Source organism: Humulus lupulus, chromosome 3 (assembly GCF_963169125.1).
Source record: "Humulus lupulus chromosome 3, drHumLupu1.1, whole genome shotgun sequence".
NCBI classification, from domain to species: domain Eukaryota; kingdom Viridiplantae; phylum Streptophyta; class Magnoliopsida; order Rosales; family Cannabaceae; genus Humulus; species Humulus lupulus.
The window spans coordinates 165,925,292-165,997,380 of NC_084795.1; the positions used below are offsets into that span (position 1 = coordinate 165,925,292).

Sequence of the window (72,089 nt, forward strand, 5' to 3'; positions counted from 1 at the left end):
CTACATGCATACTAATTCACATAATCATGCATCTCAAATAATCAAATAGTCATATAACGTGCATTAAATCATAATCATGCATAAAACTCATTAAAGACACACACCAAATCCCATTATGCCCTCCAGGCACGCTACTCCAAGCCCTTAAGCCTTAATAGTGAATTTGGGGTCGTTACAGAAATGACCAGGATCTTTAAGCTTTGGAGGTAGTTTCTTCTGAAGCATTGCACTGCACTCTTCAGTTAATGCAACCGTCTCATAATCCTTTAATTTCCTCTTCTTTGAAATCATAAACTTCACATAACTTGGCATTTGTTCTAAAGCCTCTGCAAAAGGAATGTTAATGTGTAGTTTTCTAAAGATTTCCAAAAATTTAGAAAATTGTTTGTCAAGATTAGCCTTTCGAAACCATTGAGGATATGGTATTTTTAGCATAGGCTCAGAGTATTTTGGGTTTTCTTATTTTGGAAGGTCTTCAGTAACCTCCTCTTGAATTGGACTAGTAACTTGTTTATCTATTGTCTTCTTCTTCTTGTCATCCACTATAGGTCCATCATACTCAATCCCACTCCTCAAAGATATTGCATTACACTATTCTTTAGGATTTCCCTCTGTAGAACTAGGCAAATTTCCTTGTTGTGTACTAGGAAACAATTGAGCCAATTGACCTATTTGTGTGTCAAAATTCCTGATAGATGCCCTAGTCTCAGTCATGAACTCGTTCAGTACGTCGGGCTTTATTTCAGGTTGTGTTGAAGGATGTGTTGGTGGATGAGATGGGCGTAGGTTTGGATCATAATACTATCCATAATTCGGTTGATGAGGATGTTGTTGAGGTGGATATTGTGGATATTGTGGTTGTAGCCCTTGATTATTTTTCCAAGATAGATTAGGATGATTTTTCCAAGCAGATGTATAGGAATTTGAGTAAGTGTTGGGTGCAGATCTTGAAAAATTACCTATAACATTTGCCTGTTCCAAGGGAATATTGTTCACAACAGTTGAGCAACTAGCTGTGCTCGGGCATTGTTCATAAGAATGAGGTCCTCCACAAATCTCACAACTCATGATATTCTGTACTTGCATTGCTTGTGCTGCGAGATTACTTTGCTGCAGTTGTTTGGTTAGAGATGCTACTTGAGCGGTTAAGAGCGCAATTGGATCAACTTCTAAGACTCCCGCTACTTTCTTATTCTCTCGCTCAGTAAGCCAATTATAATTATACATAGACATCTCTTCCAACAACTCATATGCCTCATTAGAGCTTTTTCTCATAAACTCTCCTCCAGATGATGCATCTATAATTTTCCTTGTATTCCCCCCCCCCCCCCCCCCAAAACCATTATAAAAAGTATGTACTAACAACCACTTCTTTATTCCATGATGTGGGCATTTTCTTTGTAATTTCTTAAATCGTTCCCATGCATCATAGAAAGACTCCCCATCTAGTTGATGGAAATTGTTAATCTCTTCTCTTATTCTAGCTGACTTAGCAGGAGGAAAATATATGCCAAGAAACCTTTGAGCCAAATCTTCCCAAGTAAGTATAGAGTTGGCTTGTAATGAATTCAACCAACTCTTAGCTCTATCCCTTAGTGAAAATGGAAAGAGTCTCAATCTTACAGCATCATTACTAACCTCATTCATCTTAAATGTAGCACATAACTCTAAAAAGTTTGTGATATGTAGATTTGGATCCTCATTTGGTAACCCTCCAAATTGCACACATTTTTGTACCATCTGAATAATTGAGGGCTTTATTTCAAAATTATTCGCCTCTACAGTATGAGGCTGAATACTTGAATGTATCCCTATAACAGTAGGGAGTACATAATTCCTTAGTGGTGGATCTTCCTTAGCTACATTACTCATATTTGCATTGTTGTTCACACCATTATTCACATTTTTAGCCATGGTGAATTCCAACCTTTTCTTTATTTTTTTATTCTGTCTGCACGTTTTGTCAATTTCTAGATCTATTGGTATAATCTCCTTTAGTCTATTTCCTCCCATATACCAACAACTCCTAAAACACAATATAACCTTATTCCGAATAAATGTTAAACAGAAATAAAATAAACAAAATAAAATAAAACAACCAAATTAGAACAAATAACAATTAACTGTGATATTGGAAATTAAGTCCCCGGAAACGGCGCCAAAAACTTGATCATGAAAATATGATACACAAGTGCACGCAGTCGATTCAATTAATATATGATAAGTAGAGTATCATTCCCACGAAGACTGTTTTCCAAGTACCACTAATTGTTCTTTAAATTTCTATTTGGCAACTAAGAATTCGACCTTTAAATTTAATTTTAAATATGAAAATACTTCTAAACAATAAAACAACTAAATAAAATATTTCAATCACAATGAAAAAGACCTAGGGTGTTAATTTCATTAACTTTTCATTCTACTAATTGTATTAATCAATTCTAAATTTCTTTCTTTTTATTCTAATAGCAAGTTAACATAAATCGATTCCTATTCTTTTTCAAGATATAAGATCTCAGCCTATATGCAGGTTTTCTACATCTCTGTGATAAACTTAAACATATAGAAGGCATTATGCATAGAAACCTAATTACTACACAAGTCATCCAGGTGCTTTCATCAAATATGCAACCTATGTCTATATAATGATAGCATATTCAATTCTCATCTTTCGAATTTTGAATCAAAATCATTAAAACAAGCAAATAGTGATCAAGTATTTACTAGCATTAAACACACATTAAATAGATTAGAATATAAAAGAAAAATCAAAAGAATATCATAATTCAATTAGATAGAAATCCAAGTGACTGCATTAAACCCTAGATAAAAGTTGTTTAGTTCATATCAGACATGACTAAATCAACAAAATAATTCATAAACTTGAAGAAGAAATAAAAATATGAAACTGCAAAATATTAAACCTAAGAACTGCAATTAGTCTCTAAAAAACGTAATTAGAAACAGACATAATCCCTAATTAAACTTTAAACTCAAATTTATAGTAAAAAATTATAAAATCTTGAGTTTTTCCTTGTGCGGGCCGCGACTTGGCTTTGTCTTGGTCGCGGCTCGTGTCTATTTCTGGCCCTTTTCTTCTCGTATAAAGGCTTCAGGTGCCGCAACTCAGCTTAAGCAAGTCGCAGCCCGTGTTTGCTTTTTCTCCTAAGTTTAGCCTCTATTTCCTCTTAAGTCGCGACTTAGCTTCTCAAGTCGCAACACTAATTCTTTCCAGCAACAAATACGTCTCTGACTTCCCCTCAAGTCACGACTCAAAAGTCCAAGTTGCGACTTAATTAATTTTTTCTCATATTTGATCCTTCATATCATATCTTCATCAAAACCTGTCCTTGATATCATTTTTAGTCCAATAACCGCCAAAAGCCTCGTTTTTCCACCATTTAGCTTCTTTTTGTATTTTTTCTCATGATTCATCACACCAACCTACAACAAAGACAAACACAAGCGCAATCTTACACAAACACACACAAAAACACTTTCTAAAATGACCCTAAAATGTAGTTATCAACACATAGTGTAACCGTCTTGGTTATCCAGGGCGTTACAACTTGGTATCAAAGCCGTATAGGTTTAAGGGTTCTTGAAGACTGGATGGGCTTGTACACTCGTCGCTAAAGATAAGCTCAACTCATGGTTAGGTATCTAATGATATGAATATGTGGTTAATTGTTTAAATTGAACTTATGTGACTTATTTGCATGTTAGTATAGAAAGCATGATGTGTATAAATATATTTGGTAATAGTGGGATTTGATAATTAATGCATGAGTAATGTAGATTGGTGCTTTGATATGCTTATTCTGTGTGTGATTATTGTGATTGTTTGGACCTACTCGTGGGATGTTTCTGGATATGAACATCAAGGCTTAGGGGTTTATTCGATGATTGCGGAATAATCCAGAATGTATAAACTCAAGATGGTTAATTGGACCTAGTATTGTTAGAATGGGGGTTGCAGATGATAGTTAGGGTCAGACCCCTCCAGCTGCCCCTGGAATTTCCAGGTGATGTTTGCTGGTATGAGAGTAAGGCAGCTAGATCAGGGTAAAGAGATTAGATGTCTGAGACAATGGGTTTCCTTGGAGAAAAGCTACTTCGTACGTCTTGGCAATTAAGGGCACTAGTGTTGGTTCAATCTGGGGATGGAAATAGATACGAGTTACCGTATGGAAGGCTTAGGAAGCATTGTCCTCTAGTTTTCGAGGAGAGTTTGGGTTTTCTCAGGAACTGATCAGTGGATGGGCATGACTAACTCAGTCCTTGACGGTATGAGAATGGTAGGCCACAATATATTAGTTCTGCCATGTGTAAGCGACGGGAGGATGCCCAGATGTGGTGGGAAGTAGTACCCCAGACCCGGAATGTTGTCATGACGGGTTGGGAGGAATTCAGACAGTGACTTGACAAAAGAGACTGCTATGATGCAGTTTGAACTACGAAGACTAAAGAGGTTATGAACTCGGTTCAGAGTGGTAGGATGATGGCAGAATATGTCAATAAATTTGATGGGTTGGTCAACCCGTTTCTGATTTGATACAAGCAGGTGTAGGCCAGGAAGAACGATTTATTTAAAGATTGAACTCTGGGATGGCCCAGAGTGTTAGGGCCGCTCCAGTTCAAGAGATTTTCGTCTATGCTTGGGCAGTAGGGAGGGCCTTGTTATTAAAGATATAAGAGAAAAGATGTGGAGTGTGAAAGTCTTAGGGCAAGAAGCGCAGGCAATTGTATTCCCATCTGCGAGATTAAATAAGGGCAGATGCCCAATAATATTAAAAGAAGGACCCCTGATAGTTCTACTACTCCTAGTTTTGACATGAAGGGTTATAGTTTACAAGTTAGCCGCCAGGGTGGCGATGAGGCCTGGTAGGGTTGCTTAGTATGCGCCAGATGCAGGAGAAGCCATCTGGAAGGACGCTAAGTGAAGGCATGTTTTCTACATGGAATAGTAAAGCATGTTAGGGCGGATTGCCTGAGATTGGAGAAGGGAGGACTGGTTTGCCCTGTTACAGTCAGAGCCCGAGGCTAGTTGTAATGCCCTGGATAGCCAAGATCGTTACATTGTGTGTTTATAAAGGAGCAAGACTTGCTAATCAAGTCAATGTGTTATTGAAACTACAGTTGAACTAGGGATAAAAGATTTTGGTCTTAAAAGTTTCATTTCTTATAATTAAACATTTTCTTTTACATGGGATCCCAGAAGTAGTAAAGTTATAAGACAGTCTACAAAAATTTTGGGATTAAAATACAGTTACTAGCCACTCTAAGGCAAAACAGACAATTAGGCTTTTCTCATCCTATTCCACTCCTCGGCCGTGGCGGCAGATCAGCTGATCATGTACATTCAGCCCCGAAGCTCTCCATCTCAGGACTGGTCTAACTTTCTCTTGTTTTTACCTGCACCATGTAGCACCCGTGAGCCAAGGCCAAACACGAAAACACAATAACAGAGCATAATCATAAAGCAAACAACCAGATAACTCATACAGTATAAACATGTACTCAACAGTCCAAACATTCATGTTATTCAAGTATTCAACATACCAAGTACATCATTTCATATCAATAATAAATTGACATATGATAACCAAGGTTAACGCCCTTAGGCCGCAGCCTCTATTTATCCCACTGACTCCGGCCTGCTAAAACCGAGCTCAGTGAATATTAAGCTGTCCTCAGCTACCAGTGGCCGAGCCGCGCCCTGTGCGCAAGTATTATTTACGGCACCCTTAGGCCGTTTATCACATGTCCCATGGCGTAATACCATCTACGACATCATACAGATATAGGGAGCTCTTAGTCCCATCACAAACACATAACCGGGTGTAGTTTTCTTACCTTTAGATTTCAATAGCTTTGTTCAATTCGATCCTCAAGCACGATCCCGTATGAGCCCTAGCATACACCTAGCCATGATCCAAAGTTAGAACTAACTCCAAACTTCAATTCCAAAACCTAGCCTCAGGAACAATCCCGAGCCCTTGGGAAGCCCTAATTCCACCAAACGGGGTGGTAGAATCAAACCCCGAGCCCCCAGGCAGAAACCCTAAGAAATAACCTAAAAACCCCTTTCTGGGAACAGGGTAGCGCTATAACGCCCTAAAGTGGGCGCTATAGTGCTACAAGCAGAGCCATCAGGCTCCTAGACGCCCATGCCTAGCGCTGTAGCGCCCTAAGGCTAGCGCTACAGCGCTAGTCACAGCCAGGCACTACCCAATTTTCTCCTCTTCGAATTTCCTCAAGCCAAACCTTTCTAAAACTCAACCAAACCTCAACCAAACTTCAAAACAAGCCTCCCAACATCATAAACTCATCCCAAACAACCTAACCACAAGTAATTCAATCACATGCACCCCAAAACACAACATCCACATGGCTGAACCTAGAGCTCAAAAACTCAACAAAACAACAGAAAATCACAAAGCCTAAAGCTAGAGTTTCTTACCTTTGATGGATGAGCTCAGCCTAGGTTTTCTTCCACACTTGCTTAGCCTTCACCTCCTCAAACCCTTAGGTTTAATTCCCTAGAATTCCCATAGAAACTCTGCTTAGAAAAACCAATTCAATACCAAACCAGGAACTGAATATTAACCTCAAAACCTTACCTCAAATGATGAACAACCTCAGCTAATTCCCCAACCTGATCAAGATCCCAAGTACACAGCCTTAGCCCAAAGCTCCTCTGAATTTTAACTCCAAATTTCCAGAAGAAATTGATGAAGAAAACCCAAACCGTTCATGAGAATTGCCCTGCTTTTCCCTTCTTTTCTTTTCTTTCTCTTTCCTTTAGACCTCTACTGCCTTCTACACATTCCACTAAGGTATAAAGCTTAATAATACTTATCCCTACTTAACTCAAATGACCAATTTTCCCTCCCATTTAAAACTAGGCCTTTAAACCTCCTAAGGGCATTTTAGTCATTACACCCAATTCCCGCTAATTCCTCGAATGTCTCTAATATTCACCGCTTACTTCCCAACACCTAACTAATCACCAATTATACTCCTCAATATCAAAATAGACTCCAATATATTCTCTAAATCCCTAGAATTACCCCCAGGCTCGCCCCGAGCAGGGTATAAATCCCCGCCGTGACTTTTTCGCTGAACCGCTCACTAGGATCGCCTTGAGTCACAGATTACAAATATATCCACATAATAATGTGGTCTCAACAATTTATCACAATTATTTACATTTATGCCCTCAGCGGGCTAAAATTACGAATATACCCTTCTAACTTAATCAGGGCCTACATGCATACTAATACACATAGTCATGCATCACAGATATTCAAATAATCATATAACATGATTTTAATCATTTATTCACATATAATCCAGTTATGCCCTCCCGACACACTAATCAAGGCCCTTAAGCCTTATTAGTGAATTTGGGTCGTTACACTAGTCCCTCAGAGGCGACCAGTTGACTTGTTAGTCCTCGTTCTTTACTATATAATGAGCTGGAAGAGTTTGGTGTTACGTATCTCCTCGAAAAGGTTCAGATATAAAGTGCATGCCTCAAGATTGTTATACAATGAGGCCCGAGATATTAGTGCATGTTGGGGAAGAGTTGGTAACTTTCCAGAGAAGAATTGGAATGCATGTGGAAAAATATTTATAGTAAAAGTGATTGAGATCATCAAATGAGAGTTTCGATATGAGCCTGAGTAAGGGCTAATCTGTTGAATAAGGGCCAACCATGGATTGCAGGAGATGGTAATAATGTCTAGATTTGGAAGGGAAGTACCTGGTTGCATCTACGAGATGCCTGGATGTTGGGGTAGATAACAACTAGAATATATTAATTAGAATGGATGGAAACTAGAGTAGCTAGTAAGGTTTCAGATGGGTGCACAAAGAAAGGTTGGGTACACTACGGCCTTTGGGGTATGGATAGACTTGGTATCAAGGACATCGTGAAGAATGATATTAACCTAGCAGAAAGAATTAATGGTTCAGTTGAAGAAAATATTTGATTTAAGGATGAATCAGACGGAGCATCATATCGTGGGACACGTTGACATCTCCTATTGAGAATGAAGGGTTTAATTGCTCAGTTGCAAAATATGACAATGTTCTCAGGAATTGATCTTCGATCTAGTTATTACCAGCTGAGAATCAAGGAAAGAGAAATTCTTGAAATTACTTCTTGCACCAAGTGGGATGTGATGGGTTATCTACGAAGGTTCCTTAACTGACCAATGCTTCAATGACATAAGTAAGTTCGACAAGTAGAGAATATAGAAATGACACGGATAAACCACACCCAGATTGTTTAGGAATGTGTTGGTCTACTCTCAGTTAGAACAGAACACGAACGACTACTACGTTGACAATATCAAGACTGATAAAGCGGGGTTTTAGGTAAGGCTCTAGAAAGTGTAAGCTTCGATTGCTCCAAAGGTAATCAAGGTCACGTATAGGGAGTGATGGGATCAAGTAGGAAGGAATTTAGTCAGAAGCCACAAAGAAATTGTTGATGAACACCCGAGGGGTAAGAAGTACAGTGAGACTGGTAAAACACGCCATCTTCTACTTAAAGCATCTTCGAAGACAGCTACACCCGAAATTGTGATGACACAAGAACCTAAAGTTGGACTGAATGGATAGTTTGTATCAAATTTTTAGAAGATAGAATAAGTATTAATTAGCACCCAATGGAATTAGAATCCATAAGCAATGGACGAATGCGGGAGGACAACATGATGGATATTTTCTTTGTTTGAGACACGAAACTAAAAGGCGGTGCATTAAGGAATAATATGCGTCTAGGTATAGACTGAAAAGGATGGTTGTTCATGCTTCACAGTAGATGAAAGAATGGGAACCCGAATGGTATACATGGAACATTAAGTTGGTGGTAATGATAGATAGCCAAAGTTGAGATGCAGTGTTGGCACCCACGGAATAGAAGTGAATGTATTAGCGCAAAGGATTTTAGCGTCTGGTCATTTGTAGAGGAATAACCTTGAGACCAAGAACTAGTGGGAATTAATGGGTGATTCATATTAGAAATCCTTGATGCATAAGGGAAAATTGATATGGAAGTTGACCTCCTGAGTTGGTAACATCTGCGCCAGTTGGATAAGACGCCACGGATTACAGTAAAGTCAGACGAAATAATGATCAAGATCGATATAGTATCTGCAGTTGATAGTAGATAGATATACCTCTATGGACAATGGAATTCAAAGACAAGATCTTGTAGGAATGGTTCAGAATCCTACTATTTTAGTATGAACGAATTAAGATATGAAGATCGGATGAGTGATCCGATCGAACCTGGTGTTGAGGTGGAGATCCTAGATGGATATTGTAACCAGGAAATTTAAATGGATGTTGGAATCTAAAAATCTGTATATCGGAAGGTAAAAAGGTATAGTAGTGGACTGTAAGAGTGGACCACATTTGACTATAAGTAACATGTTTGGATATGGAAGGTTGTGACTCAACAAGCTGAGTTAACACACCTCGATTTGTGTGAACTAGTATCATAATGGTGGGTATGGGTGAAGGGAGACTGTATGTCTCCGTAGGACACCAAAGTTGGTGGTGTCGGACTAAAACCCATTATTTTCCAAGTTCTGGAAAAAGGATATAGAAGACAAAGAGTATAAGATTGAAACCTGGAATTATTGGTTATCCTTAGATAGATTGGCAATCTGAAGAAGTAATTCAGATTTTGAAGAATTATGCATCGAATGTGCGAGTGTTTGGGGCATCAAGACAAGTATGGTCCCTTGATGGAATAGTCACAGTGATGAATGCCGGTCAACGGCTAGGGTGACTCGGCATAAGATATAGTAAGGTAGAGAGCAAGAAGTACTTGTTCTTAGTAATGAAATGAAAGACATAGAATATTGTGATTCAGTATTGGTTCAGGGAAACCAATGAAATTATTAGGATTATTAGGGCAGAAGTGTCTACCTATTTGAAAGGACATAAGAGTTCGCAAGTCTCAAATATGGGAACACGGAGTTCCAAGATGGGAGACTTATGTTTCTCTGAATATTGCAGACAAGAAAGAATATGATATCTTGAGAAAGAAAGAGGGGTTTTGACTCCCAATTTAATAAGGGTTCCGAGATCATACTAATGACTAGGCCGAAGGCTTGCAGGATAGCCTTACCCTAGTATGGGTGGAGACTTATGTATGTTATTGGTGCCAATATCAAGGAAAGAAATGTATGATATCAACGCTGACAAGGTAAGGAGACCCTAGGATTTCAGCAGAAGTTATTGCGCAAAGAAAAGTTAATGGAATTATGATAAATGAGATAAGGTTTTATGGATTAAGACTATCACTCTAATAAGAGTGTTACTGAAGGATAAAAGGGTAAAAGACTAGAATTTGTAGTTACAATCAGATTTACGAGATTTGTGTTCCGAAGTGGTTGGATAGATTTCGAGGACAAAATTTCAGTAAGGAATGGATAGTTGTAACGTCCAAAAAAATGCTAATAAGGTTTAGTGCCCTGATTAGCATGCTGGGAGGGCATAATTGTATATATGTGTGATTAACTGATTAAATGTGTGACTATGTGGCATGCATGATATATATTATAATATGAGTATAATTATATGCATGTTTATGAGTATTAAATATACATGTGGGCCCGCTATTGTTCATAAAGGCATATTTGTAATATTGGCCTGTAGCGGGCATAAATGTGGTTATATGTGTTAAATGATTGAGAGCACATTATTATGTGGATATATTTGTAGTATACGGCTCAAGGCGATCCTAGTCAGCGAATTGGCGGAATAGTCACAGCGGGGATTAATACCCGACTCAGGGCGAGCCTGGGGGTATTTTAAGAAGTTTAATGTATATTTGGGGTTTATTGAGTAGTGGATAAATATTTGGTAATTAGTTGGGCATGTCAGGATTAATTGGGAATTTACAGGACGACTCGAGGAATTAACAGGAATTGGGGATAATGACCATATTGACCTTAAGGGAAAAAGGAGAGATTGTATTAACTAAGGGGTATTTTGGTCCTTTCTAGTTAAAAGATGCACTCAACTGAAGCTCTAAGGTAACTAGAACCCACCAAAATTAAGAGGATAACCTCAAACACTCTCTTTCCCTTTCTTCCTTCACGTTCTCTCATTTCCTCTCTAGAGCCCAAGGAAGCTTTGAAATTCTAGTGGAGGAGACTCAAGCAATTAAGCTGGAAATTTAGCTGGGAAAGTCTGGAGAATCAAAGCTAGGATCAGCCAAGGATTTCTGAGGTGATTAGGCTAACATTTGAGGTAAGATTTTAGATGTTATTGCTGAAATTATGTTGAAATAATGCTAGAATTTAGAGCTTGCATGAACATGATTACTAAGTCTGATTTTGGGTGTTTGATGATGTAAGGAAATTATTTATAGACTAGTTAAAATGGTTGGGCTATAAGAATAAAGATTCTAGACTTAATTCGAAGTTTGGTTGAGGGTTAGTTTGAATTTTGAGGATATGTGTCGAGGAAAAATGTTGTAAAACCCAGGAGATTCTTGGTTTACGGGGGCCGCAGCGCGACCCAGTTCATGGGCGTCGTGGCCCACGTGCCCAGATGCCTTGGGAGGGTTTGCTGATTCAAAGGCACGCTGCGACCCTAGAGGGGCAAGTTGCAGTCTGCCTCCCTCTAGATGCACAGACTGGGTCTTTGACTTAAGGCACGCCATGATCCTAAGGGTCAGGTTGCGACCCGCCTAGAGAGTTTTAGCCTAGGTTTGTCTTAAGCGCTTGGAAGGATTTCTACCACCCGGTTTAGTAGAAATCGAGGTCCCGGAGGCTAGTATCTTAATCCAAAGATTTTAAATTGTTTAGAATCTTATGGTTATTTATTATCGCATTGTGACTAGGTTTTACCGCAAGGGCTCAAGGATTGGGGATCGTGCTCGGGGTCGTTATACGCTTGCTGCTCGGGATCCGAGGTAAGAAAACTGTACCCATGTGGTTGTGTTTGGGACTAAGGTTCCTTATATCTAGATATATGTGTTGTATAACTGTATTGTTATTATGTGAAATGTGAAAGTACGGCCTAAGGGAACCGGGGCTGACGATTAGCGCATTGGACGCGGCTCGGCCACTGTGAGCCGGGGTCAGCTAAATAAACAATGGACTAGGCCTAAGCGAGCCGGGGTCAGTTAAGTAAACAGAGGGCTCGGCCTAAGGGCGCCGACCCTGAATATTTGTATTATTGATTGAAATTGTAAGTTTGGGAATATATGGTTGTCGTTGTGGGAATATATGGTTGTCGTTGTGTAGCTTAATGCTTGTACTCTGTTGAGTAATTAGACTGGTTGGATCAAGGTTGATTAAATGCTACTGTTGCTCTTTTATTGGGATTTTTGCCTATAATCTATTATCAATTGAATTTGGTGAATTATATTTACTATCTTTATATTGTTGCTTGTTTGTGCATGTTGTTATAAGTTTTCTTGTTGGGTCTTGGCTCACGGGTGCTATGTGGTGCAGGTTAGGGAGTTGATAGCTGGACCAGCCATGAGTTGGAGAGCTTCAGGGGTGGTGTGTACATATGCAGCCTGCTCGATCGCCACGGTCGGGGTAGCTTGGGAGGAACCAGGGATAAACCCTGTTTTTGCCGCTTAGGACGGCTAAATTGTATCTGTTAATCTTTTACCAATCTGTAAACTGATTTTTTTTTTGGGATCTCGTGTACGAACTCAATATTTTAATGAAAAATAAAAATTTTGTTGATAAAATATTTTATTACTTGACCTTGACTTAGTCTTTAATTACACATTTAAGTTTAAACGACTTGCTTAGCAGGTTAAGTACTATTTAAAACACACAATGTAATGGTCTTGGTTATCTAGGGCGTTACGGAATTGCCCACCCTAATCTAGGTGATTCTAAGGATACTTTGGAAGGTTGTGAAAAAAATTGAAGTACGGTTCAGTTTCTTAGTAATACTCTATGACAAAAAGGATACAAGGGTTAGAGTAATGTAAGTGTTCTTATCATTATTTCTGTGTAAATTCAATTTTAGAAACGTGTTCTAAGTTATCTTATATTAATATGTTTAATATATGATTTAGATGAAAATAAACAGGATCATGTATAAGTTTTCCCAATACAAGCTTCTAACAAATTGACCCAATTGGAATGCCTCCTTAATGAAATTGACTAGCTCTTGTCCAACTATATCCCAGTGCTTTTTGTAGAACTCCCATGTCATTCCATCTGGTCCAGGAGCATTGTCTGCTTTCATGTTCCAAACTATCTTCTTTATGTCCTTTCTTGTAGGGATGATCAATAATTCCATGTTCTCCTCCTGAGTTACCTTATTTATGAACAAATCCTCCAACTCTCCTGAAATGGATGGATTATTAAAGGAAAAAAGGTTGTGAAAACAGTCATTGAAATAATGGCCTATTTCATCTTTGTTATGAATTGACTTGTCATTTCCAATATTCACTGCCAAAACCAAGTTTCTTTTCCTTCTAATAGTTGTTGAGGCATGAAAGAACCTGGAGTTGCGGTAACCTTGCTTCAGCCAGGTTTCTCTGGACTTCTGCTGCCACACACTCTCCTTATGTTTCCAAAGCTGAGTGATTTCCTCTCTGAGACCATCATCCTCGAGCTTTGATTCCTCTAACATTGGAGCATTCTGTAATTCCAATAACCTCCTTTCCTTAGCTCTAAGTTGTAAATCGTCAAACATCAAATGACAATCTGCTACAATCCCGCAATGCTTTCTTTGTTTCTTTAAGTTTGTGCATCAGTTTGAAGCTGTTATGCCCTTGGATATACGATTTCCAGGCCTCTGCCACTACTTTATTACACTCCGGGTGTTCTGTCCAAGCGTGGAAGAATATAAAAGGTGTTTTACCTCCTTAACCCAAAACAAAGTATCCAAAATTATGGGGCCATGATCCGAGTTGATCATTGGTAAATTTTGAATGCCTGCTTTCGAGAGTTCCACACACCACTCTGGAGAGAAAAATGCCATGTCCAACTTACATTTAACATACGCTTGACCCTCTCTGTTATTGCGCCATGTATGGAGCCCTCCCACATATTTGATTTCCACCCCTGTACATTTAATGGAGTGCCTGAGATATCGCCTTCCTTCCCTTCGCTCACGCTGCGACACTCTTTCATATTCAAGGAGCATTTCATTTAAGTCTCCCATTAGGAACCATGGTTTGTCTATATTCTTTACCCTCTCTGTAATTCGACCCCAGTAGGCAGCTTTTTCCTCCGCGTAGGGAGTCCCATACATACAGAGTAATGTCCACTCACATGCATTTTGATCATTTTCCACAATTGCCTCTACTCCTTCCCTATCCATCTAAATAACCTTCACCTTAACCTCTTCCTTCCAACAAAAACAAAGACCCCCTCCCACTCCCTCTGCTAATATAATTACTAAGTTTACAAAGCCTAGTTTCATTGCTTTCCATCTCATCTTATCAAACTGAATCTTAGTTTCCATCAAAAATAGAATTTTAGGATCAAATCTAGTGAGAATAGAACAAATCTCTCTCTCTCTCTCTCTCTGCCTGGGGTCTGGCCAAACGCCAGCAGTTCCACGCAAGACACCTCATGTAGAAGGAGGGGGCATGCTTTGGGCCGCTTCCTCCCCCTCCCCAAAATTTGGCTAGTATTCGACATTAACTTCAAATAAATCTTTAGGTTGTGTTGAAATCGTACCTCTCATGTTATACTTCCTTCCAAAGTTTGAATTGGATGAGTTCCTTCTCCTTCTTTTCTTGCTTTTGACATTGCTAGACTCGGGTTGTTCTTTCAATCTCGTATGGAAAGATAGCCCCTGAACTTGCTCTTGTATCAAAGTAGGAATTGTGGAGTATGTAGATGATGCATCGTTTGGGCTTTGGAATGTCTCAAACTCACGAGATGAGTAGGGCATAGCTGAATAGAAGATTTGGGCCTTTATTTTTTTATGACCCAATGCATGCAAGATGAGGTCTGATAGAGATGTTGGGTTGCCAATAGTGGAATTATGGGCCCAAAACATAGGGACCTCTCTGGCCCAAATAAAATTGGCAGCTCATTAAGCCCTACCTCTTTGGCCAATTGTTTGGCTGCTTCTTTTGAGGTGGGCCAAGGAAGATCAATTGTCTTCGGCTATGTATGAGGGGTTTGTGAAAGACACATAAGATCATGGGGTAATTCCAACATCTGGCCTACCGTGGGCCCCGATTTCGGGACATATCCCTCTGCTTGATTTCCTGTTGTGTTTGAAATTCCTTCGTGCCTCCCTACATTTCTTTTCTCTCCCAATGGAATGCTTGTACTACCTGTACCATCATTGTTCCCCACTACTCTCGTACCCGAACCAACACCACATTGGGTTGTTGTTGCTATAACGTTATTCACCACATTTTTTGTCCCATTGTCCTTACTCTTCCCTCCTTTGTTGTTTTTCTTCTTTGGTTGTGCTGGGTTAATAGCCGTCAGATGTTGTGTCATTTCCTCGCCACCGTTATCATTTGACTAGGGAGGGTAATTACGTATGTATGGATTGTTTGGCCTCGGTATCTGTTTCTTCTCATTCTTCCAATGGGATAGCTTTAATGATTTAAAGCGAATAATGTTGTCCTCCATTGTATCCGTAGATCGAGTTGGCACCTAGAAGCATGATGCCACTTCATTGTCTACCTTAAGCTAAGGTCCATAAGCTTTCACTGGCTTGCCTTTTGCTGGGTGAACCATGGTTGTATGAGCCATACATTTCCCAGCTACATGCCATTGCCTTCCACAATTGAAGCAAAGGAGCGGTTGTCTCTCAAATTTAAACTGAATCCATATCTTCTCATTATTTTTCTGGTTGAGAAAGAAACATGGGATCATTGGTTTCTCAATCATAATATCCACAAGGAACCGTAGGTATCCTTTTTCACACCATAACCTCTTTATTGATTTTATCTGCCTCTCTAAACAGCCTTACCTTGTCTGTTACCGTTGGAATGTTGGTCGAGTTGAGGTAAGTTGGGGGTAGACCATATGCTTGAACCCATAATGCCGCAAACATAAAAGTTTCTTGTTGCCATGGCTTGTCCATTGGCCATTCTCGAAGGTTGAGAATGTCACCATTAATTATCCAAGGTTGGCTATCCATGAACTTTTCCCTATCCCTTTCAGAAGCAAAATAGAAAGCCAGAATCCCATCCCCAAAGTCCTTGAACTACCAAGGCTCCTCTGTTTTCCTTACCTCAACTAAAATGTTCTTGAAGAGAGTTTTGGAAAGACATTTGGAGCCCACTAGTCTGCCTAGACAAGCCTTGTTCTTGACAATGAATTCAACTACAAAATCATCCACCAAATCAAGGTTGAAAGACTGATCAAAGTTTCTAACTTCTTCTCCAAATAGGTCCATTGAAATCAACGAACCAAATGATAGAACCAACCCACTATAGGGTATCTCAGAAGAGAAGGCGCACTCGAGTCAAAGGAATTGAGTAGGATTAAATGTTTATGAAAAATGGAAAACTATTGCTCCACTCACATGCTTTCTCTACCAAATTAACCAATATGAATAACTACAAAACTCTAATCAATGCTAACAGATTATTCTTGAGAAAAAGAACATTCACTTTTAAATTACAAAAAAATTAAATTTTAAGCATAATTTGATGCAAGGAAAGCATCATAAGAAGCCTAAGAAAATTTGAAATTTAAAGAAGACAACTAGGCTCCACTCTTAAGAATTTTCATAAAAGGAAGCCCATGATCATAAAATAGCAAAAACTCCTAATACCATATTGTGGTATGCTAAAATAAGTCTAGCACACACAAAAAAATATTTTTGAAAGTTTACATTCATTTGCATCTTTTTGGACCATCTATTTAGTCTCATTACCTATTTGGAACATGTGTTTTAACAAATTATAAAATGGTTTAAATAGACCCCCAAATCTAATTTTGGTCAAAGTTTTTTGAACTAAAATTACAAATAATTTACCAAACTAACAATTCAAAATAATAACACAATCATGCTGCATAATAACTGTGCTCTTATATTCAATTTTTTCTTCATCAAAATTAAAGTTTAAGGATCTATTTGAACCATTTTACAAAACACACAGGATCTAAAAAGTAGTTTGTCAAAATACAGAACCTAAACAATAATAAGACAAAACACAATGTCCAAAAATGTATAAACCATTCTTTCAACTCCAGCCTTCTATAATATTCCAAGTTATGCCATGATTTTGGCGTGAAGTTACCTTTGCTCTTAGCTTCCAAGGTAACCCACTATAGGGTATCTCAAGTTGGTCCAAGTTATCTTTGCTCTTAGCTTCTAGGATTAAAAAAACACTTTAGAGAGTGTTTGGTTAAAAAAATCAAAAGTATTTTTTTAATTTAAAATGTCTTTTTGGAGAAGCTAAAATTTCTAGCTTTTTTTAAGACATTTTTTAAAGATATTTTTTAAATTAGAATAGTTTTATTATTCCTAATTCACTCATAAAAAAATATTTTTTAATTATTATCCAAACACTTAAAAAAAACTTTTTATAAAAAAAAATATTTGTATAATAGTTATCCAAACTGAAAAAATAAACTAAAACTTCCACTTATTTTATGTTTTTAGCTATAACCAAAAGCATAAACTTTGCCAAACGGGGTCATAGTCTACGTTATCAAAGCAATTTGTCATCGTCCAAATATAAACTTTCTAATCAAATTAAGTATATAATCTGGGGGTGGGGGGCCAAGAGAAGGTGCATGTCTCTTCAAATAAACTTAGTTTGTATTGTATCCCTTTGTAAAAGTTCTTATAAGATGGCTTAGCTTAGAATGCGACTTTCTAAGTTACTTCCACAGTTAAAACCACAAACATGTCAATGAGAATAGAACCTCAGCAGGTGAAACTTCACCAGAAGAGTTGTTAGAAGTTTTGCTATCTATTTTCAATGCCAAATTTCAAGTTCATGTCTGTGATGCAAAAGGGTCATTTCACTCGGGAAAAGTCTTCTAAAGTTCATTTAGCCCTTGACATAGATCATCTAATAGGATTTGTTAGGCTACATTCTTCTCTCTGCCACTTACTTTTTCTTTCTTTCAAAAGAGAAGTTGACATCTTTTTTAGCTTAAAATAATATATTCAGTAAAAAGATAAAAATAGGTTATCAGGAAAACTTGCACTTTGAAAAGTCTCACACATGACATGATTGATTACTTCATACCTGATAAACCCATGGCAGCCAACAAAGTTATTCAGATGCTGAACATGGCTAGGCTTAATATAACTAGGCAGGTCAGACAAAGTTTAAACTAAGACGGAATAAATAATATACGACTAAGATAAGGAATCTTATACCATGTATCTTTTAAAAGGTATCTCTCAGAAAGACCTTTGAAAAATTATAATGGAAATCGTCTGACATAAGTTAAGAATCACAGACAGTTACAAGGTCATTACACTAATGCAGATTCTATCTGATTAAGAATCTGGACAGATAGTACTTTGCATTGCATCATTTAACAAAGATTAAAATACTACTTCGGTGTTAATTTTTGAGTCGTCTGTCAATGTCTATCATGCATTAGATGAATTAAACCTTAAAACTTATTTGAAACACCATGACAACATACATAGAAGGGGCACCACTTATCAATCATACAAGGATATAAGTGATTTGTCATTATCGAAGTACTAATTAAGCGCTTACAGAAAATACAGCTACTTTCATGTTCATGTAGCATTAAGATATGTCCAACAAATCTAATGAAATTAGAATCACTTTAACACATCCCATCATATCGAAGGGTTTAAGTCTATTAAAAAGAGTCACACAATGTACAACAAGTACAGCTTATCTCTACATAATGCCTAAACTAAGAACAAACACAAGGCACAACTCATGAACAGAACATACTCTTGGATTGGATGTACCAAGAAACTCAGTTACACGAGTGCCATATAGGGTTTTTATAATTGAACCTCGTTTAGTTTTCAAGACAACAATAAAAGGAAAAAGAAAAAGACTTGCCAGCTTTATGTATCCTCATCTGCAAGCTCAAAATTAGTCATTGTGTTTTTCTTTGCTTCAGGCTTCAGCCACTCCTATCACTAGCACCAATTCGAAAGACCTTTCCCAGCAAAGAAGACTCTGAATATGAAAGAAGACCCATCCAATTCACATAATATAACACGAGGATGATAATAAAATCGCCAAATGGACCCGGTTGACCAATTATCACGACTCTTTTCTTTTTATCAATTATCACCATTCACCATAGCCGCCATAAAAGAGTTTTTGGAAGCATCATTGCCGCTTGAGTGACATCATCTTCAAATTTTTCAGCCACCAGAAGCAGACAAGGATTCATATGTTATAGACTGCTACCAACATTTTAATTACACAAGTAGAAGTCCATAAAGGCAGAAACTAATTATTATTAATCCTGATCACTCATGGAAAGATGTTTGGAGACATACCAAACTGGCATTGGTATGTGTAAGTAAGTAAGAAAAGAAAGAACTCACTTTATTGGATCTGGGAATGAAACTCAGATCTCATCCGAAAGATTACTAAAACCAACTAACACGACAATGAAGACTAAATCCCCCTAAACACGAAACACTAGTAGAACAAAGTACGGACTTGACACCAATTTCATAAGAGCCTAAAACCAAGTAGAAGTGAACTAAACAGAGCAATAATTCAAAAGTAGCAGAAGAACATTTACCCCCACTTTTCATTTCAATCATCCCCAGTTGGGAAAAGAGTAAGAACCTTCCTCCCTCCTGTTGCATTGGCTGACTCCAAGTCCTCTACATAACCCGGCACAGTGTTATGCACTGGCTGCCCCATCCTATGAACTGGCTGCTGGGACTGTCTAGCAAGGAAGGGATGCTCGAATTGCCCACCTCCATTCGTCGGTGGCGAGCCAAAATGCCCAACTTGGCGGTGATACTGCGTCTGCAGCTGCGGGTGGGCAGCGGCAGCAGCTGCAGCCACTGCCATCTGTTGCTGGTGATGAAGCACGGGTACGAATGGCAAGAAATGTTCCGAATTGGCTCGGCTCGGATGCAAGAAGTGCGCGGGAACAGGTGAGCTTGCGAATAGGTGGTCCGTGGCGGGATCAGCTGAGGCGGCCAATCCTCCACCGCCAGCTCCGCCTCCACCGCCGCTACCGCCGGATAAACCCTGCATGCGCTTGAGGTAGAGGCGGTACTTTTGCAAATGACTGGCGACGTTTTCTCGGGTCAGCCCATCAACGCTCATGAGCTGCATTATGGTCTTGGGAACGGCATTCTTGATCCCCAGGTGGGCCACGGCGTCGACGAATCGCTTATGTAGCTGCGGGGTCCACACGAGGCGGGGGCGCTTGAGGGTACGCGCTGGCTCCTCGCCAGCTGCCCCAGAGCCCAAATCAGCGGAGTCCCCAAATTCGGACGAGTTGGGCTGGGTCGAAGAGGGTGGCTGGAGTTGGTTATTGGACGACGGAGGAGGGGGCGGCGCCTGATGGGTTTGGGTTCGAGGTGGGCTTCCACCGTTGTTTGCGGCGGCGACGGCAGCTGCGGAACTGGGGTTTCTGATATCGAAGGCCAAAGCGAGATCAGGTGTGATTAGGGTTTGGGATAAAGGCATAAGTTCCTCTGGGGAAGGGAGCTCCTCTGCCCATCTGTTGAACCAATTGGAGTCGTCTTCTCTCATTGTGTGTCGAGTCTCAACCTGCTTACTCACCCAATTCCCTTCTCTCTCCTCTCTCCTCTCTCTCTCTCTCTCTTATGGGATTATCAGTACAGGTTGTTGTTAAGGACAACTATGGAAAAGAGGTAAGAAAATCAAAAGGGCAAGATAAGAAGAAAAGCAACAACAAAAATGTTTTTTTTTTTCCTTCTTCTGTTGGGTGGAAAATGGAAATCTGTCAATAGTACTTACAATTCCCTCTCTCTCTCTCTCTCTCTGGAATTTGGTGTGAGGAGAGAGATATGAGAGTGGTGGTGGTAGAATTTAGGGCAGAGGAGGAGGAAGAAGAGGGTTGTCGGAGGGTATGGAGGTTGTGGAGAGAGGTTCGAGGTAGATCTTGTTTTTTTTCTTCCTTTTCAGCTTTTATTACGAGTACTGTTTGCTGATGCTGTTCTTATGATTTTTATGGGAAGTGAAGGTGAATAGAGAGAGAGAGAGAGAGATAGATGAGAGATGAGACAGAGCCAGAGAGGAGATTTCTCAATTTTTTTTAATTTTCCGGGATTTGGGGGTCTTATACTTGAGAGTGAGTGTTGCAAGATCTATTAGATTCTTATCCACCTCACGGAGTCAGGTAAAGCGTGGGCTACCACGCGCCACTATTGTAGGTAGACTATACAAGACTGTCTTTTCGATCAGGTGGTTTGTTTATTTCCATTTGCCTCTAACAAGTAGTCGATTCGGGGACCTATAGCACACACGACGACGGTACGTTAACTATACGCGCAGCTCATTAGAGTTTGAGAACTGGGGGTAATGGATGTGTCCTTATGTTCATTACAAGGTTGATAGATGGCTTGTACGGGTACAGAGTTTAGGATTAGAAGAGAGAGAGTGTGTGTGTGCAAAGTTTGGTCACTTTGTGAGAGCTCTTCTAAGTTGGTGATGAGGAATCAACTAAGTTAGTGTTTTGCTGTGAAGATAACTTTATTTTATCTTTTCTATTACATGTACTTTATTATTATTATTATTATTATTATTATTATTAAAAGGAATACCTTTTCTTTTTCTCAAAATATCCAACAAAAATGGTCTGGGTGTGGTGTTTTTTTTTACTAATAAAAAAATAGGAATTTTGACTCCAAATTAGGGATCTTGTACCTTCCTTGTTTATTCATAATAAACAGGGTTTTGTGATTTGTGAACAATAATTTGCAATCCAGTGAGCTGACATGTGGGTAAATAATAATAAATTAAAGGGTAAAATAATCTTCCAGAGAGTAGGAAAGAACCATTCACCCAAAAATAAATAGAATACTAACCAAAAATTGAAAAAAAAAATTAATAAAAGAAGAACGATAGAATTGTTGTGTATATTTTGACAAAAAAATTAAAGGAATTGTTGTGTGTATGGAAGAGGATAAGCTTTTTCTAGTATTGAAACATTATTTAGGGCAATGAGGTGTACATTCTTGCATTCCTAGGGAGAAAACTAAAGGCTGTTGTTTACCTATTTTTAGCCAAAGGACATATATTGGCACTTACATTTATTGCTTCGACAAATTGCATACTTTTTGCTGCGCACAACCAATGGAGAGAGAGACACCAAATATGCATCAATCACTATCAATAAGAAGATAGAACATGTGTTTACGCATTTTCTTTTTCCTCTTTTTAACTTAACATACGTTTGGCTCTCAACCATTAATTTTTCTCTCTCTCCTTTTTTTTTTCCTCTTTCTTTTTCTACCATTTTTTTTATCCAAAGTTGAGTAATCATTGTTGTAGCTTCAAAATCGTTTAGCAATTAGCAACTCATTAAGTCCTATAAGGAAATTGATACGAAACTTTATTAGAAGAAGTTTTTGAGAAAAGAAAATACTCTAATGTATTGAATTTATTGAGTAAATGTACAAATGAGGACCATATATAGGTCAGAAAGGATTCTGTTACTAAGAGAATATTACATATGAGAATGATTAACAAACTAACAGAAAATGATTCCTAACTCTAATAAAGTTTGATGGAAAAACTATATATATATATATATACACCAGTTAGTTTGGTTAACTTAAAGGTAATATTTTAAATATTTAACTCAATATATGTTTATCCAAAAAAGAGCTGTTGATGACGTGGCAAGAATTTTCGACACGTGGCCGAACACGTGGCAGAGATATTGCTCGCCTATCGACTAGAAATATTTCTACATGCGAAGATCAAGTTTTATATACGACCAGACTGGTCGTATACTCCGTTCATTTATGTAAAGATCTGTACAGTTGTAATGATATGCGAGAATATCTCTTCATTATGATCTGAAGATCCATTTATTAAGGGAAGATATTATTATTCGATTCATATAATCCTTTTTGAGCCTATAAATACACAAGAAATAGCTCAAGGAGGGGGATCTTTTTCTCTTTTTCCGAAATATATTACTATTATCCATCGTTTGTATTGTTTTCTTCTTCTGAGGTCTGTGAAACTCAGGAACCCTGGTTCTTTGATCACACCTTTGAAGTTCAATACTAATAATAGTATCAAGTGGATGTAGGTTATTACCAATCACTGTGGTCGAACCACTATAATTATCTGTGTTCTTTATTTTCCATTAGATTGTTTTCTCAAGCTCTATATTATTTTTCTGTCGTTTTCTAGACTCCGTGTCGTTGACCAAAACGAGGGTCAACATTCTGGTGCTTTCATTCAGAGCGTTGAACTCAAGAAGATCTAATGGCAAAAAATACCAAGAAGACTGGACAAGCAGCCGCTGCACCATCCCAGCCTCCTCCCCCAAATGTGGCTGAAGACGAACCTCATTTGGAGTTTGATGAGGAGGAGTTGGACTCTGAGACCCTGAAGACAACATTGGGGGTGTTGCAAGATGAGTTGGCCAATCAGGACACTGCTGCCGAGATGATTGTGATGCCCTGAATTCTCCGATGTGTTTTAATGGTGGGAATAGTAGGCCGGGAGGGCCATACTTGTTTAATTATGCCATTAATTGATAAAATGCATGTATATGTGAATTATATTATAATATGATGTTAAATGCATGCATGTGGGTCCACATTTTAAATTACAGGGGTGTGATGATAATTTGGTCGTTGAGGGTATAATTGTATAATTATATGTATGTCGGTGATATATTATTGAGACCACATTATAATGTGGGTTTGTTCGAGCTACTCGGCATGAGACGATCTTGGAAAATTGATTAGCGGTCTGGTCATAACGGGTTTAAGTTCGGGGCTTGGGATGAGTCTCGGGGTGATTTTAATGATTAGAGCGTTACCGGGAATTAAAGTGTAACGGGATATAAATTATTGGTATTTGGGATTATCGAGAATAGCAGGAATTGGAGAGCATTAATTATGATTAACGAGATAGGTTGGAAAGGACATAATTTGCCCTTGGGAGCCTTTAGAAACCCTTAATTGACCTAGGGGTATAATGGTCTTTTTACCCCTAGGATAGATATAAACCCTTTAGGCTGTGAAACAGAGGGAAAACAGAGCAAGCTTACTCGTACCTTCCTTCTCCTTCATCTTCTTTGTGATTTTTGAGCACTTGTTGAGGATTCAAGCTTGGGAAGTAGACCTTGGGAGTTTGGGAGAGTGTTCCACCATTGAAGAGCATCACAACCTGAGTTTGAGGTAAGTTTCTAGCCACTAGTTTCCTGGTTTTCTCTGTTTTGATGTTTAGTTTCAGCTTGTGATTTTGTTGGGGATGGTTGGAATTGATGGAAGTTTTGGTTGGGGTTTAACTTGGGTTTTGATGAGGGAGTGTTATAGATCAAGTTTACGGGTTGTATTGGATGTTTGAGTGGTGTTTGAGCTTGGTTTGAAAGGTTGGTTCCAAGGAAAATCGCAAGAGAGGAAAAACCAGGGTATTGGCTGAACTGGGGGTTGGGCCGCGGCATGGCCAAGGAGGGCCGCGGCTCTTGAGGGGTGCTGAAGGAGGCCGCCTCTATTTGAGGGGCAGGCCGCGGCATGGCCAAGGAGGGCCGCGGCCCTTAGTGGCATTTTGGCCAGAATTGAGATTTTGGCTTGGGTATTCTAGCCTTAGGCCTCGGGGTCGATCCTACTACCCAGTTTAGTAGGATTTGATGTCTCAGAGGCTAGGTTTTGATTTGGGAACCCTTTGTTATTCATTTTATTGATGGAATCCCATACTTGGTTATGACCAGGTAACTGCTAAGAGACCAAAAGGTTGATCGTTCTCAGGGGTCGTTCTTATTATATTTCTCCCTCGAACCTGAGGTAAGAAAACTGCACCCTGTGTATATACGACATGCGTGTTTGTGATTGAGGCATGTTGATTGATAAATGTGGACATGGATTGCATATTAAATGCTAGTCAATTTTTTTTACTTGTATATGTACTGACTAGTCAGGGACACTGACCTAAGAGTCAGAAATGGCATAGCGTCATGAACGCAGGGCCAAATGAAGATTAGATCTAATCGATATCAGCGTTTAATGGCTCTAAGGCATTAACGCTGGACCGACCCTAAGGTCGATGAACTTATAAGCGCTTGGCTAGTCTAAGACTAGTTACTAAAGCCAGGGCCTAAGGCCCAGGTGACCGTTTGTCACATGGCTAGGGGACGATGTTCCATGGTTATGACTCTATGGTCATGAGGAAGGTTATGTTGGTGACTAGTCACCATGCACCTATCTTGTTTGAACTAATAAAAGGTTCACCTATCTATTAAGCCTCGGTGACCCTATCGTCACAAGGCTAAAGGGAGCTAGACCCAACTTAGTGACTTTTGCGACTGTCACCTACTTGTTGGACTGATGGTCCAGAATGATTATTATGATCGTTGTTGATATTATATCACGCTTTATTATGTTTTCTTGCTGGGCCTTGGCTCATGGGTGTTATGTGGTGCAGGTAAAGGGAAAGAATAGCTCACCCAACCTTGAGTGGAGAGCTTAGGTGGTGATGTGTACATATGCGGCCGCTTGACCACCACGGCCATGGAGTTCTCAGAGGGACTAGGGGGTTTACCCTATTTTTGCCGCTTAGGTCGGTGGGTTTGTAATTTTGAAACTGTAATGACATCTTTGAGTTGTAAATAACTTGTAAATATTTTTATGGGCCCACGAACAGTTTTATGTATTTAATAAAATATATCCTTTCCTATTTATTGATTTTCCACCTTAGCCTGTTAATAACACTTAGAACATGTTTTTAACCAAAGGACTCAGGTAGCGGGTCAAATTTCCAGTTCACCGTAACTGTTATGGGGTAACTAGGGCGTTACAACTTAGTATCAGAGCATGCCCAAGGTTAAGGTTCCTGTAGACTGGCTGGGTATGTACACACATCACTGAAGTCAAGCTCGACTCATGGTTTGGTAACTATTTATGTAGTTATATGTATAACTTCTTAAATATAGTATATATGCTTTACTAGTATGCATGAGACACTATGTTAAACCCGTGCCCTGAAATATTATATCCTCAGCAAATGTGTGCTAATTAGTACTGTGATTGCTGGAGCATACTTATAAGTATGATTAGTTGTGAACTATTATGCGATACATGCTAAGTGTTAAATGTTATAAACATGTATTTGCTTGTATAATTGTATGACTGTGGAATATGATAATTGTCTACTTGTTCTTGGACCGTAAGGCGACAAGAGGTTTAGTTATTACTACCTGACTGGCCGTATTGATCATTCTTTCAGCAAGGTGTCAGATAAGAATGAATCCAAGGCAGACAGGTACTTCAGCTGGCCAGAGTGATCAGGGCCAGAATAATAATAACAGCCAGGGTCAGGAAAATGACCAGTCTCAGATTCCACAGCCAGCTCCTGTAAACTGGCAGCAGATAGTGAGTGATCTGCAGGCTACAATATTAAGACAGGGAGAAGAGCTTCGTCTCCTAAAACAGCAGCAAGCACCTGCAGTGGTCAGTGTATCAAAGGCACCTCCTGTGTCGGTGCTAGCAGCTAGGCAGCTGCCTGAGGTTGGAAATAAATGGGAACCTCTCTATGAAAGGTTCAGGAAGCAACAACCTCCAGTTTTTTAGGGCAGTGCAGATCCTGCCAAGGCTGAATAATGGATGAGTATGATTACCACTATCCTTGATTTCATGAGGGTATTTGGTAATGAGAGGGTGGCCTGTGCCACCTATATGTTTCAAGAGGATGCCCGAATTTGGTGGGAGGTGATTACCCAGACCAAGAATGTAAATGCCCTGAGTTGGGAAGAGTTTCAAACTCTAGTTAATGAGAAATATTATAATGATGCTATTAGGGCAGCGAAGGCCGAGGAGTTCATTAGGCTACTTCAGGGGAATTTATCAGTCACTAAGTATGCCTTAAAGTTTGATCGTTTGAAAAAGTTTGCCATGGAGCTGGTGCCCACTGATGGGACCAGGAGAGAGAGATTCTTGCAGGGGCTACAACCCAAATTAGCCCGTGATGTATGTATCACCACTGTGGCTGGGGTTACTACCTATGCACAGGTGGTTGAGAAGGCACTCACAGCTGAGAGTGCAGAGAACAGGATCTGGCGTGACAGTGTAGCCAGAAAGGATTTCAGGAGGACAGGTCCTCCATTTGTGGGTTCTGGTAGGGGTGTTGGCCCCAGTGATCAGAAGAGGAAGGTTCCTGACACCTTCCCAGTTCCAGGTCCTGATAGGCGGCCCCGTGGTGTTTCAATGGGTCGTCCAGGTGGCAGTGAAGCTTGGAAGTCTTATCCTGAGTGCCCTAGATGTAAGAGGCATCACTTGGGAGAGTGTAGGGAAAAGGCCTGCTTCTCATGTGGAGCAGTGGGTCATCTTAAAAAGGATTGCCCTAAGGCAAGAAAAGAAGAACCCAGAAAGACAAACAGCTCGACCCCAGCTCGAGTGTTCGCATTGACTCAAGTAGAAGCTGAGGCTTCTCCTTCAGTTGTTACATGTCAGCTTCATAGTGCTGGAACCCCTTATAATGTTTTGATTGATTCTGGTGCTAGACACTCTTTTGTTGCTAGTAGTGTTATTGATAGACTTTGTAGACCCTGTGATTTTTATGCTGTGGGGTTTGGTACTTTGTTACCCACTGGAGAGTTAGTGGTATCCAGGAGATGGGTCAGATCTTTGCCAGTGACTGTGGAGGGCAGAGAGTTGTCAGTGGACTTGATAGAGTTGGTTATGACTGACTTCGACATGATATTGGGTATGGATTGGTTGGCAAAGTATGGGGCAACCATTGATTGCAGAAGGAAGATGGTCACCTTTGAGCCTGAAGGTGAGGATCCTTTTGTGTTTGTTGGTGTTGTGCATGGACCTCGTATTCCTATGATTTCTGTATTGAGGGCTAGGGATTTATTGCAAGGAGGTTGCATTGGGTTCTTAGCCAGTGTGGTTGATACCACTCAGGTCATGCCAGTGAGACCAGAAGATACTAGGCTTGTTTGTGAATTTCTGGATGTGTTTCCAGAAGATTTGCCAGGGTTACCACCACACAGAGAAATTGAGTTCATGATAGAACTGGCACCAGGGATGGAGCCAGTGTCTAGAGCGCCTTATAAAATGGCCCCAGCTGAGCTAAAAGAATTAAAAGTACAGTTCAAGAGCTGTTGGATTTGGGTTTTATCAGACCTAGTTTCTCACCTTGGGGTGCGCCAGTTCTGTTTGTCAAGAAGAAGGATGGTTCTCTGAGAATGTGTATTGATTACAGAGAACTGAATAAGCTGACAATTAAGAACAAGTATCCTTTGCCAAGGATAGATGATCTGTTTGATCAATTGTAAGGTAAGAAGGTATTCTCTAAGATCGACCTTCGTTCTGGTTATCATCAGTTGAGGGTCAAGGATGGAGACATACCGAAGACTGCTCTTCGTACCAGGTATGGGCATTATGAGTTTTTAGTCATGTCATTTGGATTGACTAATGCCTCTGCTGCTTTTATGGATCTGATGAACAGAGTGTTCAAGGATTATTTAGACCAGTTTGTGATCGTCTTCATCGATGATATTCTGGTATATTCTCAAACTGAGTCAGAGCATGAGCAGCATCTGAGGTTGGTTTTACAGAGACTGAGGGAACACAGATTGTTTGCTAAATTCAAGAAGTGTGAGTCCTGGTTGTCTCAGGTATCCTTTCTTGGGCACATTGTCAGTAAGGAGGGGATTAAGGCAGATCCAGCAAAGATTGAAGCGGTTAGAGATTGGTCAAGGCCAAAGAATGCTTCTGAGGTTAGAAGTTTCCTTGGATTGGCAGGTTATTATAGGCATTTCTTGGAAGGGTTCTCAAAGATAGCTAGTGCTTTGAATGAACTGACACGCAAGAGTCAGAAATTTGTGTGGTCAGATAAGTGTGAGAACAGCTTCCAGGTTCTGAAACAGAGGTTGATTATAGATCCGATTCTGAGTCTTCCAACAAATCAGGAGAAATTTGTGATTTACTTTGATGCTTCTCATCAGGGTTTGGGCTGTGTTCTGATGCAATCGGAAATGGTAATTGCTTATGCTTCTCGTCAGTTGAAGGGGTATGAGAAGAGATATCCCACTCATGATTTAGAGTTGGCAGCTGTGGTTTTTGCTTTAAAGATATGGAGGCATTATCTCTATGGAGAGAAGTGTGAGATCTATACAGACCACAAGAGCCTGAAGTACTTCTTCACCCAGAAAGATCTTAATATGAGGCAAAGGCGTTGGCTGGAGTTAGTAAAAGATTATGATTGTGAGATTCTGTATCATCCAGGTAAAGCCAACGTGGTAGCTGATGCTTTAAGTCGGAAGGGTCCGGGACAGATTCATGGTATGAGGCTGATAGCCAGGGAGTTATCAGATGATATGACCAGAGCTGTTATAGAGTTGCTGGTGGGCCAGTTGGCTAACATTACGCTATATTCTACACTGTTGGGGAGGATTAAGGAGGGTTAGCTGAGTGATCCACAGCTGATCAAGATCAGAGAGGGTGTTCTGGTTGGAGCATCCAGAGATTATACAGTGTCTGAGATAGGCTTACTGAGATACAAGGGGCGGATATGTGTTCTGCTAGACACTGCTTTGAGGTGAGAGAATCTGGATGAATCTCATACTACACATTACTCTTTGCATCCAGGCACCACGAAGATGTATCAGGATCTGAGATCGTTGTATTGGTGGCCAGGGATGAAGAGGGATGTAGTGGAGTATGTGGCTAAGTGCTTGACTTGTCAATAGGTCAAGGCTGAGCATCAAAGGCCGACAGGGTTATTGTAGCCTCTGGATATCCCAGAGTGGAAATGGGAAGACATCACAATGGATTTTGTGGTGGGCTTACCCAGGACTGTTGGTCAGCATGATTCTATTTGGGTGATAGTGGATCGCTTCACCAAGTCAACTCACTTCTTGCCAGTGAGGACTACTTATATAGTTGACCAGTATGCAGATCTCTATGTGAGAGAGATCGTGTGCCTTCATGGAGCACCGAGGTCGATCGTGTCAGATCGGGACCCTACTTTTACTTCCAAGTTCTAGGGGAGTTTCCAGAAGGCCAAGGGGACACAGCTGAAGTTCAGTACAACTTATCATCCTCAGACAGATGGGAAATCTGAGAGGACGATCCAGATTTTGGAGGACATGCTGCGAGCATGTGTGCTGGACTTTGGTGGATCTTGGAGCAAGTATCTCCCTTTGATAGAGTTCTCCTACAACAATAGTTATCAATCTTCCATTGGAGTTGCACATTATGAGATGTTGTATGGTAGGAAGTGCAGATCTCCCATTCACTGGGATGAGACAGGTAAAAGGAGATACTTAGGTCCTGAGGCAGTTCAGAGGACCAGTGAAGCCATTGAAAAGATTAGAGCCCGGATGCTTACTTCTCAGAGTAGGCAGAAGAGCAATGTAGATCCCAAGTGCAGGAACATGGAGTTCCAAGTGGGAGACTATGTTTTCCTTAGAGTCTCACCATGGAAAGGGGTGAGAAGTTTTGGGAAGAAAGGAAAGTTGAGTCCTAGATTTGTAGGTCCATTTGAGATCCTGGAGAGGATTGGTGAAGTGGCTTACAGATTGGCTTTGCCTCCAGCGTTGTCAGCCGTGCATAATGTATTTCATGTTTCAGCTCTTCGGATGTATATATTTGATGTGAGCCATATTTTGAGTTATGAAGATCTAGAGCTTGAGCCAGATCTCTCCTTTGAGGAGCAACCAGTTCAGATACTCGATAGAAAAGATAAGGTCCTCAGAAACAAGACGATACCTTTGGTTAAGGTATTGTGGAGTAACAGCAAGGTCGAGGAAGCGGCCTGGGAGTTGGAGTCAGATATGCGGAGTTAGTATCCCGAGCTGTTCAGGTAAATTTCGAGGACGAAATTTCTGAGGGGATAGTTGTGATGCCCCGAATTCTCCGATGTGTTTTAATGGCGAGAATAGTAGGGCGGGAGGGCCATACTTGTTTAATTATGCCATTAATTGATAAAATGCATGTATATGTGAATTATATTATAATATGATGTAAAATGCATGCATGTGGGTCCACATTTTAAATTACAAGGGTGTGATGATAATTTGGCCATTGAGGGTATAATTGTATAATTATATGCATGTTGGTGATATATTATCGAGACCACATTATAATGTGGGTTTGTTCGAGCTACTCAGCATGAGACGATCTTGGAAAATTAATAAGTGGTATGGTCATAACGGGTTTAAGTTTGAGGCTCGGGATGAGTCTCGGGGTGATTTTAATGATTAGAGCGTTACCAAGAATTAAAGGGTAACAGGATATAAATTATTGGTGTTTGGGATTATCGAGAATAGCGGGAATTGGAGAGCGTTAATTATGATTCACGAGATAGGTTGGAAAGGACATAATTTGCCCTTGGGAGCCTTTAGAAACCCTTAATTGACCTAGGGGTATAATGGTCTTTTTACCCCTAGGATAGATATAAACCCTTTAGGCTGTGAAACAGAGGGAAAACAGAGCAAGATTACCCATACCTTCCTTCTCCTTCATCTTCTTTGTGATTTTTGAGCACTTTTTGAGGATTCAAGCTTGGGAAGTAGACCTTGGGAGTTTGGGAGAGTGTTCCACCATTGAAGAGCATCACAACCTGAGTTTGAGGTAAGTTTCTAGCCACTAGTTTCCTGGTTTTCTCTGTTTTGATGTTTAGTTCCAGCTTGTGATTTTGTTGGGGATGGTTGGAATTGATGGAAGTTTTGGTTGGGGTTTAACTTGGGTTTTGATGAGGGAGTGTTATAGATCAAGTTTACGGGTTGTATTGGATGTTTGAGTGGTGTTTGAGCTTGGTTTGAAAGGTTGGTTCCAAGGAAAATCGCAAGAGAGGAAAAACCAGGGTATTGGCTGAACTAGGGGTTGGGCCGCGGCATGGCCAAGGAGGGTCGAGGCTCTTTAGGGGTGCTGAAGGAGGTCGCCTCTGTTTGAGGGGCAGGCCGCGGCATGGCCAAGGAGGGCCGCGGCCCTTAGTGGCATTTTGGCCAGAATTGAGTTTTTGGCTTGGGGATTCTAGCCTTAGGCCTCGAGGTTGATCCTACTACCCGGTTTAGTAGGATTCGATGTCTCAGAGGCTAGGTTTTGGTTTGGGAACCCTTTGTTATTCATTTTATTGATGGAATCCCATAATTGGTTATGACCAGGTAACCGCTAAGGGAGCAAAAGGTTGATCGTTCTTAGGGGTCGTTCTTATTATATTTCTCCCTCGAACCTGAGGTAAGAAAACTGCACCCTGTGTATATACGACATGCGTGTTTGTGATTGAGGCATGTTGATTGATAAATGTGGACATGGATTGCATATTAAATGCTAGTCAATGTTGTTTACTTGTATATGTACTGACTAGTTAGGGACACTGACCTAAGAGTCAGAAATGGCATAGCATCATGAACGCAGGGCCAAATGAAGATTAGATCTAATCGATATCAGCGTTGAATGACTCTAAGGCATTAACGCTGGACCGACCCTAAGGTCGATGAACTTATAAGCGCTTGGCTAGTCTAAGACTAGTTACTAGAGCCAGGGCCTAAGGCCCAAGTGACCGTTTGTCACATGGCTAGGGGACGATGTTCCATGGTTATGACTCTATGGTCATGAGGAAGGTTATGTTGGTGACTAGTCACCATGCACCTATCGTGTTTGAACTAATAAAAGGTTCACCTATCTATTAAGCCCCGGTGACCCTATCGTCACAAGGCTAAAGGGAGCTAGACCCAACTTAGTGACTTTTGCGACTGTCACCTACTTGTTGGACTGATAGTCCTGAATGATTATTATGATCGTTGTTGATATTATATCATGCTTTATTGTGTTTTCTTGCTGGGCCTTGGCTCACGGGTGCTATGTGGTGCAGGTAAAGGGAAAGAAAAGGTCATCCAACCTTGAGTGGAGAGCTTAGGTGGTGATGTGTACATATGCGGCCGCTTGACCACCACGGCCATGGAGTTCTCAGAGGGACTAGGGTGTTTACCCTATTTTTGCCGCTTAGGTCGGCGGGTTTGTAATTTTGAAACTGTAATGACCTCTTTGAGTTGTAAATAACTTGTAAATGTTTTTATGGGCCCACGAACAGTCTTATGTATTTAATAAAATATATCCTTTCCTTTTTATTGATTTTCCATCTTAGCCTGTTAATAACACTTAGAACACGTTTTTAACCAAAGGACTCGGGTAGCGGGTCAAATTTCTGATTCACCATTCACCATAACTGTTTTGGGGTAACAAGGACGTTACAATGATGGCGTCGCAGCAAAGGGAGATAGAGCGCCAGTGCCAGGAGCTGAGCGATCGACAGGCGGAGATGGACCGTCGGCAGAGGGATGCCATGGCAGCCCTTGAAGCAGCCATCCAGCTGCCTAGGAATCAGGCTGCGCCTGCCTTGCAGCCTGGTCAACCCCCAAGCAGGCCACCTCAAAGGCGTCCCAATCCTAGCCCTCCGCTCCAACCAAGAAGCCCTCAGAGGCCGGAGCTGCCGCTTATGCCTCAGGATGATATCCCACCTAGGAATCCTGAGACGTAACCTTCGTCTCAGGCTGGTCGAGGCAATTCCCCGTGCCCGAGGTAGAATAAGGCCAGGCAACAGTTCCATAGCCCTAGACGCCCAAGGGTGAAGAGCCGAATCCATCGAGCAGGGGGAATCGTCCTTCTGCCAACAAAAGGAATTCAGAAATAGGCTCTGCGGTCAAGGGCCCCCCACGACATGATAATGCACGGGGACCCACCGACCAATGCAGGCCTCCCCCTAACGCTCGGGAAATGCCAGCCCAAGGAGGCAACAGAGGAAATAGTCGGTCGCATCATAGCCAGTCACAGTTCAGAGATGGCCACGACTACAATGAGGCCGACTTAGGCAGAGGAAATGCTGGTCGGAGGAACAAAGAAAGAGGTGGAGGCAGGAGCCCCCCACCTAGAGAAGACCGACAAGCAGGACATAATGCTGGGGGGCATCCCAGACAAAATAACGTCTTTAGCCGACTCGGAGCCAGTGAGCAGTGGCGAAGAGACGATGACTTAAGGGATGTACTCAACGACTGCTGAGAAAGGCACGATGAGTACATTCCCCCGGCACCAGAGGCCCCAGCAATTCTGGAAGCCGTTTAGGCTCAAATTGATGCTCTGAACCAGGCTGTACACTGGTCGGGGGGTGGACATCGCACATCGAGTACGACCAGAGGAGAGACACCCCTTTCGTACAAAGGATTGTTGTGGCAGAAACCCCCAGCAAGTTCAAAATGCCAACTCTGCCAAATTTCAACGTGTATGGAGACCCAATATCTCATGTTAACAAGTTTGAGATACAAATGGACATTCAGAAAGTCTTTGAAGATGCTCGCTGCAGGATCTTCCCAGCGACACTTTTTGATGCCGCCCAGGAGTGGTTCTTTAAGTTCCCTCCTGCAAGTATAGTATCCTGGGAGATGTTAGTGAAATAATTTTACGGACAGTACTACAGGGGTCGTGTGCACCCCACCGAGGCGAACCAACTGGTTGAGATACGCTAGAAAGAGGGGGAGCCCTTGAAGGATTACATTCAGTTCTTCATGCAAGCCGCAGCAGGAGCCAAGACTGTGGGTGATGAAGGCAAGATGAAGGCCCTAACCACTAGGGTTAGGCGCCATTCTCCCCTCTAGAGTAGCCTCAGAAAGCATGGGGTTAAAAGTACCCAGGAGGTTTTAGATATAGCTGATCGATACATCAAGCTCGAGGACGCGATTGCCAATGAAGGGAAATCGCTAGCAAAAGACAAGGGGCCCAAGGAAGAACCCGCCAAAACCGCCAATGGGTCTAAGCCCAATGGCAACAGCAAAGGCAACAGGAATGGCAATGGTAAGAATGGTGGAAAGCGGGCGAGCAACGAACCCTCGACCTCCGAGAGTAAGCGCCCCAAAGGTAATCGATATGAACCAAAATTCACCAATTACACTGCCCTTGTTGAAAGCCGAGCAAAGGTTTACCAGGTGACCAGCTCGAGCGTGCCCTATAAACGATCTGCACCAATAAGGAAAGATATCTCTAAGAGAGATTCAACAAAGTTCTGTTGTTATCATAACGACTACGGGCACGACACCAATGAGTGTAACCAGCTGAAGGGCGAAATTGAGTTCCTGATAAGACAGGGACATATAAGAAGATAAGTACTGTTGGGGTTTTATGCCCTAATTAAAACCCAAATTCTTTGTAATCTCATTTTATTATAAATAAAAGAATAGAAATCATTTTTTGACTTGGTCAATCACTTTGCTCACATGTTTTATTTTCATGATTATTTGTTTAATATAAACTTCTATTAAATCCCGAGCATATAGTTAATCTTATTTATAGTGACGTAATCACAGTGGAATATAAATATGATTATATGTTCAAAATAAGTTGGTCCTAAGATTAATCAGTGCACCGGATTTACACTGACTTGCCAATCTACGATATGTTCTACTTACACATTATAGTGTTATGTTCTTTCCAGAACATTAGCAAAGTACATAAGATCGGATGTATTTGTTACATCGGACTGGACCGATATTGACAGTTGATAAGATAAGTAAACGTACTGTTATTATCTATTCTAGTCATATCATATAGTTGACCATAGGTCAATTCAATCTTAATTCTGAGTGGTTAGTATTCTAACTGATTGTATTATTTGAGTTCTTTGACTTGTTCGTTACCAGCTTACCCTACGAACTAGCCCATACTTACATATTGGGAACTCGGTAGTATAATTGAGTGGAAGTGTTAATCATAGTGTTGACTGCGTTTTTAGCCAACGACGTGAGAACGTCAAATACGACGAACCTTCAAGAGAATGTAAACGACAACAGACGGTATAAACAAGAAAAGTAAATAACACAGAATTTTTATAGTGGTTCAGCCCCGATTGTCGGTAATAGCCTAATCCACTTAGAGTTGTGATTTATAAATCTATACTCAAGATCAGATGGACTATGCCAACTGAGTTTCTTCAGTATAAATTGTGAAAATACAAGAATTCTCTCTAATTTCAGCACTTTCTCTCTCTAGAATAGACAGACCCAATTTTATCTCTCTAGAAAGAATAAGCAGAAGGGACCCTCTTCTCATCCCATCAGCTCTCTATTTATAGAGATGGGATCCTCAACTGATATCCCCTTATAATAGGGATATTTTACTATATTTATTATATTTATATTACAAATAAACATTCAACATTCAAAATGTAACAAACTCCCTATTTGTGGGAAGAATGAGAGATTCCCGCGCATGTTGTTGAAGTTGTATCTGACTTAGTCTCCTCTAGCTAGTTGGTCCACCTCCTACTCACTACCCATGCAAGTGCTGGTTAAACATGCATGGTGGTAGGATATGCATGGTGGTAGGACATGCTTTGGGTGGGCTGAACGTGCATGGTTCTCCTCGAACATGTACTCTCCTCCAGCATGCCATGTCCCTCCTTGAACCAATCTCCTTAGCTTCTCCTCGGACCAAGGTGGTCCGAGGCAACTTCCTTGGCACCTCACCTTGAACAACATTGAGGGAACCTCACCTTGGACAATATTGAGGGAACCTCACCTTGGACAATATTGAGGGAACCTCACCTTGGACAATATTGAGGGAACCTCACCTTGGACAACATTGAGGCAACCTTCTTTAGCATCTCCCAAACATGTCCGATCGAACATTGTATAGACTTTCCTTATGAAAGTCTAAGTCTCCATTCTCTTGCATGAGACTCCTCCTCCTTAGCTATTTACCTTGGACACGTTCGAGCCAACACTTAGAAAACCTTGGGAGGCTTGCCTCCTACACACCCTTGGGGTCTCCTAGGACCACACCCTCCTTGGGGTCTCCTAGGACCACATCCTCCTTGGAGTCTCCTAGGACCACTCCCCTTAGCTCTCCTAGGAGGCACTCTCCTAGATGCATTCTCCTTAGCCTCCTAGGATGCATTCTCCAATTTTTGGGTATAACACATAGATATGAACATCTATAGCTTCTGATGAAGAAGTGAAACGATGGTTTCCTTTTAGTTTGGTTCAAGGTGTTAAATGATAGAGATCTCATTTCAGTAATTAAATTAGTTTACTGAAATATCATTTACAAGGAACTAAGTGTTTTAAGGATAAAATACAATGAGAGGTAAAACGGTATTTTAGTCCTATCTCATTGTAGACCGTCTATAGAGGATTGAGTGAGAATTATGGTTGTAACAATGGATAATTAATAGCGTATCTATATTTGTTATAGATTGTTCTATGAATTCAAGAGTGCAATTCCAAGTCTATAGTGGATTCACGAGGAATTAATAAGTTAGTAAATTTATTTGTTAGATTTATGATAACTTATTGGAGCTTTATTTCATAGGCCCATGGTCCCCATTGTACCTTGGATAAAATCATCTAGATAGTCTCAATTAATTGATTTAATCATCAATTAGAATTATCAAAGTTGACAAGGTCAATTTTGGATAGTTTCACAGAGTTGTGTAATTTTGAGAAGAAAAGAGAAATTATGGCAGATTTATTAATTAAGATAAATTGCTATCTAAATTAATAAATAAGTTTAAATCAAGGTTCAAATTATAAATAATTAATTTGATAAAGGATTTAAATAATTATTTATTTAATTAAATCAATAGAAAATAATACAGGCCTTGATTTTAAGTCCAATGGGTTATAATCAAATGAGAAATTTCACGGCCCTATAGCCCATGATAATTTCGACCTAGGGCTTCAAAATGGCTATTATTTTATTAAATTTTTAATTAAATTAAATGGCCTAATTGAGTCTATAAAAGGAGTGCTTAGAGAGAAGTCAAAAAAAAAGTTTGATAAGTCACAAGTCAAATTTTCTGATAGTTTTAGATTCTCTCTAAACACAAGTCCTTTTCTAAGCCTCTTTGTTATTTTCTCTTCTTCTCTCTATATCTATCTCATGTGTTGAGAATTGCCCACACTAGTCTACGTGGTTCTAAGGATACATTAGAAGATTGTGAAGAAAATAGAAGATCGGTTCAGTTTCTTGATAATACTCTGCGACAAAGAGGATACAAGAGTTAGAGAAACTGAAGGAAGGACTCTTTAATTCCGCTGTGTATACTGTAAGTATTCTATTATTTCTTTCTCTTTGAATTCAATTTTAAAAACATGTTTTAGGCTGTCTCGTATTAATTTGTTTAATATTAGATATACATGAAAATAAATAAAGATCCTGTATAAGCTAATCCAACAAGTACGAGCCACGGGAAGTTCTCAGCGAGAGGCTCAAGGTGGCAACGATTCGGCGCCTGCACGCCAACGCTCGCCACCTTTACAGCTAGCTCCCGTGGCAGGTACCCTACTCACCATCTGCGAAGGCCCACATCTTGCAGGAGATAGTCAGAAAGCGAGGGAACGATATGCTCGAACCCTACGCCACGACCAGGACATCGAGATGATGAGTGTCGAGGATCGTGCACCGAAAAAGGCTCGAACAGAGGAGGAACTGATCACCTTCTCTGATGACGATGCCCAGCATGTGCGCTTCCCACACTCCGATCCGCTGGTCGTGGATGTACAAATCACAAATATGATGGTGAAAAGGGTGTTGGTCGATACAGTAAGTTCGATCAACATCCTATATAAGTCCTCGCTGGAAAGGATGAAATTGTCCGTAAAGGACCTAGAGCCATGGAACCAAACCATTTATGGTTTTTCCAGAGAAGGGCTCACCCCAGTAGGGCCAATTAGACTCCCAGTCATAGCAGGCACTGCACCTGCTAACAGGACATTACTCACTACTTTTATAGTAGTTGATTGTCCTTCAGCGTACAACGCTGTGATTGGGAGACCAATTCTGGTCGACTTGCGAGCCGTCACTTCTATATGGAACCCCGCCATGAAATTCTCAATGGATGCAGGGGTAGGATGCGTGTTGGGAAATCAGAGGGAAGCAAGAGAGTGCTACAACGCCTCGATCACCAAGGCAAAGAAGGGTGTATCGAGGGATGCCACCGGGAAGGAGTTGCAAATGGCAACTGATGTTCAAGCCCGCTCATGTGATAATCTCACCAAATAGGGCATTTCCCAAAGGAGGATAGAGACTTAGATCCCCACTTTGGGGATTTTGAAGAAGAAGTGGGACCCATCGAGGACCTTGAAGAGGTCCAACTCGATGAGGAAAATCCGACCAGAGTTGTGAAAGTCAGTAAAAACTTAGAGACAACAACAAAACAAGCATTGGTGGAGTTCTTAAGGAGGAACCAGGATGTCTTTGCCAGGTCACATAAAGACATGGTCGGGATAGATCCTACAGTCATCAGCCATGTCCTAAACATTGACAAAAGCTTTCCACCAGTGCAACAAAAAAGAAGGCTGCTTGACAAAAACAGATCAAAGGCTTTGAAAGAGGAAGTCGAGAAGCTGAAGGAGAATGGGTTCATCAGGGTGGCATTTTATCCATCATGGGTCTCTAATCCCGTACTCGTGCCCAAGCTGAATGGCAAGTGGCGTACGTGCATGGATTTTACAGACCTAAATAAAGCCTGCCCCAAAGACTGTTTCCCACTCCCGAGGATCGACCATCTGGTCGATGCCACTGCAGGACACTAGATCCTCTCATTCATGGATGCATACTCTGGGTATAATCAAATTAGTATGCATCCCCCTGATGAGGATCACACTAGCTTTCGAACTGATACAAGGCTCTACTGTTACAAGGTCATGCCCTTTGGTTTGAAAAATGCTGGTGCGACTTACCAGAGGCTTGTCAACCACATGTTTAAGGAGCTGATCGGTATAAACATGGAGGTTTACGTCGACGACATGCTGGTTAAGTGAAAGAAAGCAGAAGGGCATGTAAGGGATTTGCAGGAATGCTTCAACGTCCTGAATAAATATAGGATGGAGCTAAATCCCCTTAAATGCTCCTTCGAAGTAGGATCAGGGAAGTTCTTGGGATTTATAGTTAACTCAAGAGGAATTGAAGCTAATCCCGAGAAAATAAAAGTCATGATCGAGATGAAGTCGCCAGTGAAGATTAAGGATGTCCAAAGCCTGACTGAGAGGATTGCTGCTCTAAGTAGATTTATTTCAAAATCAACAGACAAGTGTGTCCCATTTTTCAATCTACTCAGAGGCAATAAGAAATTTGAATGGACAGATGAGTGCGAATAGGCCTTTTAAGCACTAAAAATGCATATGGCACAGCCACCCATCCTGTCAAAGTCGGTCAATAAAGAGACTTTGTTCATCTACCTGGCAATCACGGATTATGATGCTAGTGCTGTTCTTGTAAGAGAAGAAGAAGGTGTGCAGAAGGCTATCTATTACATAAGCAAAAGGCTGATCGGAGCAGAATTGAGCTATCCCCCCATTGAAAGGTTAGCCTATTGCTTAGTTTTGGCCTCTAGGAAGCTGAGGTCTTACTTCCAAGCTCATCCGATTATGGTATTGACCGACCAACCTCTTCGGCAAGTCTTGCAAAAGCCAGAGGCTGCCAGAAGATTACTAAAGTGGGCAGTCGAACTCGGCCAATTCAACATATCTTACCTGCCGCGAGCAGCGATAAAAGGACAAGCCTTAGCTGACTTCATCGCTGAATTCACAGAGCCCGTGGGTGACGAGAAGATTGAGGAGCCCAGCGAGCCTGAATGTCAAATCCAAGCACCCTCATGGAAATTGTTCACAGACGGTTCATCTAACAAATCCCACGCAGGAGCAGGAGTGATATTGGTAACGCCGAAAGGACACCAATTTCACTGTGCAATTAGATTTGATTTCATTGCTTCTAACAATGAGGCCGAATATGAAGCATTACTCGCTGGACTGCGATTAGCCAAGGATATGAACATAAAAGTGCTTGACATCTATAGTGATTCTCAGCGGGTGGTGAACCGAGTCTTGAGAGAGTATCAGGCGCGAGGTTTGAAGATGGTTGCCTATCTGAACAAAGCAAAGGATCTGTTAACCCAGTTCGACAGATGCAGTCTCCAGCAAGTACCTCGCAATCAGAATTCCAACGCAGACGCTTTGGCAAAGTTGGCAAGTGCAAAAGATGCTAATACTCTGAACATAGTGCCAATCGAGCGACTATCAGAACCAAGCATACAAGCAGTAGAAACCACTCTGGTCATCCAGATGGCGGATACATGGATGGCACCATATGTAGAGTATCTGTCAAGCGGCGTGCTACCAGCAGACAGAAACAAAGCTAGGACCCTTCAGCGACAAGCTGCTAGGTATATCTTGGTCGATGGAATCCTGTACCGAAGGGGATACTCACTGCCACTTCTCAGATGTGTTACAAAGGAGAAAGCCAAAGGGTTAATGAAAGAGGTGCACGAAGTTTTTTTTGGGGACCACGCTGGGGGGCAAAGCTTGTCAAAAAAGATCCTAAGGCAGGGATATTTCTGACCAACCATGAATGAAGACTCAATAGAGTTCGTGCGAAGATGTGACAAGTGTCAGAGATTTTCTAAAATCCCACGAGCAGCTCCCAATGAGTTAAAGCAGATGCAGAGTCCACTACCCTTTGTAGTTTGGGGAATAGATCTAATCAGATCTTTGCCTACAGGAAAAGGTGGTGTAAAGTATGCAGTGGTTGCTGTCGACTACTTCACCAAATGGGCCGAAGCTAAGCCACTCGCGGCCATAATGACTAAGAAAGTGCTTGACTTTGTAGTCAAAAACATCATATGTCGCTATGGATTACCAAAGAAGATAGTCTCAGATAATGGCACCCAGTTTGACAGTGATCTATTCACGGACTTCTGCAAACGTCATGATATTATCAAAAGCTTTTCTTTAGTCGCTCATCCTAAGGCGAATGGGCAAGTCGAAGCAGTTAACAAAATGCTGAAGAATACCCTAAAGAAAAGACTTGAAGAAGCTAAGGGAGCATGGCCAGAACAGTTGCCTGAAGTCCTTTGGTCATACAGAACTTCCCACCGAATAGCAACAGGTCATACCCCGTTTTCTTTAGCATACGGATATGAAGCCATGTTGCCTGTCGAGTTGGATCCACCCTCGCACCGCAGAATAACATACGACCAACATTCTAACAGCCAGCTACTGATGGAATCCTTGGACTCGATTGATGAAAGGCGTGAACAAGCCCAGCTCCGAGTAGCTGCATACCAGCAGAAATTCGCCCGGTATTTCAACTCTAAAGTGCGAGAGAGAAAATTCAATGTTGGAGACCTTGTGCTTTGAAGAGTTTTCCTTAACACCCACGACCAAGCTGCTGGAGTACTGGGGCCAAATTGGGAAGGGCCTTACTAGATTGATGAAGTCCTTCACCCAGGCACTTATAAACATGCCCGCTTAAACGGAGATCTCGTTCCTTGCTATTGGAATGGAGAACACCTGCGCAAGTATTACCAATGAACAATTCTTCTTAAAGAATTGGCTTGTACAAATTTTACTTTTTGCAAGTTTCGAAAAAATGTAAGATCTTATTGATCGCTCGTAAAGACATGTTTAGTCCATTTATTACGAGAAATAAAAGGGACTATGATCAGCCAGTCATTTCTTGCCAACTATTGTATTTATTACAAGTATTTGCTCATTACGTGTGTTGTTTTGCTGTATTATAATGCTAATCATATTGCTCCGAGCAGTAATGTTCGAGCAGGTTCTATTCAAGGCAAGTGACCAAGGACCTAAAGCTCCCCGATCGCTTGGGGGCATACAAGGTACAAGTAAGCAAAGCATATCGTTAAAAGGTATGTAAACACATGAGCAAAATAAGTGAAAGCATGCTAGGGCACTTAGAGTATTTTTCAAAATTTTGTTATTTTGTTAAATCAAACCAAAGTGCTATGCTAAGTTCGGTCATGCGAACAGATGTTATAATAATATGCAAATATATTATAATATCAAAACGAATCCTTTTACACCGCAAGCAGTAACTGCTTGGATGTAATTGTTTAAGTAAAAGTAAAGCTGCCCATGCAGCAAACCAAAAAATTATATTGTTTATACATCACGACCCATAGGTCGTGTAGTTAAAAAAGAAAAAAACATAAAAAGAAAAGACTTAGAAGCTCAAGGATTTTGAGGAGCCAAAGGATCTTGGGGAAGATTCTAGTCGACAGCACCCGCAACCTCATTGTCTGCCCCATCCATCCCAGTGGCCAGTGAGATTTTAGGGGAAGTAGGGACCCTTGATCTTTCTTCCTCAGCCAACTGAGTAGCGCAGCGAGCAAGCTCGACATCTCTCGTATTCTCGGGAAGGTAGTTAAAGTTGGCACCCTTATTGTGCTTCCAGAAATCATAGAAGCATCGGAGAGTGGCATTCTTGTACCTTTCCAAGTTGCTCGCGTTGGCCTTCTCCAACTCTTCAACCCGGCCCTCCAGAGTTGTGGTCTCCTGCCTGCTCGCGGCCAAATCCACCTCGAGCTATTGGGCCATGCGGTAGTTAAAGTGGTTGGACTCCTTGAATTGGTCCCTCTGCTCGCGAACTTTCTTCAGAGACCTCTGCTTCTTCTCCAACTCCTTAGTCAGTTGGGCCTTTTCCTCAACCACCACTGCCAGCTGATCAGCATGTTTGGCCTTAGTAGCTTTGAGTTCATCCTCATGTCGTTGCTTCAAAATCCTGGCATGTTCGGTGACGGCACCCAAGCGTATTCGACCGGCAGTAAGGTTCAACATGACCTGCAGTCAGAATAGAAGCTAGACAAACAATAAACTAAAGAAGACCTGTTTCCATAGAAAGAGATGACTTACACTGGTGAACTCATTCAGGGCGCGGTTCAAGATCGGGTCAACCCCCATCGTCTCCGTAGCAGCCATTGCCTCTCGGCAGCGGTCATGCTTCGCAATCTTTGTGATACTCTCCTTGATCAATTTAAAGGCGTGCCCAACCATCTCGCCCCCGGTTGAAGCAGGATCAGCCTGCTGAGGTTGGTCGGTCGGGGCCGCGGGAGGAGGAGTTGATCCGACTGGAGCAGAAGGAGTCTGTTGCTCGCGGGGAGAAGGTGGAGTCATGGTGGTGGAGGGCCTATCCTCTGAATGGCCTGTGTTCCGAGCCTTCTTCGCGTGAGGCGCCTTGCTGCTCTCCCCGTGGTGTCTCTTGCTGGTTTTCTTCTTGCTCGGGGGAGCCGCGGCAGCCTCTGGAGTGCTGTAGATGTCGAACACATTGATGGATTCCATGTCTGAAAAAGAAGAACAAAGTTGAACAGTGAGATTGCATGAATGACCAAGTATGTTACATCAGAAAAAGAAGCAAAAAAGGATTGCAAAGTCAAATAATCGAGCTATTATTACTGGTTGCTATCCTATAGACTCTACTAGTCTTATACTCACTCTTTGACATGAAGAAGTCTGGACCTAATGTGGAGCATGTCTAAGATTGTCGTCCCCGTCAAATAGATGACAGGGAATTGGAAAATTGTCTAGAAGCGAAATAACTGTACCATTATCATCCGACGAATCGTCAGAGAATTTGACAGGCTCGGTGGCCTTCTTTTTTCCTTTCCCCAAGGGGGCCGAGGGCCTCACTGCTGGGGGAGTGCCAGCAGGTTCCTTGATCGTGACCTCGGTCTGTAACGCCCTACTACCTTAGAGCCGTTACTAAGTGAGTTTAAAAATAGAAATCGTGCTTTTGACTGACTCTAAGTGGTTTCTAAAACCAAAAGTGTGGATAAATCAGAATTTAAGGCTGTACTCTTTAAAATGTTTAACTTCATTGAAAACGTAAGTATAAAACATCTGGGATCCCAAAATAAGGTTTACAAAATATTTACAACTCAAAAATAGATTTACATCAGGTTAACTATCAAAAGAATGGATCAATACAGCCATTTACAAAATGCCCCCAACCAAAGCAGTCGGGCAGGCCGAACATGTACGCGCCGCCCCCACGCTCTCCATACTCATGGCCGGTTGACAGACTCCTTGCTTTTACCTGCCACACGGAGCACCCGTGAGCCGAAGCCCAGCAAGAAAACCCAAATAGCACATAACATATGCAATAATAATATCACTGGAATAATTGACTGGAAAATAGGAAAATCATCGATTTAAACAAGCACGGCCATGCCGCCCCAGAGGCCTTACCAAAGCTTGGGGTCTCGGTCATTACCGTAGGATAACTCATGTATCCCTTGGGTCCCACCCTCGCTATAGCATCCCATGTGCTGAGCATTGCTTCCGGCCCCACTGCCGTACCCGGCCCTTGCCGCTCTCGGCCTTGCCATTCAAACATACAATAGTTTATCTAAGATTACACATTTGCACACAATACAAGCTAGGGCCGTGCCCTACAATCACACAGTGGGCTCATGCCCTAATCTCGGGTGTTACGGTTTTCTTACCTGTATTCCGTGCTTTCCGATGCACCACGGTCACGAGCACGGTCCACTAGCACGAGCCTCTCCGAAATCCTAGTCACAACACACATAAAACACTTTTAATACTAACCAAGCCCAAAACCACTTCCCAGGACCAATCCCGTACACCCGGGACCTCTAAAACCTTAAAACAACACCCCGGAGGCATCCCCCGAACCCCCGGAGCTAAGACCTAAAATTGCCAAAAAAAAGCTATCCTGAAAATTGCCTTATGCCGCGGCACAACTTCCTTGTGCCGTGGCACCCAACAGACAGAAGCTCCCCGCTGCGGCACACAAAAACCCTGCCGCGGCACACCTTCGCAGACCCAGAATTCTGGGTTTTTTCCTGCAATTTTTCTCGAGCTTTAACCTCTCCAAATCACCCCAAACCAGTACCTAAGTCTCAAAACTCAAATCCAAACCTCATATGAACAATCTAACACCCTACAAACACTAGGATCAAGGTCAAAACATCAACACACCCAAGATCCACTCCATTGATCTCAAATTCAGCAACCCAAACCAAAACCCATGAAAATCTTAACTCAAGCATTAAATTCCTCAATCAACACAGAAAACAAACTTAAATAAGCATAATATCCTTACCTCAAGAGTAGAATCCACCCTAAAAGTTTCCTTGATCTCCTCCTAAGCTTCCCACTTCAGCCCCTTCCACACCTCTTCTTCTTTCCTCTCCTTGCCCTAGCCTTTCTCTCCTCTTCTTTTCCTTCTCTTCTAATTTTATCAAAACCACAAGTGAAACCAAATGCCCAAACCGTATCCCCATATACCCAGCTGAAACTTGCCTATTTGCCTTGCCAAAAGACCAAATTATCCCTTCTTACTAATCCTTCTAAGCTAAACCTTCAAGGGTACTTAAGTCTTTACACTTTCATTTCAATTCTACCACCTTCTATCTTAAAACTTGTTACTCACAGCAGTTACAAATGGTTACCAAAATACCAATAACTAATCACTCATTCTCAACTCAACTTATAAGATTCCCGAAGTACCCCTAGGCTCCTCCCGAGCCGGGTACAACATCCCGTTGTGACTTATAGACTAATTGGCTCACTAGGACCGTCTCGATACGTGCATCCTGATAATAACACCACACTCACATGGCACAATTCACATAGTATAATTATCACAGATATGCCCTAACATGGCCAGATTACAATCATGCTCATTCTAAGACAATCAGGTCTACATGCATACTAATTCACATAGTCATGCATCTCAAATAATCACATAACGTGCAATAATTGTAATCATGCATTAAGCTCAACAAAGACACACACCAAATCCCATTATGCCCTCCAGGCATACTACTCCAGGCCCTAAGCCTTAACACTGAATTTGGGTCGTTACAACTATCCCCTCCTCATGAGAATTTCGTCCTCGAAATTTACCTGAACAACTCGGGATGCCGAACAGGTAGTTGACCTCATAAGGCGTTGGCACGGGCCATTTCTTTTGGTTGTACAGGATATAGAGTGCAGCGAGCATCCTATATCCGTTTGGGGTTATTTGAAAGGGGGAAACTCCAAAATAGTTGGCCGCTCCCTGAAAAAATGAGTGAAGAGGCAAGGTAGCCCCTGCCTCGATATGAAACCTGGACCAGGCGCTGTAGACGTCTCTAGGCATATTCGCCCTTTGGTCTTGGTTGGGTCTGACTAGGGTCACCCCTGTGAGATCGTATTTCCTTATATAATTGGCGATCATCCTGATCGTCACTCTGCTCTCAGGGACTAAGTGCCACTCAACATTTGGCTGAATGGCATGTCGGGGTCGGGCATGTCTTTGGATGTTGGGGTCGGGAGCATTTTCATCTCGACCACTGGTCGAGGGAGCATCAGCCGAAGGAGCAGGCTGATGAGAAGGATCAGAAGTTTTCCTTTTCTGGGCTTTAGTTTTGGTGTGAGCCATATTTTGAGTCAAGACAGGGGAAGTGTATTGATTGGTACGAGAAAATGGGATTTTGGGTATCAATGACGAGGGTTGTTCTTCGTCCTCGAGCAGTTGAGCTAGCAGGTCGTCGTTGATGGGTCTTTCTCCTCCCCACGGGTCTTGCATGTAAACTGCAAACACAGAAAGGAGGAGATAAGACGCACAACCTGGGAGCTTATGTTTAAAGTTGGAATAACGTTGCTCGCGTCTATGACCAGCAGCATTCTAACAGAAACACTAAGTTTTATGCGAACAGTTTGAAAAATGGATCAAAAAGTGAAAGTAAAAAGTTTTTCTGGAAAAAGCTTTTTTAACTCCAAAGGGGCGGGAAAAACCCAGTTTTTCAGCTAGCCTAAAAATCAAATTTTTACTTCGAGTTTACGCCCTAAACCTATGATCCTGACTATCAAATTGATTCCTAACTTCTACGAAGCAAACTACACTACCCTATTAAGCATCAAATGGTCACAAAATCCTCACGAATTTTTACCCAAGAACACAAAAAGTTTCAGAACTCAAAAGCAGTATGCATGGCATTTCAAAGGGTTTAAAGTTGAAGAAATTTACCTGGATGAAGGTTGGAGGTTCTGAAATGGAATGACTTTAGGCGTGCAAACAAAGGACCCTTAGCAAAGCGACAGAAGACCATCGAAATTTTGAGCTCTGAGATGGAGTTCTTGGCAAGAAAATGGCGAGTAAAAAGTTAAAAGGTAAATGTAAGGATTATTTATAGAAGTTGAGATGTGTTAAAAAGGGGTAATCATGAGTTACATTTTTCAAGGCATGGGGAAGTTTAACAGCCGTTGGAAAGGTTACTTGGAAACCAAAAAGGCATGATTGGTCGTGATTGAGTCACAACTTTCGAGAACGCACGAGAGGCTTTGACAGATTTCGTGGGGCATACGAAAAGTTAGTTTTCTAAGTTTACTTATTGATGGTCGCAATAAATAAACTTGGGGCGCAAATGTTTATCCAAAAAACAATTGTTGATGACGTGGCAAGAATTTTTGACACGTGGCCGAACACGTGGCAGAGAAATTGCTCGCCTATCGACCAGAAATATTTCTACATGCGAAGATCAAGTTTTATATACGACTAGACTGGTCATATACTCCGTTCATTTATGTAAAGATCTGTACAGTTGTAATGATATCCGAGAATATCTCTTCATTATGATCTGAAGATCCGTTTATTAAGGGAATATATTATTATTCGATTCATGTAATCCTTCTTGAGCCTATAAATACACAATAAATAGCTCAAGGAGGGGGATCTTTTTCTCTTTTTCCGAAATATATTACTATTATCCATCGTTTGTATTGTTTCTTCTTCTAAGGTCTGTGAAACTCAGGAACCCTGGTTCTTTGATCACACATTTGAAGTTCAATACTAATAATAGTATCAAGTGGATGTAGGTTATTACCAATCACTGGGGCCGAACTACTATAATTCTCTGTGTTCTTTATTTTCCATTAGATTGTTTTCTCAGGCTCTATATTATTTTTCTGTCGTTTTCTACACTCCGTGTCGTTGACCAAAACGAGGGTAAAAAATTATTATAATAATATTTAATATAAGACTTCATATATAATAATTATATTAATATAAATTCAAATTCAAATTCAAATGTTATAAAATATCATTATTATAATAATATATAATACAAGGCTAGATATTTAATAATTATATTAATATAAATTTAAATGTTATAAAATATTATTATGATAATAAAATATAATCCTAATTTTTTACTAATTATATTAATATGAATGCAAATATTATAAAGTATTATTATTATAATAATATTTAATATTTATATTAATATAAATTTATGTAAAGTCTTGTATTTCGGGTACCTTGAAACGACTCGAGTCGGGATTTTTTTCCCCGAGTTAAGAATATTATTTTAAATAATATCATATTTGTTTGGAATTTATGTCCATGAGTTATTGCTAGCCAAATTATGAATTTTGTGATTTAAAAGTCAAGATAAGACTTTTGGTCTTAGACCGACACAAAAATCCTGATCGGGTAAAATTCTCAGAAAATAAAATGAAAAACTATGGAAAATATATTTTGGGCATAAAATACATTCATAAAAATTGAAGTTTGGTCAAAAATAATAAACCTAAGAGAAAATGGAAATTTTAGGGCATTTGGTGTTAAATGCTTAATTTTACCGAATTGAGGAATTTTATTCCATGAATGGGCCTTAGGTTAAATTTTATTGTGTGATTAATTAAATTAAATGTGAGATATATTTAATTTAATTATTATGTGTTAAGTTTTATTTTTTTCTTTAAAAAAAAATAATAACTTTATTATGAGTGAAAAAGGTTATAGAAAGTTAATTTGGATTTTTCTTCTTAATGAATGTTTATTAACCTTTATATAAAAGTATATATATATATATATATATGCATAAATAGAAAGTGGTGGTCGGCCATGTGAGGTTTTAAATGGTGTGAACAAAATTAATTAAGTTTTAAATCCCATTTTAAATATTAGGGTTAATGGCAAGTGGATAGTAAAACACTAAGTGTTTTAGGATATTTTAGAGTAGTCTACACCCTTCTAACCCCCCAAAATCCAACCCCCTCTCTCTCACAATCACTCTCATCTTTTTTTAAAACTCTCTCTCAAGTTTTCTCTCCATCTTCAACCTCAAGAACACTAAGAAGGCTTGGAAGCCTAAGCTTTGGTCTAGGAAGGGTTTCCCTAAGGTAAAGTTTCAAAAAACTAGACTCTTGTAAAGTTTGAACCATAGATTTTTCAATAGCTAAGTATATATGTTGTTGGGGGAGTTGGTTAAGGTTTTGAAAGGGTTTTGAAGGATCCAAAGCTAGTAGAAAGATCCAAACCTAAAGCAAGAACAACAAGAGGTAAAAAGTTTAGTTTTTATGGTTGTTATTGTATGGTTTTATTTTTTTAAGCATTATTTTGTATATTTAATTCTTAAAGTTTCTTATTGGAGATGTAATAAGGCTATGGTAGTTGTTTTATAATTTTTATGATGCTTGTGTGTTGATTTTTGAAAATAGGAACCAAAATCCCCAAGGGTTTTATTAAAAACCCTAAAACAAAAATACAAGTTTTGAGCTGTGACTTCCAAGGGGTCAAACATTCACTGTATATTGATGTTATCCAAAAAGCAGGCATGGGTGACATGGCAGACTTTTTGAACACGTGGCTGACACCTGGCAGAAGTTTTGTTCGACCATCGACCAGTGTGATTCCCCTGAAGTAACATTTGAAGCTTATATACGACCAGTCTGGTCGTATACTCCATATATTTAGAGATAATTTTGTACAATTGTAATCATATTCGAGATTATCTCCCATGATCTATGATGATCTGATTATTTAGGAAAGAATATCTGTAACTGATTCGTGTAATCCTCCTTGAGCCTATAAATAGAGAGAAATAGCTCAAGGAAGGGACTTTTGGCAGATTTAAGTTTATACCTTACAAAAGAATTAGAGCTATTATCTTACGATTGTATTATTCATCTCTCTCAGGTCTGTGAAACTTAGAGAACCCTAGTTCTTTGATTACTCCTTTGAGAACTAATATCAATAATAGCTTAAGTGGACGTAGGTCATTACCATTTCGTGGGGCTGAACCACTATAATTTGTCGTGTTCTTTACTGTTTTTTCCATTAGACCATTTCAACACCTTTATTCATATTAAGCATTTGACTCCGTGTCAGTTGACCAAATCGAGGGTCAACATTTTGGTGCTTTCATTGAGAGCTTGAGACGAGATTGTTGAAGCATTAATGGCAAAAACAACAAAGAAGACTGGGCAGGCTGCTGACGCTGCACCATCTCAACCTCCTCCTCCTCCAAACATGGTTGAAAATGAGCCACACTTGGAATTTGATGAGGAGGAAATGGACTCCGAGACGCTGAGAAATACCCTGGGGGTATTGCAAGATGAATTGGCCAATCTGAGGGCTAGTCAAGAAAGTGTTGCGGAGATTATGGCGCGACAACAGCAAGAGATAGAGCGTCAGTGCCAAGAGCTGAGTGAAAGACAGGCAGAGATGGACCGTCGTCAGAGGGAGGCCATGGCAGCCCTCGAAGCAGCCCTGTAGTTGGCTAAGAATCAGGTTGCATCTGCCTCACAGCCTGATCAACCCTCGAATGGGCCACCTCAAAGGGGTCCCAATCCTAGCCCTCCAATCCAGCCACCAATGCCTCAGGATGATGTCCCACCAAGGGATCCTAAGATGTAACCTCCATCCCAGGTTGGTCGAGGTAATCCCCTGCAGCCAAGGCATAATAGGGCTGGGTAGCAGCCCCGTAGTCCTAGACGCCATGGGGGTGAAGAGCCGAACCCACCGAGCAGGGGACAGCATCCTTCTGGCAACAAAATGAACTCAGAGATAAGCTCTACGGTCCGGGGAACCCCACGGCATGATAATGCACGGGGACCTACCGACCAGCGCAGGCCTCCCCCTAGCGCTCGAGAAGTTCCAGCCCGAGGAGGCAACCGAGGGGACAGTCGGTCCCACCATAGCCAATCGAGGTTCAGAGATGGCCATGGATACAATGAGGTTGACTCAGGCAGAGGGAATGCTGGTCGAAGAAATGAAGAGAGAGTTGGAGAAAGAAGCCCACCACCTAGAGAAGACCAACAAGTGAGACGTAACGCTGGGGGGCAGCCCAGACAAAATAACGTCTTTAACCGGCTCAGAGCAAGCGAGCAACGGCGAAGAGACGAAGACTTAAGGGATGTACTCAATGATCGCCGGGAATGGCACGATGAGTGCATTCCCCCGGCAGCAGAGGCCCCGATGATTCCTGAAGCTGTGCAAGCCCAGATAGATGCCCTGAACCAAGCAATACAACAACTGGTCGGGGGAAGAACGTCTCACATCGAGTACGACAGGAGAAGGGGCACTCCTTTTGTTCAGAGGATAGCTGTGGCAGAGACTCCCAATAAGTTTAAGATGCCCACACTTCCGAACTATGACGGGTATAGTGACCCGGTATCTCATGTCAACAAGTTTGAGATACAGATGGACATTCAGAAAGTGTCCGAACACGCTTGGTGCAGGATCTTCCTTGCAACACTTTCTGATGCTGCACAGGAGTGGTTTTTTAAATTCCCTCCTGCATGTATTGTATCTTGGGAGATGTTCGTAAAGGAGTTTTACGGAAAATTCTATGCGGGTCATGTGCACCCAACTGAGGCACTTGCAAGAAGGAGAACCACTGAAAGATTACGTCCATCGCTTTATGCTAGTAGCCACTGGAGCCAAAACAGTGGGAGATGAAGGCAAAATGATGGCCCTAACTGCAGGAGTTAGGCGTCGTACGCCTCTATGGAGTAGCCTCAGGAAGCATGGGGTTAAGACTACCCAAGAATTCTTGGATCGAGCTGATCGATACATCAAGCTCGAAGATGCCCTTGCCAGCGAGGGAAAGACCCCAGGAAAAGATAAGGGGACTGAAGACCCTGCCAAAGCCGCCAATGGGTCAAAACCCAACGGCAACGGTAAAGGCAACGGGAATGGCAACAACAAAAATGGGGGGAAGAGACCCCATAATGAACCTTCCACCTCCGAGAATAAGCGCGCTAAGGGCAACCGTTATGAGCCACAGTTCACTAACTACATTGCCCTTGTCGAGTCTCGAGCAGAGGTGTATCAGGCCACGAGTTCCAGTGTGCCTTACAAAAGACTCGCTACCATTCAAAAGGATATTTCGAAAAGAGATACCACCAAGTTCTGTCGTTTTCATAACGACTACAGACACGATACGAATGAGTGCAACCAGCTGAAAGATGAAATCGAGTTCCTTATCAGACAAGGACACTAGAGGAGATACGTACGGGCCTCGGGAACTTCCCAACGAGAGGCTCCAGGTGGCAACGAGCATGCGCCTACACGCCAACGCTCGCCGCCTTTGCAGCCTGATCCCATAGCTGGCACTTTACTCACCATCTGTGGAGGCCCGCACCTTGCGGGAAACAGCGGAAAGGCAAGGGAACGATATGCTCGGACCCTACGCCACGACTAGGACATCGAGTTGATGACTGTGGAGGACCGGGCATCAAAGAAGGCTCGGTCAGAGGACGGTGAAATAACCTTCTCTGATAGCGACGCTCAGCATGTCCGGTTCTCGCATTCCGATCCGCTGGTCGTGGATGTTCAAATTGCCAACATGATGGTAAAAAGAGTGCTGGTCGATACAGGAAGTTTAGTTAATATCTTGTATAAATCTTCGCTGGAACGGATGAAGTTGTCCGTCAAGGACTTGGACCCCTGCAACCAAACAATTTACGGCTTCTCTGGTGAGGGACTCGCTCCAACAGGGTCAATCAGACTTCCGGTAATAGCAGGTACAATGCCCGCTACCAGGACATTACTCACTACTTTCATAGTAGTCAATTGTCCTTTGGCTTACAATGCTGTATCAGAAGACCTATACTTTTTGACCTTCGGTCCGTCACCTCAATATGGCACCTGGCCATGAAATTCCTGACAGACGCAGGGGTAGGACGCGTGTTGGGAAATCAAAGGGAAGCAAGGGAGTGCTATAATGCCTCAATTACTAAGGCCAAGAAGGGAACGTCGAGGAGCACTCCCCCAGAGAGGTTGCAGATGGCCATTGATACACAAGCCCAATCAGGTGATGAAGTCACCAAATAGGGCGTTGCCCAAAGTGAAGATAGGGACTTAGATCCTCGCTTTGGGGATTTTGAGGAGGATGTTGGACCTGTCGAGGACCTTGAGGATGTCCAACTTGACGAAGAATTTCCGACCAGAGTTGTAAAGGTCGGCAAAAATTTGGAAGCAACAACAAAGCACACATTGGTGGAATTTTTAAGGAAGAACCAGGAAGTTTTCGCCTGGTCACATAAAGACATGGCTGGGATAGATCCTGCAGTCATAAGCCATGTCCTGAACGTCGACAAAAGCTTTCCACCCGTGCAGCAGAAAAGAAGGCTTCTTGATAAAGATAGATCGAAAGCCTTAAAAGAAGAAGTTGAAAAACTGAAGGAGAATGGGTTCATCAGGGTGGCATTTTATCCATCGTGGGTCTCTAATCCAGTACTATTTCCCAAGCCTAACGGCAAATGGTGAACCTGTGTGGATTTCACAGACCTTAATAAAGCCTGCCAAAAGGATTGCTTCCCACTCCCAAGGATCGACCAGTTGGTCGATGCAACTGCAGGACATGAGATCCTCTCTTTCATGGATGCATACTCAGGATACAATCAGATCAGTATGCATCCCCCTGATGAGGATCACACTAGCTTTCAGACCGATATAGGGTTATACTATTATAAAGTAATGCCCTTCGGACTGAAAAACGCTGGTGCGACTTACCAGCGACTAGTTAACCACATGTTTAAAGAGTTGATCAGAGTAAACATGGAGGTATACGTGGACGACACGCTGGTAAAGTCGAAAAAGGCAGAATGACATGTGAAGGATTTACAGGAGTGTTTCAATGTTTTGAATAAGTATCAAATGAAGCTAAATCCTCTCAAGTGTTCCTTCGGAGTAGGATTAGGGAAATTTTTGGGGTTCATTGTCAATTCGAGGGGAATCGAAGCCAACCCTGAAAAGATCAAAGCCCTGATTGATATGAAATCACTGGTAAAAATCAAAGACGTGCAAAGTTTGACTGGAAGGATTGCCGCACTCAGTAGATTTATTTCAAAATTGACGGATAAATGCGTCCCATTCTTTAATCTACTTAGAGGCAACAAGAAGTTCGAGTGGACTGGAGATTGCGAACAGGCTTTCCAAGCCTTAAAAGCCCACATGGCACAGCTTCCTGTCTTATCAAAGCCTATAGATGGAGAAACTTTGTTTATTTACCTTGTGATCACCAAATATGTTGCTAGTGTAGTGTTAGAAGAAGAAGGCGTACAAAAGGCAATGTATTATATAAGCAAGAGGTTAATCGGGGCCGAATTGAGGTATCCTCCCATCGAAAGATTAGCCTATTGCTTAATTTTGGCCTCAAGGAAGTTACGTCCTTACTTCCAAGCCCATCCCATCAAAGTCTTAACTGACCAGCCCCTTCGGCAAGTTCTACAAAAACCAGAAGCTGTTGGACGTTTGTGAAATGGGCAGTCGAACTCAGGCAGTTCGATATAACGTATTCACCGCGAGCAGCAGTAAAAGGACAAGTCTTGGCTGATTTCATTGCTAAATTTATTGAACTCCCATACAACAAGCAGAGCGAAAAACCTAGTGCGCCTGAGCCTCAAGTTGAGGCTCCTTCGTGGAAGTTGTTCACGGACGGATCGTCCAATGAATCTCACGTAGGAGCAGGAGTGATATTAATAATGCCAGAAGGGCATCGATTTCACTGCGCGATTAGGTTTGATTTCACCGCTTCAAACAACGAAGCTGAGTATGAAGCCCTACTCGCTGGGTTAAGGTTGGCCAAAGACATGAGCATAAAGGTGCTGGATATATACAGTGATTCACAGCTGGTAGTTAATCGGAGTATCAAGCACGAGGTCTGAAAATGGTGGCCTATCTGAACAAAACCAAAGATCTGTTGGCACAATTTGAGAAATATACCCTCCAGCAAATACCTCGAGATCAGAATTCAAACGCAGATGCCTTAGCCAAACTCGTGAGTGTGAAGGATGCTGACACTTTAAATATAGTGCCAGTTGGGCGGCTACGCGAACCGAGCATACGAGCAGATGAAGCCAATATGGAGGTCTGGTTAGTAGATACATGGATGGCACCATACTGGGAGTATCTCACGAGTGGTGTACTACCAGCAAATAGAAACAAAGCCAGGACTCTATAGAGACAGGCTGCTAGGTACATACTGGTCGATGGTGTTCTATACCGAAGAGGATACTCCATGCCACTGCTCAGATGTATTACACCAGAAAAGGCTAAAGAGCTGATGAAGGAGGTACATGAAGGCTTCTGTGGAGATCATGCTGGGGGGCAGAGCTTATCGAAGAAGATTCTGAGGCAAGGTTATTTCTGGCCGACTATGAACGAAGACTCGATGGAGTTTGTGCGAAAGTGTGATAAGGGCCAGAGGTTTTCCAAGATCCCACGCACAGCTCCTAATGAGTTAAAGCAGATGCAAAGTCCGTGGCCCTTCGCAGTATGGGGTATAGATTTAATCGGGTCCTTGCCAACAGGAAAAGGTGGAGTAAAATACGCAGTTGTAGCAGTCGACTACTTCACCAAATGGGTCGAAGCTGAGCCACTCGCTACCATAACGACAAAGAAAGTGCTGGAATTTGTCATCAAGAACATTGTTTGTCGATATGGATTTCCTCGGAAAATTGTCTCAGACAATGGCACCCAGTTCGACAGCGACCTATTCACAGACTTCTGCGAGAGGCATGGAATCATCAAGAGCTTTTCTTCAGTTGCGCATCCACAAGAAAATGGGCAAGTCAAAGCGGTAAATAAGACACTAAAGGATACCTTGAAGAAAAGGCTTGAGGAAGCTAAAGGAGCATGGCCAGAAAAACTGCCTGAAGTACTCTGGTCGTATAGAACTTCTCATCGAATAGCAACAGGTCATACCCCGTTTTCCTTAGCATACGGGTATGAAGCTATGTTGCCAGTCAAGTTAGATTCGCCCTCACATCGAAGAATCACATACGAGCAAGACCAAAATAGCCAACTGTTGATGGAGTCCCTAGACTTGGTTGAGGAGAAATGAGAGAAAGCCCAACTCCGAGTAGTTGCGTACCAGCAAAAAGTCGCCCGGTATTTTAACTCTAATGTAAAAGAAAGAAAGTTCAACGTCGGAGACTTAGTACTTCGAAGAGTTTTCTTAAACACCCGCGACCCGACTGCTGGAGTACTCGGACCAAACTGGGAAGGACCTTACCAAATTGAAGAAGTCCTTCATCTAGGCACATACAAACTTGCATGCTTAAATGGAGATCTCATTCCGCGCTATTGGAATGGAGAGCACTTGCGCACGTATTATCAATAAACAGTCCTTCTTAAAGGACTGGCTTGTATTAATTTTTACTTTTTACAAGTTGTGAAAAAGGGTTAGTCATGTTATATGGCTAATCGCTTATAAGTGTAAGATATTTTAAAGATCACTCGTAGAGACATGTTTAGTCCATTTAAATACGAGAATTATAAGGGACTGTGCGCAGCCAGTCATTCTTGCCAAATTTTGTAATTTTTTACAAGTATTTGTTCATTACGTGTGTTGTTTTGCTGTATTATAAGTTTTGCATTTTATACCGAGCAGTAATGTTCGTACAGGTCGTGGTCAAGGCAAGTGACCAAGGACCTAAAGCTCCTCAGTCACTTAGGGGGCATATAAGGTACATTGATAGCAAAGCATACCAAGAGGTATGTAAACACATGAACAAAATAAGTGAAAGCATACTACGATACTTAGAGTATTTTTCAAAATTTATATTTTGTTAAATTAAGCCAAAGTACTATGCTAAGTTCGGTCATGCGAACATATGTTATAATAAAGTAGAAATATTATAATATCAAAGGGAATTCTTTTACACTGCAAGCAGTACTGCTTGGATGTAATTGTTTAACAGTAAAAGTAAAATAAGCTGCCCATGTAGCAAAACCAAAGAAAAATCAGTCTTTATATCACGACCCGTAGGTCGTATGGTTAAAGAAATATAAAAGAAAAAATTATGAAGCTTGAGGAGCAGGAGGATCTTGGGGAGCATTCAGATCGACTACGTCTCCTACAGCTTCCCCTCCCTCCACTCCGGCGGCCAGCGGAATGTCTGGGGAGGCAGGAATCCTGGCCCTTTCTTCAGTAGCCAACCGAGCAGTGCATCAAGCTAGTTCAGCCTTCCTGGCATCCTCTGGAAGGTAGCCAAAGTTGGCACTTTGATTGTGTTTCTAGAAGTCATAGAAACACCTAAGCGTCACGTTCTTGTACCTTTCCAGGTCCTTGGCATTTGTAAGCTTGAGCTGCTCCACCTAGCTCTTAAGGACAACAATGTTCCTGTCCTTAGCAAGATTATCCTCCTGAAGTCTTTTGACTTCACACCAGTAGGTTTGGCTAGCATCCTGGTAATCATCTCTCTGCTTTCTGGAATTTTCCAAAGAGGCTTGCTTTTCTGCCAGCTGCGCGACCAAAGAATCCTTCTACTGGGTCACCACCTCCAACTCCCCAGCATGCCTAGCCTCCGCAGCTCGAAGCTCCTCAGTAAGCTTCACTCGGGACTGCTCGATGCTTGCACCCGTGCGGGCACGAGCAGCAATCATGGTCAGCATGGCCTGCAATCAAAGAATAAGAATCATGCCAGCTTCAAAGAAGAAAAAGTCAAGACCATAATCACAAAAGAGGAAAAGGAGTTCTTACACTGGCCACTTCACTAAGGGCCCTGTTGAGGATCTGGTCGACCCCCATGGTTTCAGCTTTAGCCATGGCTTCTCTGCAGTGGTCATGATTAAGGATATGGGCGAGGCGATCCTTAGCTGACCACAGGGAGTGCCTCAATAGTTTGGCCCCGGGGAGATCGGCTTGCTGGGCTTGTTCGTTTGGAGCCATAGGTGAAGGATTTGTGGCAGTAGGAGGAGGGATTTCCTTCTCAGCAGGAGCAGAAGGTTGGGCAGATGGTTGGCCAGAGGGCCCATCCTTTGGAGGATCGGCTGCTCGATTCTTCTTGGCCGGAGGTACTTGGCTGGACTCACCGTCGTGTTTCCTGGCCGATTTCCTCCTTCGGACCAAAGGAACCTCTTCTTCCTCCTGAGTGTTGTATAAGTCCAAAATGTTTGCTGAGGCCATATCTGCAAAAGAAACAAATATGCAGACAGTAAGCTAAAAATAGATGACAAGTTATGGCACATCAGAAAAGAGATAAAGAAAATTACAAAGACCAATACCCAAGCTATTACTACTTGTCGCTACACTATTGACTCTACTAGTCATACACTCACTCTCTGGCACGAAGAAGTCTGGCCCTAGATTTGGAGTATATGTAAAATTTCCGTCCCCATCAAATAAATGACAAGGAATTGGCAAGTTATCTAAAAGTGAAATAACAATACCGTTTTCGTTGGAAGACTCGTCTAAGTCTACGACAGTCTCGGCTGCCTTTTGTTTTCCCTTCCCTTGAGGGGCAGAAGGCCTTTCTACTGAGGGAGTGCCAGTGGTTTCCCTGATTGTAACCCCAGTCGTTCTCCATCGAGGAGGAGACGCTGGCGGTTTCTGCTCGGGATTCCTCTCGGCAGTGGCACTAACCGCCGCGGGTTCCCTCATATCCTGATGAGGGGTTCGGAGGCCAGACAGCCTCAAGTTATCCTCGGTGACCAGAGACTTGACGCTCTTCCCAGCATCTGTCATTCTAGCCAGCGTGTTGGACCTCAACACCATGTCAGGTGTTGGGTCTGGGCGTAACCATAATCCTGAAAAGCACAAGATATTTCAGAAAAGTACAAGGAGAATTGCTGAGTAAAAACAGCGACCAGTGGAAAAAGGCACTTACCTCCTCGAGCGAAGGCCAGGTTATTTACAGCTATGTCAGGCGTGAGGAAATACTCCTGATTGTATTTCCCCACATTGGAGATGTGGGTGGTGTCACTCAGGAATGTTCGGTTCATCTTCTGGTGACAAAAATGAAAGCAGCAAGCATTCTATATCCGTTGGGAGTAATTTGGAAGGGGGCGACACCAAAGTAGTTCGCCACCCCCTGATAAAATGGATGAAGAGGAAGGGTAGCCCCCGCCTCTATGTGATACCTCGACCAGGCGCTGTAAACGCCTCCAGGAAAATTCGCCCTCTCATCCGCAGTGGGAATCTTGAGATTTACCCCAATGAGGGGATACTTCCTGAGATAATTGGCAAGCATCCTGGGGGTTACTTGGCTAAGTGGAGAAAGGTACCACTCGACATCAAGAAGAATTGAATGCCGAGGGCGAGCCCTAACCTGGATGCGAGGGTTTGGGACAATGTTTTCTCGACCACTAGTCGAGGGAACCCCAGCCTACGAATCAGGCTGAGCCGGAGAATTTGAAGTATGGTCAGGTTTTTGTTTCTTTTGGATAGTGGATTTGGAACGAGCCATTCTAGCTAGATGTGGTTGAGGTCTAGAAGAAGAGAGTCTAGAGAACAGAATCTCGTGAACGCGCTGGGCAGGCTGTTCTTCGCCTTCAAGTAGTTGCGCAAGAAGATCATCTTCGATCGGTCTCTCACCTCCCCACAAATCTGGCATTAAAATTTGCGGACAGAAAAATGGGGAGGTGAGGATGGAGAGTCTAGAAAGTTGGTTAGAATAACGCTGGTCGTGTATAAAAGTCAAACTTTTATACAACCGCATTCTAGCAAAAAACTAATTTTTTCACACGAACAGTTTGAAAAACAGATCAAAAAGTGAAAGTAAAAAGTTTTTTCTAAAAAAGCTTTTTCAACTCTAGTAAGGGTGGGAAAAACTCAGTTTTTCAACTAGCATAAAAATTGAATTTTTACTTCGATTTTACGTCGTAAATTTATGATCTCGACTATCAAACTGATTCGTAACTCCTAAATGGCAAAGATACACCATCCTATCTAGCATCACTCGATAAATCCCCTATTTTCATGCATCTCAAACCAAGAACACAGACAATATCAGAACCTAAAAGCTAACTTATATCGGCATGCATCACGAAAATAAAGAGTAAAAAAGTTCTGAAACTTACCAAAGCGAAGATTATGAAGGTTGGAAGAAATTCCGAGCGTAGGCGAATGAACGACTAGTGGTTCTTGGAACGATGAAAGATGATCTTTAGAGAAAATAGAGGTTCTGAGTTAGGATTTCTTGATAGAGAAATAGCTTGCGTAAAAAGAAAAAGGAAGCTCTGGGGAGGCTATATATATTTTGTCTGTGGCATGAAAAAAGAGGTAATCATCATTTTCCTCTTTTCAAAGCATGGGGAAGAGTGATAACCGTCAATGGATTTCTTGGGAACCGAAAAGCCATGATTAGACAGGGGTAGGTCACTTTTTCCAAGAAGGCACGAACTACTCTAACAAATTTGTTGGGGTAATCGAAGAGTCATTTTCTTTAAAGTTCATTATTGCTGGTCGTAATAAATAAACTTAGGGGGCAAATGTTATCCAAAAAGTAGGCATGGGTGACGTGGCAGACTTTTTGAACACGTGGCTGACACTTGGCAGAAGTTCTGTTCGACCATCGACCAGTGAGATTCCCCTGAAGTAACATTTGAAGCTTATATACGACCAGTCTGGTCGTATACTCCATATATTTAGAGATAATTTTGTACAATTGTAATCATATCCGAGATTATCTCTCATGATCCATGATGATCCAATTATTTAGGAAATAATATCTGTAACTGATTCGTGTATTCCTCCTTGAGCCTATAAATAGAGAGAAATAGCTCAAGGAAGGGACTTTTGGCAGATTTAAGTTTATACCTTACAAAATAATTAGAGTTATTATCTTACGATTGTATTATTCATCTCTCTCAGGTCTGTGAAACTCAGAGAACACTAGTTCTTTGATCACTCCTTTGAGAACTGTAAATGTGGAAATTTCTCCTTGAGAATTTTATTCACGGATGAAGCTTTATACTACAAGACACCTTCACTAGGCGAGGGCCCTCGGCCACTTGCCCATTCGAACTTCACCCTCGCTATGCGAGGGTCCCCAACTGGTCGTCCGCATGCGCCCCGTTCCATCAGGCATCAAGTCTCGCCCACACTCGGAGGAAGAATGTCAGCCTCGCCATGCGAGGAATCCTCGCTATGCGAGGGTGAGGGCTGTGTTGAGGTGTCCGTGCTCCTAGCCTCGCGACGCTGCACCTCGGAGGAAGAATGTCAGCCCCACTATGCGAGGGACCCTCGCTATGCGAGGGACCCTCGCTACGCGAGGGTGAGGGCTGTGTTGAGGTGTTCGTGCTCCTAGCCTCGCGACGCTGTACCTCGGAGGAAGAATGTCAGCCCCACTATGCGAGGGACCCTCGCTACGCGAGGGTGAGGGCTGTGTTGAGGTGTCCGTGCTCCTAGCCTCGCGACGCTGCACCTCGGAGGAAGAATGTCAGCCCCACTATGCGAGGGACCCTCGCTATGCGAGGGTGAGGGCTGTGTTGAGGTACCCGTGCTCCTAGCCTCGTGTCTATGCGATCCGCATAGGCCGGCCCTGATCCTTGGCACCTCGACTTCTCAGGACATGCATAGGTTGAAGCCTCCTTGGCACAGGCATGAGATCACTTAGGGGAATCTTGTTGATATGCCAAACGAACATGGAGTATTGAACGGGAATTGATGAGGACCACCGAGTACGGAACACGTGTGCTGACACGGGGTGTACGGTTATGGAGAGAACAGAGGCACGACCCTATGATCTGCGTCTGAGGAGTAGTGGCGGTACGGACCTGTACGAGGAGTGGTGGTACCACTTGGACACCCCCGACCATGCGCCAGAGCCGACAGTACTATGTCCAAGGCCACGACTCTGACACCATCAGGGTAGACACCACTACGCCCTGAGCCACTACTTTATCAGAGTACCTATGTACGTCCTTGTGGTCCGGGACTTGTTTGTATCCAGGGCCAATAGAGCCCCCCTTATAAATAGGCTCCAACCCCTCAGGCTAAGGGGTTGGAAAACTGAATGTAAAAACGAGACTTAAGAAATATATGTTTCTGGTATCCATGGTTGCCTAAGTTTTCTCCTGTTGTTTAGAGTTCTTTCTATCTGATTCATAGCTTCCTATAGTATAGAGATCGAAGTTTTCTAACCATCAATCGTTGACGAGTTCTTACTGTCAACAGTTTGGCGCCGTCTGTGGGAACGTAAGCACCAAGCTACTGTTCTGCCATTACTTCCGGCAAGGAAAAATGCCGAGACATTCGAAGCGTCTCAAGGAGCCTCAAGAGGTGGAGGTCCACCTTACCGGAGTCCAGTTGAAGGCCTCCATGAAGGATCCACCTCCACTCCGAGACGTAGACCCCCCAAAGGACCCTGAGGTTCAGCAGAATGACAAGGAGGCCTCGTCTCCGGCCATCTCGCCCGGTGAGAATCCTCCAAGGACAACTACTGCACCATCCGGGAACGCCAACGAGTTCCCTCCTCCCAAACCACCGAAGGTACCGAACTCCGGCCGGCAAGACCCGGGCCCCTCAACGCACAAACGCGATAAGCAACCCCGGGTCCATTCCGTGAGCTCGAGTTCTAAATCTCGTTTCTATGAAGAGGAGATTCATGAACTGCACCGTAAAAACCAAAGACTGGAGACTACCCTGGAGAACATGCATGAGGTGCTGAATGGCCTGTTGCAAGGTAAGTCAAACGTGACCCTGCCCAAGAGGAAAGAGAAGGGTCGGGAAACCACTGTACCAGTAGACGACGGAAGAACCAGACACTCCACCAGTAGCACCCCCAGGGAAAAGCCACAAGAGCATCCTAGACCATCGAGGCCACCCCAGGAGCCAAAGCAAGGGAACAATGGTGGCTCTCGCAACGACGTCGAGGTCACCTCAAAGAGGACGCCCTCAGACCTACGAGAGGAGCTCAACAAGAAGAGGGCGAATAAGAGAACTACCCCTCCTACTGTCCCCCGGGACGGCAAAGGAAAGGAAGATGTCAACCCATCCATGTTGAGGGACTCCCTGAAGAAGAGGAGGCAAGACCTCGATACAGAGATGAAGAGCCTGCGGAGTAAGATTGTCACCATGTCTGGAGGGCAGAGCCTTGAGGAAGAGTTCGATTATGAATCGCCTTTCACCAAAGAGATCCAAGGGCTCCAACGAGGTGAGGCTGTAAGGAGGGAATCACCCGATAAGTCTAGATCGGCCATTAAGCCGGCTAGCCCAAAAAGGGTCTTACAAGGGACCATGCACCACCCTTCACACTTCTGCGAAACTGCGAGAACCGATGATGATGGTGGTGCATGGGGGCACAGACCCACAGGAACTAGATCCCAGAATCGTGAAGGACCCAACCGGGTAGCAGTAAGGCTCCCACGCCTGATGCAGGTAGTAGCTATGTTTAGTTTGTTGCAGGGTATGCCATTTTAGTAGACGAGAATCAAAGAGGTTACCTAGATAACCTCCCAAGTAGATGTAAGCCTTTTATCTATTTCTATATCGTTGTAATCTGACTACTATGAATGAAACTGTTTTCCGCTTCGTATGTTACTTACTTCTTTGTGCAAGCATCAACTAAAGTCCCCGCCAAGATAAATCTCACCAGGTACTTGGGGGGTAGGACGACAAAAGTAAACAAAAAAAAAAATCTCTTATATTCAAAAGGATTAGCTACCCTTATGAATATCAAGGGAGCAGTTAAAAAAGAATAACCTCCAACGAAAGGCCGACACCCCAAGAGGTGAGGCTGTAAGGAGGGAATCACCCGATAAGTCTAGATCGGCCATTAAGCCAGCTAGCCCAAAAAGGGTCTTACAAGGGACCCTTGGAAAAAAATAGTACTATGTATAAGGACGAGAAGGACGCTTCTCGCAAAAAAGTAATAAGCGCGCGCAAAGAACATAAAAGGACCACAACAGCCCAATGGGTTAACGTGTCCTTACAAGTATAATCAAGGTGCACCAGAAAGATTATCTTCATCAAATCAAAGAAAAACATACAGCCCACGAACAACAGTAGTAAGAGGGACCTGCTAGGGCCCCTTAAGTTTGATAAAAACAAAAAACAAAAAGAGAAGAAGTGGTGCAAGGAATTACACGCCCAAGGCATACATAGACTGAGTACAAGGGGACCTACAAATCTCCACCTCGACCCTGCCACTCAGAAATCCTCTCGACGGCATAGTCCCCAAAAGAAGATAAGTCAACAGTGGGATTAGTTCTCCAGACAGCATGCAACGTTTTATCGATTATGCGATCCTCAACGGTCATAAGCTCAGCTTCGAGCACAGCAATCCTCCCGTTCAGAGTTTGGACGGTAGCCTCCAGTTGAATGTTGGCATGAGAGGTTGATGCAGCCCGAGCCAAGGCGGTATCCCTCTGGCATACCACCTCGGCCAATTGACTTGACAAGGTATCCTTGGCAGTCTCAGCCACCGATAGGCTCCCCAGTGCCTCCTCAAGCTCGTGTTGCAACCGTTGGGTTGATGAAGAGTGGGAGGCAAGCAGTCGATGGTTCAAAATGGAAGCCTGTGTGAGGACGAGAATATAAAGCAAAGCCTCAAGGGTTAGACGGCATGCCAGAAATAATATAAAAAGTATATATATGGCCAACACAAATGAATAAACCAAGTATCGCAATAATTACCTGCAGAGAGGCTCGCATGTAGGCGCTCTCTAGCTGAGCCTCAGGGACATCGTGTAGCGTCCCCCATTCACCTTTGGGAAAATTTCCTAAGTGATGGCTCATGGCTTCCCCACATTGACTCGCCAGAGGATGATCTCCAGGAATAGAAACATGAGCTGGGCCGGGAGAGGCGTGAGTACCTGCCGAGGCCCGCTTTGGCAAGGAGGGGGACCGGGAAGGTCCCGACCCATCTGCAGTAGTGCGGGGGGCAGAAGAGTGTGGAGTCGCTTCCTGGGGTAATGAGACGCCTGTGGAGGCCCACCTAGGAGGCCCCCTCGGGGGTGAAGGAACCCCATCAAAAGAAGGAATGACAAAATTCCTTCTAGGCACAGAGGGGCAAGGGGCAGGGGCATCGAAGGCAAACTCACCGCCAGGCGTTAAAGGCGACATCCGAGAGGTAGCACCGCCAATGTGACCGTCATCGGCTATACCCTTAGCCCTGCCAGCAACAGAGTACAAGCAGGAGTAGTTCTCAGACACCACAGTCTCCTCAACGTCCATATGGTCACCCTGGGAGTAGACATAGTCCCTATCGGCCGCTTCATCATAATTCCTTTCATCATGACCATATACCCACAGACTCTCAAGTACGGGCGCCGCTGGGGGTAAATCAACAGGGTCGGGTGATGCGGGGTGCGGATCCTCAGATTCAGGGGAGATGGAGCATAAGGTAACTTTCTGGTCCGGGGTCAGTAGCCCGCACAAGTGGAGATTGCTCTCTGTGAAAAGGGCGCTGGCTTGTTTGCATGCCTTCGGCATAGCCAGAATTTGTATTACCCGGTCATGAGCCGCCCGTTTCAAGTTGGGGCCAACGACCCCCAAGAGACCTGCCATCAAATGAAAGAAAATAACCACAGTTACAAGGACTATACAAAAGAAAAGAAAAGAAGAGGTCGAATAATAAGAGAAATCCCTGGTATATGGGGGCAAGGTGAGGATAGCCTTACGTGGGGTGTTGAAGCTAGAATATCGGGTCTGCCCACTGTAAGTATAGAAGTAGTCTGATTTCCACGCCCCCCTATTGGAAATAGATCCCTCCAAGAGGGAACTCCCTTTAAGGGCCGCGGCTTTCTGGAGTTGGTAGAACCCGAGGGCTGATGTATTCTCCCTCAGGGTGAAGAAGTAATGAACCTCACTTGTGGAAGGCCCCCTAGAGTACACCTGATGGTACAACACATACAAACAGCTGAGCATCACCCAGGAGTTGGGGGACAATTGTAGTGGCGCCAATTCAAAGTAGTCCAGCACTTTGATGAAGAAAGAGTGGAGTGGCAGAGCTCCACCAGATCGGATTATGGCATCACTGAATGCCACGAACCCCTTTTGCGGTGCAGACGCGCGTTCCTTGCGCTCTGGTATAACGAACTTGAGATTCAAGGGTAACTTATGGGCTTTCAGCATGTTGCCCAATTTCTTCAGGGTGACGGTAGACCTTCCAACTTCATCAGAAGTGTCCAAGACTCTCTTCGGCATCTCGGGTACCTGGACAAAGTAAGGCAGTTTATGAGCAACAGACTTTCTTAGGGTCCTAGAAGATCCCCCACATGTCCTATGTCTACCAGCTCTTTGCTTGACCCTAGGTCGCAAGACAGGGGATAGGAGAGGGAACACGGGCGACACCATGGAAAGGAACTCCGGCTCAACCAATTCATGTCTACCGCCTTCAAAGGAGGAATCCACGTAATCGGGAGACTCGTCACGACAAAAGGAAAAAGGCTCAGGGGGCAAGTTTTCTTCTAGGCAAGCAATTTCAGAAAGGCAATCCTGGAGGGTGAATTGTAGCTGGGAAATGTATGTCGCTTGCCGGGGGAAGAGATCAGAACCCGCGTCCCCGGGATGGGATTCTAGCTCCCTCTCCAGACAGTGCGCCTTATGTCTAAGGTAAGATAGTCTCCTGAGGTAGAGCGCCCGCACACCCCCGCGATTAGAGGGTTTACATGCGTCGACCTCCGAGTCGGAGGAGGACAACTCAATAAATTCAACATTAGACGGACCTTCGGGACATCGCCTAGACGCCATGGACAAGCTAAGACTCGAGGGCATGTACGCATAAGGGCGACTCAATATCTACAACACGAGTGTGAGGGTATAAGAAAAGGGCCGGTGTATGGGTACTGGAAAGGCTATGCGAAGAAAATGCTAAAACTCTGAAAGTTGAAGTGTCATGCAACCATCAATTCTACCCTCGTATAATCAATGCAAAACAAAAGGGAGAAGAGACGAAGGAGACATACCTGCGGGAATACGAAGCTGAGGGGGCGCAAGGACAGACTTACGAAGGAGCAGGAGCAAGATCGTAGGAGCGAGGTAATGCCCAGCGTCACCACGAAGCTAAAACAAAACAAAACAAAAAAAAAAGAAAAAAGAAAGGAGAATGGAAATAAGAGAAGGGGTACCTCAAAAATGCTTCTATTGAGAATAGAACCTTGGAGCTCTTGGAAGAGGCTTAGAGGGAATACCACTAGGCTAAGCAAGTCTTTGTGTAGAGAAGTGGTTTTAAGCCTTAGAGTATTTATAGGGAAAGTCAGTGCTCCCTAGCCCTTGGATCTATTTCCTTATAAATGGTGAAGATCAAGAGTATGGGTAACCTTGGGATCCGCGATGGAAGATGATTGGTCCTTATGCAATCTTAGGATCTTTCATGGATCCCTCAAGTGTTGGGTGACTTTTGTGTTTCTTTGGACACTAAAAAGAAACACAACCCCAAGCCTCACCTCATGCTTCCTCAAAAGGCGTTGGAAAAATTGCCGAGGCAAAATCTCCCAAGATTGGCCGTGCACGTCGAGCAAGAGAAGTGGAGAGAGTCTACAAACACACTTAAAAGTGTACTTATAGACTCGGGGGGAAGTGTAAATGTGGAAATTTCTCCTTGAGAATTTTATTCACGGATGAAGCTCTATACTACAAGATACCTTCACTAGGCGAGGGCCCTCGGCCACTTGCCCATCCGAACTTCACCCTCGCTATGCGAGGGTCCCCAACTGGTCGTCCGCATGCGCCCCGTTCCATCAGGCATCAAGTCTCGCCCACACTCGGAGGAAGAATGTCAGCCTCGCCATGCGAGGGTGAGGGCTGTGTTGAGGTGTCCGTGCTCCTAGCCTCGTGACGCTGCACCTCGGAGGAAGAATGTCAGCCCCACTATGCGAGGGACCCTCGCTATGCGAGGGACCCTCGCTACGCGAGGGTGAGGGCTGTGTTGAGGTGTTCGTGCTCCTAGCCTCGCGACGCTGTACCTCGGAGGAAGAATGTCAGCCCCACTATGCGAGGGACCCTCGCTACGCGAGGGTGAGGGCTGTGTTGAGGTGTCCGTGCTCCTAGCCTCGCGACGCTGCACCTCGGAGGAAGAATGTCAGCCCCACTATGCGAGGGACCCTCGCTATGCGAGGGTGAGGGCTGTGTTGAGGTACCCGTGCTCCTAGCCTCGTGTCTATGCGATCCGCATAGGCCGGCCCTGATCCTTGGCACCTCGACTTCTCAGGACATGCATAGGTTGAAGCCTCCTTGGCACAGGCATGAGATCACTTAGGGGAATCTTGTTGATATGCCAAACGAACATGGAGCATTGAACGGGAATTGATGAGGACCACCGAGTACAGAACACGTGTGCTGACACGGGGTGTACGGTTATGGAGAGAACAGAGGCACGACCCTATGATCTGCGTCTGAGGAGTAGTGGCGGTACGGACCTGTACGAGGAGTGGTGGTACCACTTGGACACCCCCGACCATGCGCCAGAGCCGACAGTACTATGTCCAAGGCCACGACTCTGACACCATCAGGGTAGACACCACTACGCCCTGAGCCACTACTTTATCAGAGTACCTATGTACGTCCCTGTGGTCCGGGACTTGTTTGTATCCAGGGCCAATAGAGCCCCCCTTATAAATAGGCTCCAACCCCTCAGGCTAAGGGGTTGGAAAACTGAATGTAAAAACGAGACTTAAGAAATATATGTTTCTGGTATCCATGGTTGCCTAAGTTTTCTCCTGTTGTTTAGAGTTCTTTCTATCTGATTCATAGCTTCCTATAGTATAGAGATCGAAGTTTTCTAACCATCAATCGTTGACGAGTTCTTACTGTCAACAAGAACTAATATCAATAATAGCTTAAGTGGACGTAGGTCATTACCATTTCATGGGGCCGAACTACTATAATTTGTCGTGTTCTTTACTATTTTTTCCATTAGACAATTTCAACACCTTTATTCATATCAAGCATTTGACTCCGTGTCAGTTGACCAAATTGAGGGTCAACAATTGATTTTGTAAAATTTAATTGTGCTGTGATGTTGTTGAGATTGAGTACATAAAATTGAGCTTTTCAAACACTAAAAAATATTTAAAAATGAGTGAGTTATGCTATTTCAAAGTTTAGGTAAAAAACTATTTTTTCGTATTCTTAATTTCAGGACCAAGTTTGGACAGCCACTGTATAGGTCAAATGAATCTAGTTTTTTCTAAAAAAATTGCGGACATATTATTGGGATAACCTAGTATTCCACTGTAAAATTTGGTAACAAAATATTAAGCGGTTTGAAAGTTATTAACTGCCAAAGTTTGGAAAAAAATAAGGACTTGAAAATAAGGTCATTTTTACCTCATTGTTGGAAAATATTTTCACCAATCAAAAATACTCCTTTTGATCTAAGATTTTACAAAGACCTAAATGGCATACCAAAAATGAAATTGAGAAATTTTGGTAACAATTGAGTAAGTAAATTTGAAGTTATGACCTACCAAAGTATGTAGTTAAAAATGTGAAAAATATGGTTTTCACACTTAGTGTAAAAATGAGATTTTGGAACTTAAGGTAAAAAGTAAAATTTTGCTTATTGCAAGATAAAAACTTGGTAAGTCTTGAAAACATATTTTGACCTAAAATACCACTCTGAGTTTAGTGAGAATTATTAAAGTATTTTTATTCTTTCTAAAAATAAAAGAATTAATTTATTAATAAGTTAATAAATTAAAAGAGGGTTTACCCTATATTTTGAGAAAATAATAAAGTGAATTATTTTTCTAGTAAGTAAACTTGATTAATTGACTTCGGAAAAATTAACTAGTCAAGATGGGAAATTTTAACGGTGTTCCTAATTAAGTTAAAATTAGGCTATTTTCTTAAAATAGATTTTAGAGATTAAAACCTTAAGAAAAATAGAAGGAAAATTAAGAGTTTATTTTCTTGAAAAATAATTAAGGAATTTAATTAGTATTTTCTAGATATAATACCAACTAAAATCTTCCATATATTTAACCGACTTGTTGAAAGTATGAATTAATAGTGATACTTTTAAAGAATAAGATTTTTAGCGGATTGTGGGAAAATACTATTATGATACCCGAGCCTAGGTATCGAGACCATAGGATAGTGTTTACCCAAAAAAAGACTTCCTGGCGATGTGGCAGAATTAGCCTACACATGAAATACACGTGGCAGTTTAAGTGAGTATAATTTGTTCGACCATCGACCAGAAGATCATTGGCTCATCAGACATCATATTTATGGGCGACCAGTCTGGTCGTATCTTTTCATCTATTTCCTTCATATATGTAATCTTATAAATACATATTAATTGTAATTTACATTATTTTTTAGATACGTCTGTATTAAATGTAATTAAGGCCCATTGGCCCAGGTAGAACTCCTTGAGCCTATAAATAAGAATCAAAAGGCTCAAGAGAGGGAACTTTTAAACTTTGGAATTCTAAGAGAGAAATAGAGTGTTTTTATCCACGATAATTGTATTCATCTAAAGGCTTGTAAAACTCGTGAACCCTAGTTCATTGATCACAGTTCTTGGAAATATACATCAATAAGAACACTAAGTGGAGGTAGGTTGTTACCATCTTATTGGACCCGAACCACTATAAATCGTTTGTGTTGTTCAACTTTTCGTCTTGATTTCATCTCATTTTCTATCGTTTTACTTGACTCCGTGTCGTTGACCAATTCGAGGGTCAATATTTGGGTGCTTTCGTTGAGAGTTGAACTCAAGACCTCCAAAAAGATCAAATGGCGAAAACGGCTAGAAAGACTGGACAAACCTCTGGTGTCGTACCAACCAAACCTCCTCCGCAAAATGTGGCTGAGGATGAACCACAAGTGGAGTTTGAAAAGGAGGAAATGGATTATGAAACCTTGAGGACGATGCTAATTGTGTTGCAAGAGGAATTAGCCAATCTGAGGGCTAATCAGGAAAATGTGGCTGAAACGATGGCGTTGCAGCAAAGAGAAATTAATAGGCAATGCCAAGAACTGAATGAGAGGTAGGCTGACATGGATCGCCGACAGAGGGATGCCACCGCTGCTTTGGAGGCAGCCATTCAGTTGGCCCAAGAACAGCCCACACCAGCCACCCAACTGGATTAGCCACCCAATGTACCACCACAATAAGATCCACATTCAGGTCATCCACAACATCACCACATTTCGCCTCAAACGACAAGTCCTCAGAGGCCAGAACAACCCCCTGCTGCTCAACAAGATATTCCATTTCAGGATCCTGAGCAGCAGCCTCCTTCTCATGCTGGTCGAGGAA

General features: G+C 42.4%; 1 protein-coding gene and 1 non-coding gene across 2 annotated transcripts; one reads left to right on the forward strand and one right to left on the reverse strand.

Moving 5' to 3' along the window:
- The first annotated feature begins 1,375 nt into the window (after nucleotides 1-1,375).
- LOC133827846 (small nucleolar RNA R71) lies at nucleotides 1,376-1,482 on the forward strand. Its single transcript, XR_009890497.1, has one exon. It is a non-coding gene; the product is annotated as a small nucleolar RNA R71 (small nucleolar RNA).
- Nucleotides 1,483-18,619: 17,137 nt separating this feature from the next.
- On the reverse strand, nucleotides 18,620-21,483 carry LOC133823263 (transcription factor MYBC1). Its single transcript, XM_062255929.1, has 2 exons — nucleotides 19,695-21,483; nucleotides 18,620-19,294 (listed from the first exon to the last, which is right to left on the reverse strand). Exon 1 carries the CDS (start codon nucleotides 20,663-20,665, stop codon nucleotides 19,709-19,711), a length of 957 nt encoding a protein of 318 aa, XP_062111913.1. The 5' UTR covers nucleotides 20,666-21,483; the 3' UTR covers nucleotides 18,620-19,294; nucleotides 19,695-19,708.
- Between the last annotated feature and the right edge of the window lie 50,606 nt (nucleotides 21,484-72,089).

Bases quoted from the DNA above. Each gene is read 5' to 3' on its own strand.
- LOC133823263 (XM_062255929.1), bottom strand. From the start codon at position 20,665: ATGAGAGAAGACGACTCCAATTGGTTCAACAGATGGGCAGAGGAGCTC.